The sequence below is a fragment of the Mirounga angustirostris genome, unplaced genomic scaffold, assembly GCF_029215605.1.
Source record: "Mirounga angustirostris isolate CCGP_5_RB_7025 unplaced genomic scaffold, mMirAng1.0.hap1 SCAF_5, whole genome shotgun sequence".
In the NCBI taxonomy this organism is placed as follows: Eukaryota; Metazoa; Chordata; class Mammalia; order Carnivora; family Phocidae; genus Mirounga; species Mirounga angustirostris.
The window spans coordinates 111513618-111585252 of record NW_026991713.1 but is presented as its reverse complement, the minus strand read 5'-3'; the positions used below and the strand labels follow the sequence as shown (position 1 = coordinate 111585252).

At 47.6% G+C, this 71635-nt stretch overlaps 1 protein-coding gene and 1 long non-coding RNA gene across 3 annotated transcripts; both read right to left on the bottom strand.

The window, feature by feature from the left end:
* Positions 1-18297: 18297 nt before the first annotated feature.
* On the bottom strand, positions 18298-25926 carry LOC129045598 (uncharacterized). Its single transcript, XR_008505550.2, has 2 exons — positions 25049-25926; positions 18298-23320 (listed from the first exon to the last, which is right to left on the bottom strand). It is a non-coding gene; the product is annotated as an uncharacterized LOC129045598 (long non-coding RNA).
* Positions 25927-29539: 3613 nt separating this feature from the next.
* JCAD (junctional cadherin 5 associated) lies at positions 29540-70451 on the bottom strand. 2 transcript variants are annotated; one of them, XM_045874242.3, is made up of 4 exons: positions 70322-70451; positions 57802-58137; positions 39990-43792; positions 29540-34347 (listed from the first exon to the last, which is right to left on the bottom strand). In XM_045874242.3, exons 2-4 carry the CDS (start codon positions 58077-58079, stop codon positions 34313-34315), a joined length of 4116 nt encoding a protein of 1371 aa, XP_045730198.2. In that variant the 5' UTR covers positions 58080-58137; positions 70322-70451; the 3' UTR covers positions 29540-34312. The 2 variants fall into 2 exon arrangements, with proteins under 2 accessions (XP_045730198.2, XP_064447954.1); XM_064591884.1 differs by having other exon boundaries at positions 40243-43792.
* Between the last annotated feature and the right edge of the window lie 1184 nt (positions 70452-71635).

Sequence of the window (71635 nt, the reverse complement as noted above, 5' to 3'; positions counted from 1 at the left end):
GGTGGAATAGTTCATTAGCACGAGCTAGGGAGACAGCAAGAGGGTGATGAACAGCATATTCACATCAGCTCCATAACCCAAGGGAATGGAGAGAGAGAGAGAGAGAAGAGAGCCCTTTCCATCCCTGACAGGATTCCCAAAAGAGCGTGTAGAAGGCTCTTTCCTCACTTCTCCCCCTAGAAATCATTTACTCACTCTTGAAAATGCTTCTCAAACTCTAGCTCCTCTGTGAAAGCTCCCTGGGCCTGTCTGAACATCGAATCATATTATCTTCCCTATTCCAAATCCATTTACTTATATGGACCTCTACCCCACCGCTCTAGAATCTTGCTCACTGCATTGAAATTCTCCATCTCTCGGTCTCTCTCTGTCTCTCTTTCAGAAGACAGTGTCTCTGGCCTGGGGACTAGCAGTGTGTATGGTACACAGTCCGTAGTCAGTAATGGTTGTATGAATGGACAGTAAATTGTCATGTATATTCACTAAGACCATGCGGGATTTCCGAACTGGGCCATGGAAAAGGGTAGGTCCTGAACCCACCAGCATCTGTCACTCGTTCACAAGGATTAATTCAGCAGGCTAGCTGGCTGTCACCTGGCACTGACCAGAGGCCCCAAAAAATGGGGCCAAGCAGAGGGAAGGACTTTAGACCTGGCCTGAGTTACCCAGGTCCAGAGGCACATCTTAGCACCCTGGATGGCCAGGGCCAAGTGCCAGCAATGACCCCTCCTACAGCCCAGATAACCCCAGCTTCATTTTATCTGCCACTTTTCCAACAGAACTTTTCTTTGGAGCAATGCTCTTCATCCGGAATATGATGCAAGTCACAAAAACAAACCTATGTAATTTTAAATCTCCCCCTATCTCCATTAAAAAAGAAAGGGGAACCGTCTTACACTGTTGGTGGGAATGCAAGCTGGTGCAGCCACTCTGGAAAACAGTATGGCGATTCCTCAAAAAGTTGAAAATAGAGCTACCATATGACCCAGCAATGGCACTACTGGGTATTTACCCCAAAGATACAAATGTAGTGATCCGAAGGGGTACGTGCACCCCAATGTTTATAGCAGCAATGTCCACAATAGCCAAACTGGAAAGGGCCCAGATGTCCATTGACAGAGGAATGGATAAAGAAGATACACACACACACACACACACACACACACACACACACACACAATGGAATATTATGCAGCCATCAAAAGGAATGAAATCTTGCCATTTGCAACGACATGAATGGAACTGGGGGCTATTATGCTAAGCGAAATAAGTCAATCAGAGAAAGACATGTATCATATGACCTCACTGATATGAGGAATTCTTTTTTTTTTTTTAAAGATTTTTTTTTTTTTAAAGATTTTATTTATTTATTTGACAGAGAGAGAGATAGCCAGAGCAGGAACACAAGCAGGGGGAGCGGGAGAGGGAGAAGCAGGCTTCCTGCGGAGCAGGGAGCCCGATGTGGGACTTGATCCCAGGACCCTGGGATCATGACCTGAGCTGAAGGCAGACGATTAACGACTGAGCCACCCAGGCGCCCTTTTTTAAAGATTTTATTTATTTATTCATGAGAGACAGAGAGAGAGACAGAGGCAGAGGGAGAAGCAGGCTCCCCGTGGAGCAGGGAGCCCGATGCGGGACTCGATCCCAGGACCCTGGGATCATGACCTGAGCCAAAGGCAGACGCTTAACCGACTGAGCCACCCAGGCGTCCCGATATAAGGAATTCTTAATCTCGAAACAAACTGAGGGTTGCTGGAGTGGTGGGGCGGGTGGGAGGGATGGGGTGGCTGGGTGATAGACACTGGGGAGGGTATGTGCTATGGTGAGCGCTGTGAATTGTGTAAGACTGTTGAATTACAGACCTGTATAATACATTGTATGTTAAAAAAAAAGAAGAAGAAGAAGAAGATAGCAGGAAGGGAAGAATGAAGGAGGGGGGAATAGGAGGGGGAGACAAACCATGAGAGACTATGGACTCTGAGAAACAAACTGAGGGTTCTAGAGGGGAGGGGGGTGGGGGGATGGGTTAGCCCGGTGATGGGTATTAAAGAGGGCACGTACTGAATGGAGCACTGAGTGTATACGCAAACAATGAATCATGGAACACTACATCAAAAACTAATGATGTAATGTATGGTGATTAACATAACAATAAAAAGTAACAAGAAATGGGTAAACTTAAATTTAAACATATTTTATTTGACCCTGTGTTTCCAAAATAGTATTTTAACATGTGATTTAATAAACGTCATTAATGGAGATATGTTAAATTCTTTTTTTTTTTATCTGAAGTCTTTGAAACCCAGTATGTATTTGTATGAAGAGCATATCTCAGTGGGGACCAGCCGCATTTCAAGAACCACATGTGGCCTGGTGCTACCGAATTGTACAGGGGAGCTTCAGAGCAGAATCTATAGCAACACTGATTAGGCTTCAAGTCCTGGTTGGTCAAAAGAAGTGAGCCACAAGACCAAAGAAATCATCCATCCTGGAATAATCAGTAGTTCGTCTGAAGAGCTTTTGGCTATGACAAGAGGTTCAGCTCATGCCTGATGATAGATGAAGATAATAAGCACCAGAAGGAAGGAATTCTGGGCTTCCCTCAGTTCAATCTAACAGGTACTTATCACACATCTGGACTGGGAGAGGGTTTTTTTCCTGTTTGTTGTTGTTGTTGTTGTTTATTCCTTACACCCACTGGGTTCTGTACCCTGCTGACATGGAAGCACAAGCAAATGACAGGCACTGAGCTATGGGGTAACTTTACTATGAATTTGATAATTTAAAAATACTGAAACTATCTGTCCCCCTCCCCATATTCTCACAGAATCTCCCATCATTATGGAAATAGAGAATTTTAAATTACAGAAAATAAAGACCAACATGCAAAAGAAAAATGATTTCAAAAAAAAAAAGTCAGTGTATGAAAACCCCTGTTGTTTTTCTACCTGCCAACCTTCTTTTCTGCGAAATTACCTAAAACAGTATTTTCTTGGCACACGTATTCTCACACGTAGGCTTCCTACGTCTGTTCATGCTTTCTTTCTGCACCCTCCTGTCTTCATGTAGCTCTACTGGTGAGCCTGAACACTCTGGCCATCCATTCCAGAAGCTGCTTTGCTGCTGTGATGTGTTTAGTAAGTGGTCCCTGCCCTGCCTGACACTTGGCCAGGAAGAACCAGACGTAAGGCAGGGGTGATTACAATCAGAGCCTCCACAGCACCTGGCGTCTTCCTGCTCAGCCACGGCAGCCTTGAAGAAATTCAGGGTGCTGGAGACTTGGCCATTGTGTACCCCTCTCAACCAGCTTATCGTAAAAGCAAGCCTTTGACCGAATTTTACCCCACATGGAGACATTTATTAAACACAGGTTTATTAGCATGCACGCCCCAAATGATTTAGATAACTAATTTGAAAAGTTGATGAAGGCTGTTCGTTGCCTGTTTAGATATCACGTGTCCCCTTGCATGAAAGCTTGCTCCAGAGAAGAGCACATTCTAGGGACAGAATCTGTGGGCATCAGGCAACAAAAATATCTCCCCAAAAGTCCATCAGAAACAAGATCACTGGGGCCAAGCCACAGAACCATCCCTAAGGGTACGGACCTCCCTTTTACAAGGTGAGGAGTTTTTTCTAAAATATTTTTCCTATCCACATAGCTCACTTATCTTGATCTCCTTTCGTTTCACAAATGAGGGCTTACTGCTAACATTTAACGCACTAGTCGACAATCCATTCTTTTCAACGTTAAAAACCCAATTTCTGGAGTTCATATGCTAAAGGAAAGCATGAACAGTTGATCAGGAAGAGATAACAAGAACTTGTAGTGGCCACGTTAGACCGTGGCTTTATTTTTCCCCACTTTATTGAGGTATAATTGACAAATAAAACTGTATATATGTAAGGTGTACAATGTGATTTTACATATGTATACATTATGAAATGATTATCATAATCAAGTTAAGTAACGCATCCATCACCTCACATGGTTGGGTATGTGTGCGTGCGGTGAGGACATGTAAGATCTACTCTCCCAGCAAATCTCAAATCTACAATATGGTATTTTTGACTGCAGTCACCATGCCATACATTAGATCCCCAGACCTATTCATCTGAAAACTAAAAGTCTGTCCCCTTTGCCAACATCCCCTCATTTTCCCTAGCCTCTACTCCCAGCCCCTGGCAACCATCATTCCAGTCTCTCTTTCCATGAGTGTGACCTCTTTAGACTCCATTTGTAAGGGAGATCATACAGTATTTTCCTTCTCTGGCTTATTCACTTAGTACAATGCCTTCCAATTCCATCCAGATTGTCACAAATGGCAGGGTTCCCGTTTTTTATGGCTGGATAATATTCCATGGTGTATATACACTACATCTTCATTATTCATTCATTGACAGACACCTAGGTGGTTTCTCTATCTTAGCTCTTGTTAATAATGTTTTAGTGAATGTGAGAGTGCAACTGTCTCTTCAAGATACTGGTTTCTTTTCCTTTGGATAGATACCCAGAGGTGAAATTACTGAGTAATATAATGGTTTTGTTTTTAATATTTAAAAGAACCTCCATACTGTTTTCCACAGTAACTGCACCAATTTACATTCCCATGGGTCCCTTTTTCCCCACATTCTGGCCAACATTTATCTCTTGTCTGTTTGATACTAGCCATCCTAACAGGTGTGAGGTGGTATCTCCTTGTGGTTTTGATTTGTCTTTCCCTGATGATGAGTGATATTGAGTACCTTTCCATTGCACCTATTGGCCATCCAAGTGTCTTCTTTGGAAATGCCTCCATTTGGGTCCTTTGCTTGTTTTTAAATCAGATTATTTGTTTCTAATATGTTAGATGATTGTACCTGCTTAGAAACTAATGGGAACAAATTAGTCCACACTGTCTCTGCTGATGGATTTTGAAGTAAATTTAGGAACACACGCTGTGTCAGGAAAGAAGTTCGGGGAACCATGGGGCAACTGAACTAAGGGAGTGAAACTAGCCTGGTGGTCACGGAGTTCCTCTGTGAGGTGACTTACCAACAGAGACTTGAAGGATGAGTAGGAATTGGCCACAGGAGAGAGGAGGGTATACTGGGACGAGGAGGGCAGAAGGGCCCAGAAGTAGGACATGGCAATTGAGTTGCCACAGAGCAAGAGACAGGAGGAGCCATGTGGGCTCCCTGGCCTCACAGGGAACAGCTTGCCCCCAAGACCCAGGACACAGGCACAGATTTCTGTAAGAGCAGGCCTTAATGATCCCGAGGGCTCAGTTTCATTTCAGGGGCCCAACAATCTCTCCCTGTTACTTAGGACCGTGAACTTGGGCTGGAATATCAAGGTGAACAGGTTTTGAAATACATTTACATGGAATTTTGCACCTCTGCTTTGTTTTATGTGCTGAGCTTAAGTGCTAGAACATAAAATTTAAGTGCTGAGCCACTTTTTAAACACTCATTCACTACTCATCTCTGACTTAAAAAATGATGCCTTTCATTCCTGGAAGGAAGTGGATTTTTGAAACGGAAATCTTTTGCGCACAAAAAAATTGCTTCTGAATCTGATTTCTTTTTCTCAAAAATTTCAGCCAGATAATCATTTTCGCAACACATGGGGTGAGGGCTGTGTGGGGAGGAGCGTCTATAATTATCTGGAGGACAGAATTGCCTCCTATTGAGGCAGAAGGAGCTGGGTTCACACAATGGGCTGAAATGGCTTCTCAGCCTCACGGATCAATAATCAGATGTCGGAAATAGCCTCTGCTGTATTTTAATTACCACAGAACAATCAGCCTACTCAAGATACTATGATCCACTAGTTTAATAGCCATTCATGTATCTTTTATTTTGTTTTCCAAATCAATAAGCACATGGGGACAGATGAGAATTGAGAGAGCGATTTTGACACTTTAAGAAAGCTGGTGATTTCACCTGTGATGGGCTGCCTAACTACATGAGAGGCAGCACCACCCAAAGCCTCTCCTGAAGAGCAAGGAAGAGAATTGGCTTGTTAAAGCAGAGGCTGCTGGGCCCCAGCCCCACAACTGCTGATTCCCTGGTACTAGGCTGGGGCCCCATAATTTGCATTTCTGACAAATTCCCAGGTGATGCTGATGATACTGGTACAGAGAACACACTTAGAGAACTGAAAGAAAGAAAGGAAAGGAAGGAAGGAAGGAAGGAAGGAAGGAAGGAAGGAAGGAAGGAAGGAAGGAAGAAAACCTTGAGCATCAACTAGCAGACCGATTTTCTTCTGTGATGACTCTTGGCTTCCTTTTGGTTGTCCCCATAACCATGTGGGTCTCCATAGGCAGACAAGCAGAAAAATGGTCATGGTGATGGTGTTGATGGCACAGAGATGGACATCCAGAGACCCAAGCCAAGCCTGGGAGATGGCAGTGGAGCCCACAGGCAGGATGGGGAGCCAAGGCAAAGCTGGGAAAGCAAAGCAGGTGAGCCTGGCAGGTGGAGGGGACCTCTAGAATGCAAATGGATCATTCAGGGGTTTTGTGACAGTGCAGATTCATTAGGGATGAGGTGGGACCAGAGAGACTTTCTAACAAGTTCCCAGGTGACATTGGCACTGCTGGTCATATTTTGAGTAGCAAGAGTCTAGATGGCATGGGTGAGAGGGCTTGGCATTAAACCCAGGGCACCTGTACAGAAACTTCCTCTACTCCTGGCCCAACACATAGCACTGCAGGGGGGGGGGGGGGAGGGCGGGCAAGCCTACAGGAGAAAAGGCTGTGTGTGCAACAGGTTAATCCACCCAGAGGCAGAAGCTTGAATGAGAAAAGAAGGTGGATTCCATTGGCCATTAACTCACAGAATGACTTTAGGTAAATCTTTTATCTACTCAACAGCTTTATCTAAAAATTGGAGAGATCTACTTGAAATGGGACTACTTGAAATCTACTCTCTCTCATTATCTCTGTCACTATCTGTCTCTCTCTCTCTCTCAAATAAATAAATAAAATCTTAAGCCTTGCAAGTGGCTTATTACCTTTCAGGTGACTACTCTTGGGGCTGAATTGCAAAGTCAAAGAATCACAAATCACACACACCTTAAGAACCTCAAGACCAGAGGGGCATCTGGGTGGCTCAGTGGGTTAAGCATCTGCCTTTGGCTCAGGTCATGATGGTCCTGGGATCCAGCCCCACATCGACTCTCTGTTCAGCGGGAGCCTGCTTCTCCCTCTCTTCCCTGCTTGTGCTCTCTCGCGTGATCTCTGTCACTGTCTCTCTCTCTCTCAAATAAATAAATAAAACTTAAAAAAAAAAAAAACCTCAAGACCAGAAAATCCCACATGGGCTGGTCATTCCAATCATCTGGAATAATTTCATAAAAACATGGGTTGCATGACCCAATCCCAAGAGAATTTGAATCTGCTGAAAGCGCACCAGGTTATTACATCCATTTCTGCTTTTCAAGTCCCATTTCAACATTGTATTTCAAGCCTGGCCAAGCTCATTCCCAAGCATTCCCAAGTTGACTTTTTCAGTTAACTTTTTTTTGAGCCAGTATTGATATATTATTAAAGTCCATAGTTTACATTAGAGTTCACTCTGTGTTGTACATTGTATGGATTTTGACAAATGTATAATGACATGTATCCACCATTACATTACCCTATAGATTAGTTTCACAGCCTTAAAAATCCTCTGTGCTCCATCTATTAATCCCTCCCTCATCCCAACCCTGGCAACCACTGATTTTATAGTTTTGCCTTTCTCAGAATGTTATGTTATTGGAATCATACAGTTTGTAGACTTTTCAGATTGGCTTCTTTCACTTAATAATACACATTTAAGATTCCTCCATGTCTTTTCATGGCTTAATAGCTTATATCTTTCTATCACTGAATAATATTTCATTGTATGAAGGCACTGTTTATCCATTCACCTACCCATGGAGTGCTTCCAAGTTTTGGCAATTATGAATTTGTGTGCAGATTTTTGTGTGGGTGGATACCAAATGAGTTGAAATACCATGGAGCCCAGTTGTTGGATTGCACAGTAACAGTATGTTTAGTTTTGTAAAAATCTGCCAAACTGTCTTTCAAAGTGGCTGTACCTTTGGTATTCCACCAGCAATGAATGAGAGTTCCTGTTACTTGACTAGTATTTTTCAAATGTTATTTTGGTCTAGACATTCACTTGTTCAAAAATCTTCCACGGCAAAACAGCAAATGTTGGTGAGGATGTGGAGAAACAGGAACCCTCGTGCATTTTTGGTGGAAATGCCAACTGGTGCAGCCACTGTGGAAAACAGTATGGAGGTTCCTCAAAAAATTAGAAATAGAGCTACTCTATGATCCAGTCATCACACTACTGAGTATTTACCCAAAAATACAACAACACTAATTCAAAGGGATATGTGCACCCCTATATTTATTGCAGCATTATTTACCATAGCCAAGATATGGAAGCAGCCCAAGTGTCCATCGATAGATGAATGGACAAAAAAGATGTGGCATATATATATTTATGTGCTCTCTCTCATTATCTCTGTCACTATCTGTCTCTCTCTCAAATAAATAAATAAAATCTTAAAAAAAAAAAAAAAAAGAACTTCAAAACCAGAAACTTCCACATGGGTTGGTCATTCCAATCATCTGGAATAATTTCATAAAGACATGGGTCCCAATTATATATAAAATGAAATATTATTCAGCCATAAAAATGAATGAAATCTTGCCATTTGCAACAACATGGATGGAGCTAGAGAGTATTATGCTAAGCAAAATAAGTCATTCAGAGAAAGACAAATACCATATGATCTCACTCATATGTGGAATTTAAGAAACAAAACAAATGAGCAAAGGGGAAAAAAAAAGAGAGACAAACCAAGAAACAGACTCTTAACTATAGAGAACAAACAGATGGTTCCCAGAGGGAGGTGGGTGGGGGGATGGGTGAAATAGGTGATGGGGATTAAGAAGTGCACTTATCACGATGAAAATAATAATAATAAATCCTCCATGGCTACTTGCTACCTCTGTATAAAACCCTAGTGTACTGGGGGCAGATCCCCTGCACAACATCTAGCTCAGTGTATTTTTGGTAATGTCCTCCTTCCATTGCTCAGGCTCCAAAATCCCCCCCGTTAAGCCAATGGACTATTCCACTGGAGGCAGAGGTGGAGGTAGAAACCCAGCTGGTGGAGAAAGACTGCCCTGGAGGCTCTGTGCATTTCTTCTTCCCATCTTTCCTCACCTTGCTTAACAACTTTTTTTTAATCTGATGTTATCTAGCTTTCAAGACAAAGCAGAGGTATCATTTCCTCACCCGGATGTCCCTAACTGCTCTCTCTTCCATCCACGCAACACTGACTGCTAGCATCTCCTGCCATATTTGTGGCACCCTATTAAAAACTTCATGGGAACTGGATGGTTAGGCTTTTTAAGAACTTTCTCACAATTCAGGCTTGAACCTGTGAGTCAAACTCAAGTAATAAATATTCCCACAAGTGTATGTGAAAGATAAACATTTAAGTGAGCATTATGTATCGCTAAGAGAGTTACTTTGATAGTCCTCTTTGAGGCTCTAGTACTAGTTTACACTCCTTAACCCCTGGGACTTCCAGAAAGTTCCAGCATTATTGGAGAAGATGCTTGGTTCCTTTCAAGACAACATGTTTGTTTGATTGTACTGGTTAAGAAGTGAGAGTTTTATGTTTATAATCAGTTCTGCTTCTTAATGGTGCTCTCTTGCAATATTCAATGAATGTTTTCCTGATTAGAGGTAGAAAGAAGAGAAAAGAAAGAGAAAGTGAATTATTTCTTATTTATAAGCAAAAATACTAGGTGATTAAATAAATATACTTGAAAGAGGAAACATTAAACTATTTTAACACATTGAGAGACTTTCTTAACAAGTCTAAGGTACTTTCTGAGTAAAATGCCATAAATTTTTATAATACTCAAGAACTGTTATCATCCCCATTTTCTAAGGTCTGGAGTTAAAACCATATTTCTGGATAACCCAGAGACAACCAAGATAGAATCCAGGCCTCACTTCCAAATCCCACGACTTTTGGGCTTGCCACCAGATTTGATATATTAACATGTGCAGGCTCTGGTTGCCATAGACGGCCCAGCTCTCCTGATGGAGGGGGCCATCACACATGGAAGCATGCTCTCCACCCATTAGAAGAAAGAGACCCACACCATGACTCTCTGCTGCTCCACAATTACTGAGTCTTCTTTGGGTGTATAAGTCTTCTCTTTTATTAATGGGAAAAGGTAAACACTTCTGAAAAGCAAATATGAAACTTTGCCTATAATGAATTCATTATGGATGAGTCTATTAAAAACTTTACTACAGGAGGTTTTCTAGAGGGGAAAGAAATAAAGTCCCAGGGCAGGGAGACAGAGTGGGAAAGACTGCAGGAAGAGGAGGCAAGGAAGAGAGGAGGCAAGACCTTGACTTCGTAATTGTGTGAGCCCTTTTCTGTGTGGATGACGGTCTGCAGTGTCCACTGTCTTCTCCGAATCATGCACCAGATAGGGGTGGGGCTGCGGAAGGTGGAGCTGAGGGGTGGGGGTGAGGAGTGAAAAAGGCTGTGCCTTCAGAAATGGGAGAGAAACTCCGAGCATCCGGCAGACTGTATCCTAAAGCCAGGTTGACAGCACTTGGAGTGATTTCTGCTTTATCCAGCTTGACTAGTTGAGAGAATGTGGCCTTTTAAAATGCACCATTAAAAATAGTACATCACCAATACATATACAGAAGCAAGTATTATATAGTTCTTTAAATGTATCAGCACATATTCGTGGAGATACACATACATTTACCATTATCTAGATTTTCATAAATGGGATCACACTGTATATATAGTAACTAACATTTTTGGGGTATAACAATGATAACATGTTAACGTGCATAACTTGTTTTAGTCTCATAATAGCCCTGCAAGTACCATCTGTACCCCCATTATACAGAGAGGAAGAAAGGCATACAGAGGAAGTGGCTTGTCAAGGTCACATAGCTGGGAAGTGGCAGAGCCAGGGTTTGAGCCCAGCTGTCTGGTTGTAGAACTCTTACTTATGACCAAGTCAGACCATCTCTCCTGTTGATTCTGTTACTTATTTTTTATTTAAAAATGTCTTTTGGGGCACCTGGGTGGCTCAGTTGGTTAAGCATCTGACTCTTGGTTTTGGCTCAGGTCATGATCTCAGGGTCATGGGACTGAGCCCGGAGTAGGGCTCCACACTCAGTGGGGAGTCTGCATGAGATTCTCTCCCTCTCCTTCTGCTCCTCCCCCATTCACACATGCACGCACTCTCGCTCTCTCTCTCTAAAATAAATAAATCTTTTTTAAAAAAAAAGTCTTTTGTAAATATATTTCCATGTCAGTTCATCTCATCGTTTTAAGTGGCTGCATAATGTATAAAATTCCATTCTGCATACGCTCTGTATTTTACTTAATCATTTCCTATTGACGTTTAGATTGTTGCTTATTTTTCTCTCAGGATGCTGCAATAAACATCCTCCATCCACGTGTACGTATCCACGTGTACGTGGGTCTGTATATGTGGGTCTGTATGCACACATCCACACTCCTAGAACTGATTGCTGGATGGGACATTGTGTATCCTAAACCCTGTGATCAATTACTGCCAAATTGCCTCCAATTTACACTCTCATCATCTGCGTGTGAGAGTATCAATTGCCCCCCAAAATAACTCTGGATATGGTCAATTGTAGAATTTTTGGTTAGCAGAGGGATTTTAAGTCCTCATCAAGCTTTATTCACTTCCCTCAAAGAGCTAGGAGAGGAAGGGGTTGTGTGGGTGGTTACAGAAGACCAGGCACTTTAGCTTCTAGACCCACACCCCAGGCCCTGCTCTGCAAACCCACACACCACTTGTATCAAGAATAAATTGGAGTGGTTTTTTTAACTTTATGAATTTATTTAATTGGGTTAATTATTTAAGTTGAGAGACTAAATGCTTACAGTAAAGTATGTAAAGTGCCCTCTGCTTAAGTGTGCAGCTTGATGCGTTTTACATAGGTAATTGACCTGTAACCACCACCAAAGCTACACACAGGACATTTCCAGCACCTCAGAAGCCCTCCATACTCACTAGCTCTCTCTGCAAGTGTCCATTATTAGCTTGACTTCTGTCAGTATGGATTAGGTTTGCCTATTTCTTTTTTTTTTAAGATTATTTATTTATTTATTTATTTATTTATTTATTTATTTATTTGAGAAAGAGTGAGAGAGAGCATGAGCAGGGATTGGGGGGTGGGGGGGTAAGGGCAGAGGGAGGGGAAAAAACAGACTCTCCGCCAAGCAGGGAGCCCGGCACAGGACTCGATCCCAGGACCCTTGGATCATGACCTGAGCCTAAGGCAGACGCTTAACCTACTGAGCCACCTAGGCACCCTGCCTATTTCTTAACTTTGTATAAATGGAATTGTAAAATATGTTCTCTCTGTGTCCTCTCTGTGTCCCTTCTGTGTTTTTATCATTTAATATTGTGGGTGAGATTCATTCACATTGTCACAGGACTAGGTTGCTTGTTCATCTTTATTGCTGTGTATATTTCGTTGCATGGATAAACAATAATTTAGTTATCCATTTTGTATTGTTTCTAGCTTGGGGCTATTCTTACACATCTTTTGGTCAATACTTTGGGCATAGACTGAGGAATGGAATTACTGGGTCATAGGGCTCTTGTATTTGTTTTAATAGATACTTCCAGCCAGTTTTCTAAGTTGGTTGCACCAATTTACATGACCACAGGCAGAGCAGGTAGTCTGCGTTGCTCCACATCTCAGCAACACTTTCTATTGTCAATCTTTTAAAAAAATTTGTACCGTTCTGGTATGAGTGTACAGATACTACATTGTGATTTTCATTTGCATTTCTTTAGTGACTAATGAGATTGAACACCTTTTCCTATGTTGATGGCCACTTGGATATTTTCCTCTAGTATGCATTCAATATTTTTGTAATATTTCTTTGGGTTATCTGCCTTTTTCTTACTGATCTGTAAGATTCTTTATGTATTTTAAATCTGAGTTTTTTGTTGGGACATGAATTGCAAATATATTCTCCCACATTGTGGCTTGCCTCTTCGTGTTCTTAGTGATAGCTTTTAATGGACAGAAATTTTTAATTTTAATATAGCCCAATTTTTTTATTTTTAAGTCAGTTTTCTTGTGCATGCTTAAGAACACTTTGCCTACCCAAAATCATGAAGATATTCTGCTGTATTAGCTTGTAGAACTTTGACTTACCTATCATAATTAAATCTAAAATCCAACTGGAATTGGTTTTATTAATCACATAAGGGAGGGAGAAAATTGATTTCTCCCTTACATGATCCAATACCCCCAGGCACAACTGATTGGATAGAACATTCTTTGCTACTGCACTGTCATAAATCAAGTGACCATGTAGGCGATGATCTGTTTCTGGACCTCCCATTCTTCTTCTGTGCTCTGTTTTTTCTTCTTGAGCCAACACCATATTTTCTTAATTATGTAGCACTGTAATAAACTTGATATTTGATAGTGCACATTTCCCAGCTTTGTCCCTCAAAACTGTCTTTGCTATTCTTGGCCCTTTGTCCTTCCATGTAAAATTTAGAATCGGCTGGTGTTTTAAAATGGAATTGCATTGAATCTACTGGTTCAGCTTGGGGAGAATTGGGGAGAAAACTGTAGTCTTTGTGATATCCAATCTTTGTCTCAATACATTGACATGAGATATCCCTCCATTTATTTAGGTTTTCTTGAATTTCTGTCAGTATTTTATAGTTGTTGGTGTAGAGATACTGAATACCTTTAGTTCCTAGATATTTGACTTTTTAATTCTATTGTAAATGTCATTTTAAATCTAATTTTATAATTGTTTGTTGCTATAAATACAATTGAGTTTTTAAAAAAATTAAAATCCAATAACCTTAAGAAATGCACTTATTTATCCTAATAGTTTAATTGCTATGTTCAAAATCATAATGCCTGGCAATAATAAAAGTATCATTTCTTATAAAAGTTATTTATTTATCAATTTGTTTTTCTTGCCTTATTGCACCTGCTAGGACCTCCAGTAACAGAATGAATAGAAGTGGTGAGAGCATACTTCTTTGTTTCCTTCCTCACGTCAGAGGGAAATATGTCAATATTTGACCATTGATTGGAATGTTTGCTGGTGGGATTTTTAGAGTTACCCTTTAGCATATAAAGGAAGTTCCTGGGGTCCTGGGATCAAGTCCTACATCGGCGGGCTCCCTGCTCAGTGGGGAGTCTGCTTCTCCCTCTCTCTCTGTCCCTCCCCCACACTCGTGCTGTCTCACTCTCTCAAATAAATAAAATCTTAAAAAACAAAACAAAACAAATAAACAAACAAAGACATTTCTTCAGAGTGCCTGGTTGGGTTGGTTGGAAGAGCACGTGATCCTTGATCTGAGGGTCGTGAGTTGGACCCTGAGCCCCACGTTGGGTGTAGAGATTACTTTAAAAATATATAGATAGATGATAGATAGATAGATAGTGAGAGAGAGAGAGGGACATTTCTTCTACTACATGACTTGAGAATGCAACCCAAACACTTTATCTGGAGTAGATGAAAAGCTGGCTTGTGGTGGGCTTATTGAGAGATGCTCTTGACATGGAGAGGCACTATAAGACTCTTCAAGGAGTACTTTGACTCTACATGATCCTCACTTTATGCTCTAACTTTAGACCCAAACTTCTAAGTAGGATGTCATTCCATTGTAAGAACCCTCTGCTGCTCCTGAGATTACAAAAAAGATGGATGGGATTCAAGGCATTTTGGAAAGAGAGGCATGCATGTTGCCATTCTTGGGAAGACAGGCATGAATGGCCATGCAAGGAGTAAACCCAGATGTAAGGGATGTGGTCCATAAAATTTACATGGTGAGTAACAAAGAGTCCCCAAATCGGTGCCTTAAGGAAGACAGATGCCTGTTTCCCACTCATTAACAGTCCCCACACTGCGAGACCAGCTCTGTGAAATAAATTATAGCTTTGATCCTTACTGGCAAGGACCCAGATGCCTGTCTTGTGACCCCGCCATCCTAGGGTACTGTCCTTGGCTACAAGACTGAAGCCAGATCATGAAATGTCACTGAGGGGGAAAGAGGGTCCAGGGCAGCAAATTCCTTTTCAAGCAAGTGAGGCAGGAGTGGCGCATACCTCTTCTATTCACATTCCATGGATGACAACTAGCTATGTGGCCACACCCAGCCACAAGGAAGGCAGGGATGTGTATACATGACTTCAGTTGTGGGGTCATGTACCCAGAAAGAAGGGGAGAGCAGATTGGGGTGGGAGAACAGTGACCTGTGTTTACCCAATGAGGAATTCCAGTTCTGAAGTGGTGACTCTCCACTTAATGTGTTAATTAATCTCCAATTAACGTGTTTTTTAAATAATCTCTCTAGATTGTACTTGATATCCTCAAACTTTCCACATATTCCTTGATTTGGCGCCAAAGATTGTTTAAAGACAGGCATCTACCTTTTCCCAAAACACAGTCCTGGGGGAAAAGAGTAAACCATCTGAGGGCTCGGGTTGTTTGAGAGATGAAGGAATGCCAACTTGGTAGGTTTAGGGACCTCCCTAGCAACACTGGGAATGTTCCTAACGGCAGCACAGAGCTAGGACTGTGGAAATGCCAACAATGGGCAGCCTGACATTTTTTTCTACCTCCCTGAAGAATTTCTGTGCTGAGGGAATTCATTACCTTCCCAATTTCCTCCTCTTCCCATCTCTAACAGTTAGTCAGAGCCAAGTGTTCATAATGCAAAGGCCCAGGAAAAATAATTAAAAAGAACAAAGGGGCTCCCCCTGCCGTGGGTTTTTGGTTCAGGTACCTGAGCAAAGTCCACAGACCTACACCTGGCTGGGCTGAGGAAAGGAACAGAAATGAGCCCTCCCCTTACCTCCCGGGCAGCCTCAGGAAGAGTAACCAAAGGAAGGGGTCTGTGGAGGAACAGAGGGCAGAGGTGAGGCAGAGGGAGAGAGCAGGACCGGCACAGCCTAGCCCTGAGGCCTGTATTTCCTATGGGGAACGTTCGTCCCGGTTCCACCCACAGCCAAGACTCCCTTAGGCCAGGTGAAGTAAAATGTCAGTGAGCCTGCTCACCATTCTCCCAAAGCCAACTCTCGCCCCATCCTCGGCCATTGAAAGTACCCAGAGGATGGGAGAAGGAGAGGTGTGTCCAGCATGTGATGGACAGAAGTCTGGCCCAGCAGAACAAACATTCATGTCTGATCCAGACACCCAGAAGTTCTGATGTAATGCGTCTGGATGGAGACATCAGCAGCAGGCTTTCTAAATGTGTAAAGCTTGCCGGACCTCAAGTGATCTGTTAGCCCATTGAGAAAAGGTGGGACATTTTAAGGATCAGGAAACCATCTTGAAAGTGAGATGATTTGCATAAGATCACCGCAGACTAGTCATTTGATTCTTGTCCAGAAACCGCAATTTAACTGCCCGGTGGAGGAAAAAGAGAATGTTTTTTGGGATGGATTCGCAGGTTGTCCCTGCCTGTGTGGTTTGTAGGGATAATATGGTTTCATTTTACTCTTGCAAAAGGGACTGAGGGAAGGCCATCTGAGTACCCGGGGCCCCACCTGTGTTCCCCGTGCGCCACACGGGGGTGAGCCTGCGTGCAGGGGAGTGAGGACATCCAGTCACTGCTTTACATGTTGCCAATGCGTGAATATTTGTGCCACATGGTTTTGGTCTCTCCAGGAAGCTCAGCCGTTAGACATTTGTGCCTCGTTTTTTTCTTGTCTGGCATAAGGCAAGGCTCTCTCCACTGTGGAGAATCCAGCTCTCCCCTTCTGCTCTCAATCACTCACCGCCCCCTTCCCCCAAGAACATAGCACCTCGGGGCCCGAAAGCAAGCTGTGTGGTGCAGAGCACGGGACATCTGAACCACCAAACCAGGTTTGAACCAGAATGTTTCCTACCTGAGACTTCTTGTGGCCATCAGAGGACATTTGTGTACAATTATGGAAATAATTTTGTGTTGTAGAAAGACCCAGCACAGCAGCAGACCTTCATGAAGACTGGGGCCGCTGATTTGTAGACAGAGGACACTTCCCACAACCGCCTGAGGATGTCTGTAGCCCTGGCAACTGCTGCTACACAGACAGGGGAAAGAGTTAAGCTAAGGAATGCCATCACCCTTGGAGTGTTAAAGCAGGGCATCATCACCCCCCCCCACGCAACACAGCTCACCACAACACACGTGCAACACACACGCAACACACGCTCATGCAACTCACAGTACGCTCCCGTGCACTCACACCCGCAGCCGAGTTGCTCCTGAGGGACCTCACTGAGCTTTTGCAGCAACCAGCCAGCAGGGGACAGCATTGCAAAGGCTTTGGAGGACCAGGACTTTGCATCCAGAGGCAACTGGCACCGAGGATTCAGTTTACAACGGGCACCGGTTGATTGTCTGCTGGGGGCCAGGCATTGTGCGGGGTGCCGCGGGGCAGGGGGCGGGGGGAGGGCAGCAATGAAGACAACAGGAACGTCTCTTGCTTCGAGACTGAGCTTCCTTCTGAAACTCTCACTCGTGTGGCCCCCCGACTCTGCGGCAGACATGGGGTAGTAGAGTTGCGCCTTGGATCCAGCCCTGCACTCCACAGGTGTGTGAGATTAGGCAAGCCCCTTTTCTGGAACATCAAGTGGCTGATAGGGCAGTGGCATCCGGTAGAAATTCAATGCGAGTGATGAATGCAAGCCACACTGATGACTGTAAATTCTCTAGTAGCACCTTTGAAGTAAAAGGAACAGGTACAATTAATTGTAATAGTGTATTTCATTTAACCCAATATATTAAAATAACATTTCAATGTGTAATACAAAAATGCTGAGCTATTTTACATTTGTTTTTTGCACGAAGCTTCCCCACCCGGGGTTTGGTTTCCACTTACAACACATCTTGGGACAGGCCACATCCTAGGTGTTCCATTGGCACAGTGGCCCGTGGTCACCACGCTGGATGGGGTGGCCCGACGCCTTGCAGGGCGTTAGAATCAGCTGGAGAGCTATTAAGAAATCACCCATGCCTCAAACCACACACAACAAACAAATTCGGAGCCCAGGCTGCCTTGGATCGCTTCTATTTTGTCAGAAGCCTGCGGTGATCACCAGATGCCAAATGCAAGCCTAGCCCTCCCTTTCCCCCTTTCTAGCGTGTACGCTCATCCTTCCCTACACACACACACATGCACACACACACAGCCACGCACAAATACACACGCACATACACACAAATATATACACTCACAGGTACACACACAATGTTTGGAACCTAAAGTTAGAGGTTCATCAGAGTTCCCTTTATTAAAAAACACAAAACAAAGGGATGGATGACAGAATCAGACTCCCGCATTTTTGCCCAGCTGGCCTCTCAGGCCCTGTTCTGGGGGCCCCGTGGCTCTGGCCACCGTGTCCCCCCCCTCGGAGAGCCCCACGCTGTGCTCGGCAGACGCCCGTCCTCTGCTTCTGCGCTGGCTGCCTCTCATCGCTGACCCCCCCAAGCCCGTCAGGGGCCGACTCCTTTGCTGCCGAGGAAGCTGCGAGGGCCAACCACTGCCCTCTCCTTCCTGGGCTCAGCCCCCGCCCTGGCCCCTCCCCTGTGCCGATAGGCTGGGGTGGGGGGCGGTGGCGCTTTTCAGGGTCCCCGGGCGTTTCCGGGGCGGAGAGAGCCCCGCCTCCGGGCACAGGTGTCCAGGCGCGGGGCTGCTGCAGCCCCGGGGAGACCATGCAGAGGGGGATGGTTGAGGGAACCCCCGTGTACTTTGGCCCCTAGGGCAAGAGGACAAGAAAGCAAAATCCCACTGATAGCCTTTGTTGTCTGTAGGGAAGTGCACAGTAATGTAAAAGCAAGCACGCATGTAACCCCTAGTCACCCCATCCAGGTTGGGGAAGAGAAGAGAGGTTTGGCGCAGGTGACTTCACGTAGGCTTTAGATGGAAGTGTCCTCTGCCATGATGTCAGCGGGCCCTGGAAATGTCCCTAACACTTCCAGAGCCTCTGATGCTTCACTTGCAGAATGGGAATGAAAACCCTGCGGTGCCCGGCGCCCAGGGGTTGAGGAGGCTGCAAAGGACTGGCTCACGCTGGTTCAGCACGGGGAGGGCCTGGGACCGTGGCCTTCCTTGGAAGCTAGCCAGCGAGCCAGCCGGTACCGCGGGGTGGGGGGCGGGGGGGCCGGGGACAGGACTCTCGGGTCAGCGATGATGGACTGTGCTGTTCACACCTCTCCCCCAGGGCAACATGAAGCCTGCCCCCGCGCTCTGGAGGCCCCCCGCGTTGAGAAGGGGCCATGAGCCCACCGAGCTTTGCCCCAGAGGGACACACTCTCCGCGTTCTCCTGCGCAGTGGACAGACCTGCCTTAGGCCGAGACCGCGGCCCCTGTCTTGCCAGGCTGTTCGCTCTGCAGACACCCTTGGAAAGTTGGTCCTGAGCAACGTCCAGAACAAAAGCAGTCAGCTCTTTGGGGGGCACAAGGGGCAGAAGGGCAGGAGATCCATGGAGAATTGTCTCCCCACGGAAGTGCTGTGTGAAGGGCGAGCGCTGTGCGCACAGAGGGTCCTGCTTCATTTACTCGGACAATTGCCTGGCGGGGAGGGAAGGCGAAGCAGAGATCACCGTTTGGCCGCTTCTCTGGCTCGGGAGCCTGGGGTAGGAAGAGGTTAAGTATTTGCTCACGGCCACCCAGCCCCTTGGTGAACTGCCATGTCTAACACTGAGAAGTCTAGACTCCAGGCCACTGGCAAGACGATCTCCCATTCATTCGTCCCCACTACAATCTACAGATTGTAACACCCGGGAGCACTCAGCAGTCACGGCCGTTATAATATTCTGAAGCTTCCAAGGCTGAGCTCATTTGAAAACAGGTGATATGGGCACGAAATAACTAGGCTCTGTTCTGGGTTAATCAAAATGATTCCTGGGGCTGCCCTGACCTGCCAACTTGGGCGTCAGAGGGCTAGGAGGGAGCTCACAGATACCCAAGGGCAGTCAGGCCCGGGGGGGGGGGGGGGCGGTGCGGGGGTCTGAGCTGTGAGCCTCCTGAGCAGGAGGCTCCGGGGAGGAGGGGGAGCAGCATGCCTATGGGGCGGGGGTCAGCTGGCACCCTCACACCCACACACCCGTCTCCGCTCCGTCCTCAGGGGCCCGGCCCCGAGGGGTTCCTTCTGTGCTGAGAAGGTTGCCAGGCTCAAGAGGTCATGTGGCCTGGGGCTGAGGTCTCTGCTTCCACAAATGTGGTGCCCTGGAGGGGCTCTCGCTGTGCCCCCGAGGGGAAGGGTTTTGTGCAGGGGAAGCAGCCTGCAGGCTCGGTCTCTTCAGGGGGCTCTTGCCCAGGGAGGGCCTCTTTCCAGTCCACCAGTATGACGGCCCATAATCACCGGTTGAACAGGCGCGGGGACAAACCCTTCGAATGCATCATCCTCACGAGACCCATGTCTGTGGTGACAGGCTCTAGTCACACATGTAAGTCACATAGCTCAGCTCATCAAAGGCCCATCCACGTAGGGTTCCAGCCAAGGCTTGTGGGCTCTCTGCACATTTCCACAACTAAAGTAGGGGGCCAGGAGCAGAGTCCCTTAAAAGTCTTTCCTCTGCGCCGGCCTGTCTGGGCAAAGTTCCTCAGCCTACATCTGTAGATGAGCTGCTCTGTGGGCTCTGTTTGCAGGAAAAGCTGCCCCATTGTCACATCCGGGAGGGAAGGGGGCGCCGAGCAACTCTGTCCTTGGCATGAACGTACGCTGCCCTCTAGTGTTCAAAGAGCAGCGGGACACCTCCTCGGCTCTGGTCGCACAGGGTGGCGGCCCCTGGCCTTCCCTGGAAGGGCGGAACAGAGCCCCCACTTTCCCACTCAGAAGAATGGGCCCCTTCCCAGCGGGCTGTGTCACCCTGACAGCGAGCCCCCCGCCAGCCACCCTCTGCAAGCTCAGCTCTACCAGAAGGGATTTTTCTCTAACAGGGACTCTCCTATGCTATTGGCCACAGTCACCTCGGAAGCTCTTTATCCCAATGGCTAATGGCAAGTGTTGATATTGAACTATTTTCAGCTTCGATTCCACATGACACCATCACTTTTAGAAACCTAGCTCCAAAGACAATAATCTGTATGCTAAGGAATACAGCAACTCCTCATGTTAGGATTTTAGAAAAATGTTCGAGAGTACAAAAAGCAGAGGAGCCCTCTAATGATCTTTTGGCCTTTGAAGAAGTGTAAGAGGACAAATCTGAGTTCAACTTGACCTCCAGGAATAAATGGGGGTGAGGGTGCGTGGGGAGACTTCCCACAGCAGCAGTCCTAGGTTAATCTAGCACTCATGTTTCCAGAGCAGGTGCAGGGTCAAAGGGCAGAGACACAGTCGCTTGAGTACACTCCATCTCCAGAACATTCTTGATATTCCTGAAGGCCCTGACATCAGGTACATGCTCCCCTCGGATGCAATGTGGTACATAGATCAAAACTGTAATAGCCCAAGTCCCAGTCCGCAGCACTGCCATTGTCCTGCTGGGTAACAAGCGACCACAGCCTCTTCAGGAATGTACCCAGGGAGTGTTTGCTTTTCTCATGCGTCTGTCTTAGTCCTCTCGGGCTGCTCTCATGAACGACCACAGACAGGTGACTTATAAACAACAGGAATTGATTTCTCATAGTTCTGGAGGCTGGAAGTCTGAGGTCAGGGGGCCAGCATGGCAGGATGAGGGCCCTCTGCTGGGTGTTAGCTGGGCTGACCCTACTTTAAGTGTGGGTCTTCAGGTTGACTGGGGTGGCCCGCCTCTCCATGTCTCTCATGTTTCCAGAATGAGGGGGCTGCCTAGGGCATATTCTCCTGACAATGGGAGAAGCACAAGAGGGAATACCCAACCATGTGAGCACATTTCAAGCCTCTGCTCAGATCACGTCTGCTGATACATCATTGGCCAAAGCAGGCCATGTGGCCAAACCTCAAATCAATGGCAGGGATTTATTCTCTGCCCTCAGAGTGTGCACTGGGGAGGGGGGAGTGGAGATTAGAGAATAAACATTTGTTCAACTGTAATCCAAACAGTTACACCCCTTTGGACCCTAAAGTTCCCTTGCCTTAATCAGTGTGTAGAATACACAGAGCCATGTGGAGGTACATGCGGGGCTGACTGGCTGGTGGGTGACCTCTTGCTCTGCACCAGCTTCAAGCAGGAGGATTTATTTATGACTGATTGCTGCTCTTCATAAAGACCACTCAAGAATAGACAAAATTGGGCGCTTTGGTGGCTCAGCTGGTTAAGCGACTGCCTTCGGCTCAGGTCATGATCCTGGAGTCCCTGGATCGAGTCCCGCACCAGGCTGCCTGCTCGGCAGGGAGCCTGCTTCTCCCTCCGACCCTCCCCCCTCTCATGTGCTCTCTCTCTCTCATTCTCTCTGTCTCAAATAAATAAATAAAATCTTTAAAAAAAAAAAAAAAGAATAGACAAAATCATGCAGGCCAGCTTGGCAAAGGCTCTGGGATGGTCCAATTTCCTTGGGCCGAGGGTTCTCCATCCAGGCAGGTGCTCAGGATTGTCGAAGTGTGGAGACGCTACTCTGTGAGGCTCCCGGTTCTCATCCCAGAGCTCACTGCTCAAACTGGGCATGAACAAGGCAGATTGGAGAAACCTGCTGCGGGAAACCACGTTTTATTTGCATTAAGAAGATGTTTTCTCTCTACTGAATGTGATAGCAGGATCTATGCAATGGTTCCGTGACCTTGAAACTTCTCTGGAATAAGAAAAAACCCAAACCCTCCACAGGTACCATCCACTGGAGATACCCAAACTTCATAAAGATGGTCTATTGTAAATGAAATAACAAATTCTGCGAACTTCAGCTTAATTTGTCTTCATCGTCCAACCTTACCTATGTGGGGCGGATCTGAAACAGAGATAATATGGGTGCAATTATAACTCTAACAGGGAATCGTCCATGGAACAGACGTTTTTAAGAAAGACATTTAAAAATAGTGGTATCCAGAGTGCAGCGCAGTGGCGTGATTTAAACACAGTGTTCTGTCCAAGTTCGTGCGCGCAGGGCTTCCCGAAGGCAGAAATGACTCTCCTGACAGCTTCCACGTGTTCTTCCAGAGTCAGAGACCAAAACAGCAGACCCCATGGCAAAATTATGAAGCTGTCTGGATGAATCCTCCCAGGCCTCAGGCTGACATGTCTGCTGATAGCGACCACATGTTTCCCTTTGCTTTCTGACTTCCTTGCTCAGGTTCAAGGTCAGGCATCCAGGATCAGTGCTCTCTGTCGGGCGCCTTTTAAGAAGAAATCCCTTTCTCCTGTTAAAATGGAAATTAATCTTATATCAGTTGTTGACACAGGCTCATCGAGTGGTTAGATATCAGAGTGACATCAGGCAACAATCACATCGACCAGCATTGGATCTTATCCCTAGTTGTAATAAAAGGTATTGTCCGGTATTGAAAGGATGTAGGCCTGCACCAAGAGGAGTGGGGACCGGGGCTGTCACTTCCTGCTGACTTACATAAGGTCGGATGTGAGGGGAACCGGATGGGTCCTGGAGAGAGTGAACTGGGAGAGAGGCCGGGTGGGATCTGCCGCCTTTCTCCAGCGGGGGTCCTTCCCTTGGCCCATCCTCAGGGCCCACTGTCAAGACAGGGGAGGGCCAGCCCGGGCTGCACGGGGAGGACAGACTCCACAGCCAGCCGTGCGAGAGGATGCAGCCTGCTCAAGCCTTCTGCCCACCTTCCCTGCATGCCCGGGACAGAGCTGGGACCTTCTCTGTTGCTAAGTCTCCACGGCCCTGAGTGTCCCTCCCCAGCAAGCCCCCTTGCCCCATCCGAATGCCAGAGTCCCAACTACCCCCGCATTAAAGTGGGCAACTCCGGCCCCACCTCAGGATCCAGTTCAATTCACTGCCCATTATTTCTTCTCTCTCTTTTTAAACCCTTTCTTTTTTTTCCCCACGCAACAGCAATTTGCTATAGAAAACACAGATAAACAGTGTGTGCATCCATACATCCATACCCATAATCCCAACTCCAGAGACAACAATGGTTAACGTCTCAGTGGAAACATGCCCAGGCTTGTTTCACATGTTGGCTGCACTATGGTGTTGACTCCCTGCTCTCCAGAAATACAACGGAGGACCTAGTAGCCTCTCCTCCTCCCTTCCGACTTACTTCTGAGGGTTTATTGATAACCTAGGTTGTCAAGATGTGCAAGGAACTGTGTTAGGCCCTGTGGATTCCCAAGACAGACACAACGCAAACCCTCAGGTGCTTGTCACCTAGGACTAAGGGGCAGTGACATCTGACACTCTAAGTTGGCTCCATCACGGTCATTACGGTCAGTGCCTTACAGGGGAAATGCATCCCAGAGCTACCCAAACTGTCTTAGTCCTCTCGGGCTGCTCTCATGAACGACCACAGACAGGTGACTTATAAACAACAGGAATTGATTTCTCATAGTTCTGGAGGCTGGAAGTCTGAGGTCAGGGGGCCAGCATGGCAGGATGAGGGCCCTCTGCTGGGTGTTAGACTTCTTGTGTCCTCAGGTGGCAGAAGGGACAAGGGAGCCCTCTGAGGTCTCTTTTATAAAGGCCACAAAATCCCATTTAAGAGGGCTCCACCCTCTTGACCCTATCATCTCCCAAAGTCCCCACCTCCCAGTACCATCACCTTGGCCATTAAGCTTCAACATACAGATTTTGGGGGGACACTTTCAGACCATGCCATCCCCTCATGTGGCCACATCAGGGAAGCTGTGGCAGGACTGAGGCTTCATCTGAGAAATGAAGGGCGAATAGACATTGTCCAGGAAAGAGAAGGGGCTCTAAGCTAGGAAGGACAGTAAAAAGCTCTGATATCTGCCCTATTGAATTGCTTCTGAAGACTCCAGAAGAGTTTCCCCAAATGTCTATGGGATGACGGACACGGAAATCATATGCCAACTCGTTAAAAAAGAAGTGTCCTAGTTTTCACACCAGACGCCCTAAATCAGCCTCTTTTTCTCTTTTAACAAGTTCCAGGCATTGGGATACACACCTAAGTTTGAAAGCCACAGCCTGGGGGTCACTCCTTGGGCAGATGGCCTGCGTGCTCCTGGAGCACAGGCTGGTCATTCCAGAACCATCCCCACAGGCCCCAGCTGGGCAGAGAGGTGTTCGTGGAGCCTGGGAGAGGGAGTGAAGGTTAGTTACTGCATCTCATCAACCGTATGGGCACATCTCTGTCTCACATCTTAACATCTCTGAAATAGGGATGAACTTAATAATTTAACTGACAGCATTTTCTTCCAAACAAATAATGGCATGTCTCCTAGGTTTGTCAAAATACGGTGGTCATCTTTCCCCACTGCCCCCTAGCCTCTCCTCCCTTGCTTAGCCTAGCACACTCACCCAATCCAAGCTCAACATTTCCTGCCCTCTTGGGAAGACCCACCAGCGAGAGTACTCCACGCCCTTCAGAATGTTCTCCACCATGCTGTTAGACCGCATGAGCAGTGCCACCTGCCACAACTTTCTCCCCCTGACATCTTTAAATGTTTTCTTGTGGTTCCTGTTTCATTTTTGCCTTTAGTCATGAAGTCTGACAAAAAAATAAAAGTTTCTGGGGCACATCTTCTTCGGTAGAGATATGTCTATAAATACAAATCTCCATAACCAGGAAAGGGGTTCAGGGACCTTTCCTTGCATTGTTTACAGGCTGAGATCATTAACCAGAAAGACAGGATATTCTGCTGTAAGACCTCCTATCGGAACTGCTCAGAGATCTGTTCTTGTTCCCTTGTGGTAAACTGTAGGACTTCTAAGGCTGAAAGTGTCTGTCTTGGGCAGGAAGGTGTTGGCATAAGCCCTCCTCAGGATCTCTCCAGCACGGATGCAGGAGCCCATGCTGCTCCATGCATCCCTGTGGCCATGACCCCCAGCCCTCCCTCCACCCCAGGCTCACCCCCCAGCTGCCCCTCTCCCCCGGCAGTGGGGGGGGTGCTTTCTCCTAAAGACTGTTGGGACCTCAGTGAAGACAGTCCAGAGTTCAGCCTGTAGCTGTGGGCAAAAGGCGTGATGAGTGTCCACAGAAGTGTGGACAAGGAAGAACACAGTCTGTTGTCTCAGAACCCAGAAATCTGGTATCTCCACTTCTATGTTGGCCATTCACCTCTCTTCACATTTCCTTGTTGTAACTACCAAGAGCACGGACATGGAAAAAGTCATTTCCTTCACCTGAACATGCATCTGCTAGAAAGCAAGGGTTTGCATCTATCAGACCCTAAGATTGCACTGCAGAGATAGCTGCTTACAGCTGGTCCTTTTGGCTTCATGGTTGCTCCTTTCTTGGATTAAAGGCACTATTAAAAACTCTCCATTTGGGGCAACATGTTTAATCTTCCATGAGAATAAATCTTCAATGCTGCTGTGGAGTTCTGTCGCAGAGCTTTCCACGGAGACCTGGAAAGTACACGACTGCTCTGTATCGTGGCTGGTGAGCACCTATCCACCCTGAGGCTAATAATGCCTGTAGGTGGTTGAACTGCGGCAGAGGCTGCTGGTTACCAGTCAGTAACTCTCGTTCCTCTCTTTATTACTAATAGAAATTTGATTTTATTCAGACCCATGATAGTGCCCAGTCAAAAAGCTTGACCACGTCACTGAGTTCCAGCAAATGGAATATAAGCAGAAGGGCGTAAGATGCCCTGGAAGTCTCTCTAAAGGAAAGCTAACTCATTTGGAAGGAGCATTTTTCCTCTTGTCAGATACCTGGAAAGTGTTGAGATGGCTGTCAGCCTACTAGCCATCCTGGACCATAAAGTTACCTTGAGGATGGAAGCCACCACGAGAGAGAAAGAGGCTGGAACAGAAAGATACAAGGAGTTGGCTCCCCAATTGCCATGGTGTTGATGTTGCAGGATTTCTTTTCCTCTGGTGCCCATGGTTCTTGGTCACACTGCTTCAAAGAATGAAGAGGTAGACCAGACAAAGAGTAGTGGGCAGCAAAGGAAAGTTGATTGAGCAATAGTACAAAGCTCCCGGAGAGGGTTACCATGGAGTTTTTAAGTCTAGCGGTTTTGATGGGCTTGTTGGTGGGCTGTTTTAATCTGATTAACCCTCCATGAGCCTGTCACCCGATCAGGTTTTTGTCATCTACCTATCACGTGGGAAAGAAAAGGGGGGAGGGCTCCTTCCAGGGTGGTGTAAAATCCTTTCAAGGGTGGTTTCGTTTTAGGGCATGAGACAGGGGTAGGGCCTGTTCCTGCCTGCCTTTCTTCCAACTATCCTTCATTACTGACCCGCTGGCCCTGGACTGCCTGCCTCTGAACTCCTTAGAAATGTGAGCGAAATCAGCTTCCATCTCATTTAGGCCACTGTTGTTTCTAATTTTCTGATGTAAGCTGCTGAATCTGATCTTAACAAATGCATTTTGGATTGTAAGGTGTTACCTTTGGATTTCCTAGCTGGAGGCTCATTGTCTCATCCTCCTGGGAGGCAGCAAGCTAAGCTGAACAGCATGGATTTTAGGTTTGAATCCCTCTCTGCTGCTAGCCACGTGCTGCTTTTTATCTCCTCTTCTCTGTACCCGTTTGTCTTTCGAAAAGTGATATGCGTTAAATTAGTGCATACAACATACCTGTCACACCATAGAGACCCAACGATGTTAGTTTCCTTGTCTTCCCCTCATCCCCGTGTTGAGCATTTTATTTTAAATACTCAAAAGAAACAGGTAATGCATGTTTGAGTTTATTTCTCCACAGGCCGACCGTGCCATCGTAAGTGGAGAAACACCAGCAGGGTTAGGCTAGGTAAAAACCGCCACCGTGATGGCAGCGGGAGTGCAGGGCAGAGGGAACTTGCCAAGCCAATGGAGTCTCCATGTGATCTGGCACAAACCTCCTCTCACTCAAAGCGAAGCTAGACTCTCCGGCTGAAAACAAACCAGAGGCCCACTGGACCTGGGAGGGCTGATGCTCCCAGTTTTCCATGGTGCTGTTGTCCCCCGAAGGCTGAGCAGCAGGGTGACTGACAGCATTTCCAGCCTGTGGAACACAAGCTGACCACCCGGGGAAAGATTTGTGTGGGGGGTAGAAGCAGAAAGGCCGACTTAGCTGGCGAGGCACAAATGTCTCCAAACCTAAGTGCATTTAAAAGGACCCCGAGCAGGCAAGTTGTGAGAAAGACGCTCTCTATGGACACTGTGGATGAATGCTTTTGGGCTGCCAGCCAGGCTCATAAACACCCAGTGCCCTGCTCTAACATAAGAAAAATAGGCTTGGGAGAATTCAATATTGTCAGGCTCTTGGCTGGTTCTGAAGTATGGCAAGGAGGAGAGAAGTAAGAGAAGTTACTGGAATGGGGAAATGGACCACCCTGGTGAGAGAAATAATGGCAGGGCTCCCTACCCCCATGATGACCCAGTCCTCAGGCCTGTACAGCTGTGGTTTTCACATCATTCTACTCTTGGACCCTTCTGGTGGGGCAAAGACCCCATGGACTTCCAATTTTGCCAAAAAAATAACTATATAATCTTAGAGTTGGAAGAGATAGGTTAATTTAGTTCAGTTCCACTTCTCCACTTGCAAAGTGTTCCAGAGAGAGCAGGGGAGGTGGCCAGAGTCACAGCTGGTTAATGCAGAGCCAGGACCGGGATGGATCCCCCAATCCCTAGGTTGTGTGTTTCATCTTATAGCATTAATTTGGTCAAGGGACTTCTTTTTCAGGTTTATTTTCTTATGCGGATTCAATTACCAACCAACTGGGAATAGCTCTTACTTTAAAAGCTGCATTTGAACATGATCTGAAATTTCAGACTACTGAGAGGGCCTTGGAACCCTCAAGTGTGGAGACCCACACACATGGGGCCAAGGAAGGAATGAGGACAAGTCTACAGAAGCAAGTGGGGAAGAGAACGAGCTTAAGCTGGAAAGAAGGACCAAATCATTTTTTAAAACTCAGGAACAACAGCTTCTAGGTTTCCTGGGCTACTAGAAACAAATCGAGAGCATGACGGGGTGCTAAATTTGCATCTGCTTCCAGAACTGGGATACTAGAAGCAAAGAGGTGAATCCCTGTAAGAGGACTAAGGCCTGGATTTGCAAACCTACAAGCTCGCCAACAAGCATTTTCCCTGTACCCCATAAGGTACAGGTCTACCTCCGTTTTCCATTCATTGAACACCCACAATGTGGGCTTTTCTAGATGTTTGGTTCTTATATTTGAGGAGTAGGAGAGGCGGATGGGGAAAACAGAAGCCAGGGAAGGGACATGGGCAAGGTCACTTGGCTAAGAAAGGAGCCCAAAGTCAAACCTAATCCCCAAATTGACCGTAGGCCTCTTTCCACCCTGTAGTGAGAATTTGCAGGAGATGTAAGGGGAGCTCGGTCACCCAGGAAATACTCAGTGGAGACCAAGAGGTGCTGGAAGTCCTTGGACCGCCCATCCCTGTGTTAGGACACCATCTGAGCTGCAGCCGGTGCAGGGACCAGCCCTGAAGGCCCATGGGGCAGCTCGTGCACCCACAGCCAAGGACAACGGACAGAGGTACTTTCATGCAAAATGTTTATTTGGAATACGTGTGCTACTGAGCAGGCCAACCATCCGGAACTAGCAAGTCTTTACATTGTGCGGAGATACAAGAGCTCCCTGAACACATTCATCTGGGCTTTACTCCTCTTCACCCACCTCCACCTCTCGTCACCGTAAGACCTCTGGTGCGGCCTGATCTGGGGGTGATGAGCCGCGGCTGGAGACTGCCCGCTACCCGTTGGGTCTTTTCCTGGGACCCTCTCTACCTGCCTCCTTCCATCTTCATGGTGCCCAAAGAAACGATAAGCAGATACAGAGTTTCTGTGGGGTTACGGGGCCTTGTATTCACATTTGGGAAGTTCTTTTTTTTTTTTTTTTTGTTCTTCGAGATGCTTCTGCTTAGCTTTCCTGACAGGCCTGGGCGTGAGGGCTCACATTTCAGCTGACCCAAGTGGAGAATAATTCATTGATTTTTATAATCTGTAGGTTACTGCTTTTCTCCCTGGCTGGGACATATGGTTTTCATTTCTAATTTCTGCCTTATGCTCCTCAAATTGAACTTGCTTTTGTCTCGCTCTTGCTCCGTGACGGTGAGTGTCACACACATCAGCCCTGCCACGGGGTGGGGGAGGGGGCTGAAGGAGAGAAGTCTCGCTCCTCTGGCTTGGCTACAAGCCGCAGCAGACCCAGCTTCTGTAGGGAGAAGGGGATGGATCACCTTATGGGAGGCGCTTCCTCCTCACCCCGCCGCCCCCCGATCAAGGCAATGGGACCAATGGCTGGATAGTCTGGACTTGCCTTTGGGTTCAAGTTTCAGTCACTGCACAGAGGCCACAGAACAAGGACCTCCCTGTCTTCTGTAATAAACACAACTGTGACAGGGGCTCTCAAAAGTCAAAGCCAGGAATCTGCAGGCACTCTGCCCGCCTCTCCGCACTGCTGATGAACCCAAGGACTGTTTCGATGGGCAGCTGGCTAGACCATATTGACCTTTTGAAGAGGCCTCAATCTGGACTGTAGTCTTAACCACTTTTTTTTTTTTTTTTTAAGTAAAATGTGAAGGCTGGGGACCTATTCTCTCTTTAACCTTATTTTACCATCCCCCTCCTTCTTCGCTTGGTGGGTCCCAGGGTGGACCAACCCACTCTCCTGGAACAGGACCTCCCACCATGCAGACTCTTAAAGGTCACTTGGAATCTGTCTCTTAAATCCTGTCCTGAGTAGCAACTCTCCTCCCACAAACAGATGTACAGAATCTGCAGTTACAAACAAAAGAAAAAGCAAATGCGAAAATCCCCCAGGCCTGGGAGCGCTGCAGCCGGAGACTCATCCCACCCCGAGAGCACAGACAGATCTGGCTGAACAAGGCCTGGACATGCCAGTAACTGCTCACAAGAGCTCAGGAAACCGGGAGGGTTTCTCTGAGCCCGGCTCTTTAGGGAGTGGGAACCCGGCTGTACTGGTCACTTTCCAAGAGCTGCTAACCTGACACTTAATTGTGTCCTACTTCATCATTTTAAACAAAACAAAACAGAGCAAAACAGCCAAGACGCACAAACACAGTCTTTGGCGGGGGGGGGGGGGGGGGTCACAGATGAAATGGTGGCTTCATCATATTTTCCATCAGTCCTTTCTGCTCCGAGCTGGGAAGGAGTCAACAGTGGGGCGGCTGCGCCCTTCCTCCTCAGAAGCCCGAAGCCAAGCCACCACCAGAGTCGGTCATCCTGCTGCTGCAAAATGCGGTCAGGGGCTAGTTCCAGAGTCATCTGAGTTCACACATTTGAACTTGCATTAACCACAACACTTCAACCAACAGTCAAACAGAAGAGAAAAAGTTCAACTTAGAAATTGCACATGGATCGAAACCTTCACCTACGATTCTAGTAAGGAAACCAGCATCTCAGCAGATACGTTTTCAGGGACTTTTAAAGAAGAAAAGCATTCTGCAAACGCGCGCAGGAGCTGTGTGCCTTGGGCAGGCAGTTTTGTGCAGCCTGCAGAAACATAAGGTTGAAAACGATATAATGAAGGTACTTGGTTTTCGGTAATTTTGAAATTTTCTTCAAAGCAAGGCAATTACAGCTCTATTACCAACATGTTTTCCCTTCTTTTGTAAATCAAAAAGTACAAATACATTTCATGTGCAATTCCTCATGTAATGTTGAGTCCAAATGGCCAAAGGTAGAACTTTTAATTTTATAAGCCCCAAATTATGAAACACCAACAGTTAGCATACATACGAGAAAAACAATGACAAACACAAAATAGGAGAACTTTTTTTTTTCCGGCCACAAATAATAATGGATAGTTATATATGCATGAGAAGTGGTAATAGTAAAAGAATAATTAGCATTAAGTTCAAAACTTCTGGGAAGCTATTTTGGATTAGAGAATGTATTATTTACCTCAGAATGTGCAAGCTTAAAAGTCAAATTGTCAAAGTTATCCCCCCAACACACAACAAAAGATTTATATACAGGCTGGAATCCAGATACTAAGGTTCAAAGTATAAATATTGATAATTTCAACTAAATTCAGAATGGTTTCAGAAAGATGGTACAACTTAGAATAGAAACTGAAAGAGTATCCTATTTTGCTTTGTGATATACGTAGGTTACCCTATTTTTTTCTCTTCAGGATCCTTTTCTTTCTCTTGAGGAATAAGCTAAAATTTAGTTATTTTGATTAAAAGAAGTTTTTAGATGGGATCAACATATTGAAGAGGAAGTCAGAACAGAGATCATAGATATGTGTATATGTATGTGTCTATGTATGTACGTCTATATACGCACACCTTCTTCCTTTTGCAATTGAAGGAGAGAAGCAGACCCCACAAAGACCTCCAGGTAGCCACCCTCGTTTGGTTCTAGTAGACGACTTGAGTGATTCACCAACTATAACAGGCTAACTGACCTCTTCCCCATTAAGTTTCCTGGGAAAAAGTTTCTAACCATTCCAAATGCTGAGACTTGGCCCATCTCATTTGCTGGGAAAGCAAGAGCCTACTACAGCCTTTCACAAGAGTCAAAATCTGGAAAGAAGTAAGAGTAAGAACCAAGAGTGCAGATAAGTGTATTTGAAACGATTGTTCAGAATTACTTAGATTCTGTGTTGTTTATTACAGTCCAAAGACATGAAGTTCTTAGGAAATAAAGTCATATGGTACAGATAAAAATGGGCCAGTCAGAGTTGTTTGCAGGCCAAATTGCAGACCACCCAACAGTTCATATTTTAGGAATTTGAAACATCTAAAAATAGATAAGGTGGTTTCTCAAAGAAAAAGAGAGAGAGAAACAGAGAGGGAGAAACAGAGGGAAGGAAGGAAAGAAAAGGGAGGGAAAGAGGAAGGAAAGAGACAAGAAACCATTCAGGAAGTGTTAGCTAACAAGATACCTTACTTGGAAAGAAGGGGCAAACGCATAAAAATGCATAAAATTTGTGCAGGCTACTGCAATAGTAAACACAGTTGAATACATAGGCCTTGGAGTAGTTTTGTATTGGCATATATATAATGTCTCTGGCACTTTTAAAAAATATGCAGAGACTAATAATTAAGGATCATTCTAGATAAAAATACAGTATTTTGTAAAGGGGCAGGGGGAGGAAAGTCTGGTCTCAGGGGAGATCTCCACAGACAGATCGAGATGAAGCTATGTTTTTTGGTAATTCTAGTGGATATGGCAGCAAAAATAGTTGTAAGGATGTTGGCTGGTTTTGAGCAGGTTATTTTCAAATACCACCTTACAGCTACATTTGCAAAAGCATCTTTGTGAAAAGTTCATTTTATTAACCCTGTAAAATGTCTATAGGGACATCTCTTTCTAAGATAAAAGAAAAGGAGCTGAGTTGTGAAGGGGTAAGGGATGTGTGCTTTAAAACAAACATGAACCCTTTCTGGGTTCCTCTCACACAAAGGGATACAGACTCTTAAATAAAATAATACTTCCTTAAAAATCTGCCACCTCACAATTGTTTACATCATAGAAAAATAGCATTTTTTGTAAAAAGAAATATAGTTACTTTGTTAAAATGGTCTATTTTAAACCAGCAATTATTTTTCATATAAAGAATTTCTAAACAACCATACAGAACATAAAAATAGATAATACTGAGGGCAAAGCAGATGATGGCGTGTTTGCGAATGATCAAAAGTATTTCATCGCCAGATAAATAATACTCTGAGTACATTATGGTACAAGTTTTAATCTTTTAGGAACTTAAAAAGATATTGCTTTTATTCTCTGATGGCAAGTTACTTATAAATAGAATTACTTGCAGCAGCAGAAGGCCAAATTGATTAGAAATGGGTCGTATATATTCATCCCATTTCCCCTAAACTCAAAGTGCTGGAACGCCGGGCAGTTGGCCCAAGTCCCAAACTCCTTATCGTGAGCATGGACCACAGGCCGTGGAGATGCACAGGGGAATTTATGACATTCACAGTCCTTTCAAAATCATTCACGTTCGAATTTTCACATAGAACCAGATTAACACCAAACTATTTACCAGCTTGGCTAAATCCATCATTACGGAAAGTTTATGTGACTCCTTTCTAAATAGAGGTATTAACTCTTCATATTATGAAAACAGATGGTTTCAATGGACTACTGCTTTATTTCCACAAAGTGATTCTGTAGGGACGAGGAGTTTCTTGGTGGCAGTTGGAGAGGCTGCGACGGGATCTACAAGCCAGCAGGTTCCAGCCTACACGCGGGCGAGCCGGGAGGGCAGGCCAGACAAGGCGACACCCGGTGAGTAAACTCTAGCGATCTCGGGCTTCACTGGCATCTCCTCACACCCTCTCCACTCTGCTAGGGTCATAGGAATCTGTGAAAAAGCAAAAAAAAAAAAAAAAAAAAAAAGGCAACACAAAAAAATTAGTGGTATATTCAATTTGTGTGTTTTCTGTTTAATCCTCGGACCATAAATAAGTATGTTGAGGGAACAAAAAATCCACAAGTGTAAAGTGAATGCTTAGACATTTAAGCAATATTGATTTCACCGAGTAAGAAACTATCATCAAAAGAGTGTTTTAAAAGGACATGTATGATCATTACCTAATCACAGATGGAAACATGTGAGTTGCTTAATTTTTTTTAAAGATTTTATTTATTCATTTGAGACAGAGAGATACAGAGAGAGAAAGAGCATGAGCAGGGGGAGAGGCAGAGGGAGAGGGAGAAGCAGACTCCCCAATAAGCCGGGAGCCCGATGCTGGGCTCGACGTAAGGCTCGATCCCAGGACCTGGAGATCACAACCCAGGCTGAAGGCAGATGCTCAACCATCTGAGCCACCAGGCGCCCCGTGAGTTGCTTAATTTCTGATAGTTCTTTCCTGTGGTCCACAGTGGAAGAGGAGGGCATCGGTAACACTAAATGCAACACTGGTAAACCAGCAGTGCTATGTCTGGCTGATACTAAGGATCTTTTCTTTTCTTTTCTTTCTTTCTTTCCTTTCTTTCTTTCTTGTTTCTTTTCTTTCTTTCTTTCTTCCTTTCTTTCTCTTTCTCTTTTCTTTCTCTTTCTCTTTTCTTTCTTTTCTTTCTCTCTTTCTCTTTTCTTCCTCTCTCTTTTTTTGTAAATTACAACTCTAATGAAATCTTGCTTTAAAAAAAAATGCATCCTGGGGCACCTGGGTGGCTCAGTTGGTTAAGCAACTGCCTTCGGCTCAGGTCATGATCCCAGACTCCTGGGATCGAGTCCCGCATCGGGCTCCCTGCTCAGCAGGGGGTCTGCCTCTCCCTCTGACCCTCCTCCCTCTCATGCTCTTTCTCTATCATTCTCTCTCTCAATAAATAAAATAAAAATCTTTAAAAAAAATTTTCATATAAATGGAAAAAAAAATGCATCTTTGTGGGGCACCCGGGTGGCTCAGTTGGTTAAGCATCTGCCTTCGGCTCAGGTCATGATTCTGGAGTCCCAGGATCGAGCCCCACATTGGGCTCCCTGATCTCCTCTCCCCCCCTCCCCACTCATGTTCTTTCTCTCTCACTCTCTCTCTCAAATAAATAAGTAAAATCTTTAAAAAAAAAAAAAAAAAAGCATCTCTGTGATCAAATGCTGTCCCTGAAAGGCTTGAGGACCCTGAAATCCTGACCACTTGGCTGGCAACGAGAGGCCTGCTGTCCCTGACTGCCACCAGCCAGCAGACAGGCCCCAGGATGGACACATGATTGGTAGCACCCTCTTCTAGGCCTTCCCACACACCCGGGTGTATGGGCCTGGGCCATCGCGCTGACCCATTCCACAGCCCACACTGGAAAATCCCAACCTGGGCCCAAGTGAGCGGTGGGGTTTCCAAATGGGACACCATACACAAGGACAATGGTCCGGGGCTGCCATGAGGGCTACAGCTGGGTGATGCTGAATCTGACCCCCTGGAGACTCAGATCTCTGGGACCCAGTCAACCTCGAGCTCACTTGTGTGCCTCCTCTAGTCAGAATTTCCTGCCACAGCAGCACAAAGGTGTCCTGTTTAAGAAAAAACACTTACGAAATTTGGAAGGATTGGTAGAATTTGACAGTTATAAACACTATTGCAAAACAATCTCTGCTCAAATCTGTCTGGACCACTGTACATGACGAAGACCGTATAGATCCCAATTTCTCTAGCAGCTGAATGTTCTCCCACGCCTCCCCCCACCGTCTCAACTCAGCCCCAGTCCGGTTACGATCCATACTACAACCGTGACGACGACGACCGTGCTTAGGGCGCAGAGTCAGACGTTAGAAACCAGATAGGACACAGTGCCTGCATGTAGGAAAAGCAGCCTGCTCCACCTCCAACATGATTTGCTGCACCAGTGCCCACGTGGCTAAAAGCAAGGGGGGCTCAGGCGGGTCTGCTGCCTTCTGATCTTTTACACTTGGCCACACCCAGTGTGATGACACAGGATACCGACCGCCGAGAGCAGCATTTCTGTGCTCAGTCAGCCTCCTGGGTGCGGAATCCGAGGGGGCCCTCCTCTGAGCAAAAACATCTTTTTCTCCACTGGAAATGGGGTGGGCGGTCACTAATGGATGACGCGGCAGGAGGGGCACATTTTCAGCTGCTGAGAGGCCAGGAAGAGCTTGAGCATCTATTGAGCCTCAAGGTACATACAGTGGGCACTGAGCAGCTCACCTTGGGCCGGGCAGAGGGAGACACCCCCACAGAACAGGCCTGCACCCCAGAGCCTCACTGCTGAAGCTAACGGCCCAGAGCCAGGGAGCCGGGGAAAGAACTCTGGAGGACAATAGGCTCCTTCTGTGGGTCGTGGACGGTGTAGGTCCAATAAAAATACAATGTGAGCCACATAACGTTATTTTAAATTTTTCTAGAAGCAAATAAAAGGGAACAGGTGAAGTTAATTTTAATAATATATCTTATTTCACCAAATATATCCAATTTCATTTCGAAAGGGAATCAATATAAAAATAGAGAAACTTAAAAAAAAAGTTAGACTAAGTCTTTGAACCCTGGTGTGTATTTTACACTTGCAGCACCTCTCAGTTTGGATGGGCCCCATTTCAGATGCTCAAGGAACCACATGAAACCAGGAGCTATCATCCCGGCTGATGCAGGTCTGGAGGACAGAGAGGTTACTCTGAGTCATGAGAATCCTGGCTCCGGTGGGCAGTATTTCAGCTGGAGACCACTCACTCAGGCCTACCCTTGTGGGTATTTTGTGCATTAACATGCTTGAGAGCTACTGACCTCGAAGCTGTGCTGATATCCAGCCTTCCCCCGAGTGCCATTGCTTGGCACCTCACACCCTCCCAGGATGCAGCCCCGGCCTGAAGCAGTCTCTCCGTGTTCTCTTCCTGCGCCCACGTGGACAGAGTCTGCCATGGAAGCTACGGAACCAGCAGGCTCCGAACACTACCAGTGCCTGGATTATGCTTCCAAACTGGAACACGATCCATCCAGCACAGATGGGATTTTGTCACCTGAGTTAGTTTTGAGGTGCTGCCTTCTTAGCCGGCACCACTAAAAAGATGTCAGCTGAAAGGACCACCTTTAAGTTGCAATAAAGGTATTTATGATACAATGGGTACTACACCACCACACAGATCATTAAGTTCTAGAAGGGCGTGTGTGCGTGTGTATGCTGGGCAGGGGGACGTCACAGATATCCGTGATATAAACTTATTTTAAAATTCCAGAACAAAATCTGGATCTAAGTGGGCTGTGAATTTGGGAGCGGTGAAGTGGCTCCTGCCCACCGGGATGACGGGAACAGAGGTGGGGTGGGGATGGAGATGATGATTCGTGTGTGTAACATGATAAAATACATCAAGAGGAAAACAAAATCCAAGAGTTTATCAGCAAAAAAAGCAACAAGGCTTTATTCCAACTTGTGAAGCAACAACGAGGGGAAAAGCTAACATATCTCAAAGCCTGACCATCTCCATCCTATGATCTGCATTCCTCTCAGAATGATTTGGGACAGGCCTGGTGACTGTCACATGAGGGGCCGATGGGAGGTTCACCTGAGCCCTGGCGCGTGTACGAAATCGTCCCTGATGGCGTCCTGCTATGCAATTATTTAAGAGTGTCAGAGGGAGCCGTGTGGCATCACGAGGAGCTCTCTGCCTTTAGATTTGGGGTCATTTTATTATTTTATTATGTACTAATAAATGCATCAGATGGAGAGGGAAAAAAAATTCTACTGATTGTCAGTAACTATAGTTTAAAAAAAAAAAGGTTATGAAGAGCCGTTTCTAATGGCTGGCTAACATTAAAATTGGCATTATCTACATGTTTTCAGATACCTGTCCAACCCCGTCCACATGCCAAATGATCAAGCTAAAAAGTGAGGGAGTGCTTTACTGAACTAGAAGTTTTGTGTTATAAAATCCTCCCAAAATATGTGGGCCGTGGACTGAGACACAGAAATCTTGACAAACTGGCGTTTAATATAACAGGATTTGTCTCATTTTAAAATCCTTACAGTTCTTGGGATGAGACAGGACAGAGGAAGAAACTCATTTTAGCTCACACTTAAAAGCAAGTGGGCATATTTTGGGTGGGGAGAGGGAGGGACCGGGAGAGGAATTAGGCTGAGGCCTAATAAGTCCCAATAGCTCAAAAAATGGGCCATGTAACACTTTTTTCCACCATTATGGCAAGAGTTGCACATCTTAGTGTTCTCTTTCTTGGCAAAGACCAAATTTGTCAAGTCAGATGATCCAAGAGGGCCCTGACCAATGGGTTATTTCAATCATGTATTTTGTATAAGCAACTGAGCAACACTTGGCTAACACTCCCAAGAATCATAGTGCATTTGTGGGAAAATGTAAAAACTGCCATGGGGATGTTTTGTGGAACAAGAATTCTGGACTTTTCTAGCTGAAATAAGGAATCTTGGCCATTGACTTTTAAATCCTTGGATTTCCAAGTAGGAAACAGAGAAGGTGGGGGTAAGGGCACCGCCCTACAGTAAGACCAGAGGGCGTGGCTCAGGAGGGGGGCCCGGGGCCCCTGGTCAGCGAGGTCACACACTCGAGGGCGCAGTTTCCCCTTACTGTAAAAAGGTCCGAATGAACGATTCAAGGTCCCTGCCTGTCTGCGGTTTACGATCAGGCCTTTTGACATGTCCCTCCACTCTTCTTTCTCATTAGTTCTAGAATGTATCATTGCTAATTCCCCAGCCCCTGAAGAAAATGCTGGAAACAGAGTTGCCTGTTTGTGACAGAGCTGAGAGGTGAGAAATCCCTGTTGCTGCCACCAGGAACCCGCCTCGTGGTTTGACCTGGAGCAGCTCTGAAGGCGTTAGGGTGACCGAAGGGAGAGGCCCGCAGGCCTGCGCGGCCCTGCTGCCAAAACCCTCTGTCCTGGGCTTTAGCACTCAGGCCTCAGGGGGCCTTCTGGGACAGAGCTGATGGGTGAACCTTTTATAAAGGGGTAGGGTGTTGAGAAAGTACAAACTGTTCCTTTTATCTCCTAAACCTTTTTCAAGTTTCATAAAAGGTGTGGTAGCAAAAACAGATAAAATGGGGGACAAAGGATTTTGGAAGGTGCAGTGTGAGACACAACATCATGGGCTGGGCAGTTCATATCATTATCTGGGTACGTTTTTCTTATCAGAGTTAATAAAGAGCGTGCGGGTGGTCTGGATGAACGCTTGTTTTGGGAGAGAGAGCAGACTACCCACGTTATGGCCTCCCGCAAGGCTCATCGAGGTGTTGCGCCAAAGCTGGAATACTTTACTGATTTACCTCTTCACGGTAAGGGACCCAACACTTGTTTATATAGGTAACTGTATATAATTGTTTGCATAGGTAATTTCCATAAAGATATAATCCTTCACAATACACCACAGGATCTTGATTTTTAAGCAAAGCCTCTGGATAATTCTTTGTAAAAGGAAGAATCTTTTGGAACAATAATTCATAATCTCAACTTCACCAATGCAGGATTTTCATCATCCACCAACCTGGTGTTTTCTCTACTCTGAGAACGCCCGCCTGCTCGCCCGACTCCTCACCTGGGCACCAGAAATCCTGCTGGACGTTCTTCTTGTCCCTCTGTGCCGACGGATGCCCGTCTTCTTCCAGCGAGGGGGTACCCCTGGAGACAGAGGGGGGGTGCCCGGCCTTCTGCGACAGCTCCCCAGCATTCAGAGACACTGGGCCTCCAGGTGGCACCCCGGGGCCCCTCTCAGCCTTCAGTTCCTCAGCCTCCTCCATGGAGTCAGTGCTCCGGGAGCTCAGGAGCCTCATCCGAGACACAGAACTCACCTCTTTCATCCTCATCAAGCGGTCAGGGTCTGCTCTCCTCGGGGGGGAGGCCAGTTTCTCTTGTAAACTTTCGATCACTTTGGAAGTGCTTCTGAGCCTCTTTTCTGAGCCTGACACACTTGGGGTCCTCTCTATAAAATGGAACAGAGTGGACCTGAAGGGTGGTTTTGTCCCCAGGTCCTTGTGATTGAAGGCCTGGGACTCCTGGGGGCTGGGCTGAGGCTCGGGACTGGGCTGAGGCTCGGGGCTTGGGGCCTTGCTGGGGACAGTCCTGTCCACACTTGAGTGCTCAGCAGCCTGGGGAGCCCGACGGACACTCTCCCTCTCCCCGACAAAGAGAGGGCTTTCGGTCCAGCCGCACTTTCTCCTGCCATAAAAGGCATCCATGGACACCGGGGGGTCATCCGGCTGGGCTGAGCTGGACACAGACTCCTCCCTGGGGGCCTCCGGCCCGCGGGCACTTTCATCAGGCCCGGGATGCTGGTTCTGTCCCGTTCTCCTGGCGCCCGGCAGCAGGGACTCCACGGCCACCTCAATGCCCAGGATCCTCGCAGCCCTCGCTTGAAGGGACTCATTCGGGGGGATCTCTATTGCACTCGCTTTTCCTAAAGACCCATCTAACTTATCGGTACTCGGTTTCTGTGCGGGCAGGAGCCCCACAGACCTCAAGTCCGGTGCGGAGAGTCCTCGGGGTTTGCTGGCAAGAGAGAGTGGGAGCAGCGGGCTCCTCTCCCCTCCAGCCCCAGCCTGCCGAGGGGGTGCTGTGCTCAGCTCCCCAGAAATGGAAACACTGGGCAGCTCCTGACTTCCCTGGGGCTGCCTCGGTTCAGCTGGATTGGACGAGGGCGCTGGTTTTGTGTCACTTGACCTAGAAGACGTCACTCTGTGCAGCGGACCTGGGCTGACGGCTAGCTTGTTCATTCTGTGCTCCGCCTCCTGGTGCCCCTCCTCTGCGACCGGGCTTCCGTGTGCCCACAGCGAGGCTGCACCCCTGCCACCACCTGGCCCCACCGTCGTGGGGCCCGGGGACTGAGGCAGGACACGGGGCCCCCCGGGCTTCTGCTCCTCGCTCCAGCTCTCAGACTTGCTCTTCACTCTTCCCGGCCAGGCCCCGGGCTCCTCCAGCACCGGCCTCCTTCGGGGTTCCTCAGCTCTCCAGGCCCGGCTGGCTTCACCGAAGCCCCAGTTCTTGCCTTCGCATGGCCACTCTGTGTCACTGTCCTCACTGTGACTGTCGCTGCCACTCTGACCGCTTTCCTCCTCCTCCTGAAGCTCCTTGTTAAAACTTTCTAGCTGGCTGATCAAGTCCCAGGGGCGCCGGCTAACGGGCTTCAGGAGAAACTGCCCGAACAGCTGCTTACTGTTGCAGGGGCCGGTGGTCTCCCCCTTCACAACCTCACCCCGGGACACAGGGCTGGCCCCGCGGCCACGGCCATCCGCGCCGGCCCGACCGGGCCCTGCTTTCGGAGCGGGTGCCTGGTGTATGCAGGACGTAGTCCTTGAGAAAGCGCTGTTGCTGGAGGGGCTGAGGGACATTTGACCTTCGAGGGGAGGCGCCTTTGGCCTCTGGTTCTGGTCACTGGAAGCTAACGCCGTGGGCGTGTGAGCTTCAGAGGCCAGGGGGTCTGAAAGTCTGGGAGTCAGTACGGCTTTTGGGGACCCTCCCAGCTTCTCAGCAGCGAGGGGCCGTGGGCTTTTGGAGTCCTCGGTGAAAGTAGTTTGTGTTTGCTGATCTCTGTACTGGTGTCCTGGCCACGAGCCAGAATACTTGAGCTCTCTGTGTTTTGTAGGGTGAATGAATCTGAGGTCATTTGTTTGTTTGCCTTCTTCTGGTTCCCCCAGATCTTGTTTCTGGAATTCTGTTCTCCCAACCATGCTTCCTGTGAGAGCTTGCAGCTCCAGGTCGGTGGAAGACGTGCTCAGCAGACTTTGTTCTTGCAAAGCCGGGCTCTTATCAAGCCCATTCTTTTTACCAGTGCTCTGTTTTAAGTCATTGTTGTTCCTATCTATATCTGGCAGATGTGATTCGGATTTAACTGGGATGGAAACCAAACAAAATATCGTCTCGTTCATTTTTTTCTTTGAACTTTTCTTGGTCAGAATCCCAGTTTCAAATTTCTTGAGCTTGGTTCGAGTTTCCCAGGTACTCTCGCCCTGCGGGCTTGGGGAGGAGGCTGGGCCTTCTGTGTGTCCCTGCTGGCCGCCCCCCGTGGCAGGCCACTGTCCTCTCATGGCCCCATGGTCTCGTTGCTCAGGGAAGCCGCTGCTCTCTGCATCCCTGGGGCGCGGGCCCCACAGCCACCGGGGACTGGGATCAGCGGTGGAGGAGCCACTCACACTGCCTGGCGGGGTCACTGCACTCTGCGGGCTCGAGACGGTGCCATCGTGTTGACTGTGTCCATGCTCAGGTGCCGGGGTGGCACGGGGGCTGGGGTTGTAGGGCTGCCCATCAGCCGCTGCTTCCTGACAGAAGCCCTGCAGGTGGGCCAGTTTAAAATGTCGGATGCGTGGGTCGTCAAAGGGAATATACAGAACAGAGCCGTCATAAGCGGTGGTAGGCCGGGGCTGCAGGGGGACCCCGCGAGGAGAGTATGGGCTCACACCATACTCATTCTCGGGTCCCGGGGGGCCGGGAGGAAGCGGACAACCCGGGCCCGGCAGCTCCACTGGATGCTGCTGCTGACGGGGACCGCCGCACTCGGGCCTGGGCGCTGCATCCTCCACGTAGGGGTTGGAGATGTGCTGGGGCGGTGACCGGTACGATGGCGGAGGCACGTACACCGGAGGCTCTAAACCGGAGTCAGATGCACACAGCTCCAGCCTGGGCTCGTGAGTTCTGCTCAAGTAGGAGACACACAGGTCTACCTGCTGGCTGACTGGAGAGTCGCTGTTCTCCACTCCCACCCTGGAGTGCTGGTGAGAGTCGTAGGACGGGGGCTTGAGGGGTCGCCCAAACTTGGGCCGGGGTAAAGGGACCGAGGAGCCGCTCTTCTCAGGGTTCCTTGTGGATTCCAAATTTGGTGCACAATTTGGGGGATAAAATGGGATTTTAGGAACACCTGGAAAATGTCCATCATTTAATGGAATGGGGATGTCCATGCAACTCAGGCTCTCGGAGGAAAGAACCCTGGGCAGGGACTGGGATTTCCCTTTGCTTTGGGAATTCAACGCCTGCTCTCCTTGCATGAATGGGTACAGATCTTGAAATAATTTCTCCCCATCACCATCGGACATCTGCCTCCCTAATTTCCTTGGCTGGTTCCAGCTCTCGAGGCTTATATTCTGCCACTTGGCAGGTCCCGCCATTCTCAGCTCTTCTTCCCAAACTGCCTTCTTCATCACATTCTCTGTCCTTCCTCCAACTTCCCATGGGCCCTCCCTTGCATGGATGGGCAGACCTTGTGCTTGGGCCATGCCTCTGACCTCCAGATCTTCTCGGTCCCTTGGCCCCAGCAGGCCACTGACCTCCTGCCGTCTTCTTCTCCAGTAGGCGTGGTCGTGAGCAGTCTGCGGTTGAGAGGACCACCTTAGCACAGGCTGATGATAAAATCTACAAAACAAAGAGGCACAGAGGTTATACCGGGGCAAGAACCACATAGAAGAAACACGTCCTTCTCTGCTTCTGTGACTGGCGTTCCGAGTCAAACTCGGGTCAGTACTTCTGCAAAGTATCTTCCTAACCAGAGTACTTACAGACTTTAAAGAGAACATGTCCCACTAATTATGGTTGGAAGGCAGCCACGAGTTTTGTCACCAAGGGCCTAGGGGTGGCAGCAAGAAGCTGCCCACAAGAACATGAGGATGTTGGTGGTACTTGACAGATGTCAAGGCTCTTAGAACTTCAAAGTGCCCGAGGGAACAAGGGTCAACTCGAGAGCAGCATTTCTCAAAGTGTGGTCATGGGCCACTAGGAGTCCACTCCCTGCTGAGTCCTGACAACTGAGCTCTCCCGGGAGTTCGTCTGGGAACCTGCTTCTCAGAACTCCACCCCAGGGCCATGGTTCTTAACTTCAGCGTGGGCAGGAAGCATGAGAAAGGGTTGCTCAAGCACAGACGGCCGGGTCCCATCCCCAGGTTCTGATTCAGCAGTTTCAGGTGGGACCCCACAAAAGTGTATTTCTAACATGTCGCCAAGCGATGGGGTCCCAGGCACCCCACTCTGAGAACCATCACGGCCAGTCACTGTGAACCAGGACTTCATGTTAGAATCCAGAGGGGCTTCCCAAGTCCCGAGGCCCAGACATATCCCTGCTCCGTCACGTCAGAGCCGGCAGTGGGGTTTCTCCAGGTACCCGGATATTCCCAGTGTGCGACTGAGACAGAACCAGGGCTTCAACAGAGTTCCCGCACTTCCCTGATGACAAGAAGCCCCCAGTGGGCTCGTTAAATACACACGTTACCAAGTCTCTCCGGTAAAAGTTCAGATTCGGGAGGTCTGGGTCAGGGTCCAGGTGCCCACAGTTGTAGCGAGCACTCCAGGGGAGTCTCATCTTAGGTGATGTAGGAAACACTGCTCGGGCTGACCTGGAAACTCACCAGGAGAAGAAGGGCTCTGTCGTGCGCCAGGACCCCCAGGGCAGGCAGGAAATGGAAGTACCAAGTGCCAGCCTGCTCCCAGCTTGCCGCCCGTCACCTGGCCACATGTCAGAATTTCCTTGAGAGCCCCCCAGTCTAGCCAGCAGCACGAGACCGGTATATTTTGCCATCCCCTCAAATGATCCTAGCACGCACCCGGGGTGCAGAGTCACTGTTCTAACGCAGCTGAAGAAGAAATCCGCACAGCACTGTTGTCCTGCGCAGAAAGTCAGGGGCTGCTACAAGCGACTGGAGGCTAGGCGGCTAGTTTCTCCATAGCGCGGAGAAGCCATCAACCCAAAGACATCATGGCACGCTCAACTGCTCTCATTAACAGACAGTGTTCCAACTCCAAAACCGCTACTGGGTTTTGAAATCATAAAAGCAATATGCAGTTGTTGTCCAAAATCTGGAAAAACAGAGGAAAGTACAAAAGACAAAACCTGCTTGTCATCTTTCTCACCCAGTGACAGTTATTTTGATACATATGCTCTAGGCCTGGTGTAGGTGAGGATGCGGACTTTCGAAGAGCTGTGGTCTCCGCCAGGGATCTGGTTTATGTGGACATTCTCCTGCATGCGTAGTGCGGCCAGCAGCTGCTACGTACGTGGCCGTTACTACGTGCTCGGCCCACGCCACGGGCCTTCTGTCCGTTAACGCACCTGCGCTCTCGAGACAGGAACTGCTGTCATTCCCATTGGACCGAGGGGGAAATGGGAGGCACAGAAGATAAGGAACTTAACACTAACATGCACTTGGGCACGTATGCTGTCTCAGGCACTGTGGGAAGGATGCCCAATATCCACTGCTCTCTCTCCCTTTTGCAGATAAGGAAACTGAGGCACAGAGAGGTTCGACATCTCTCCCAAGTTACACAGCTTGCAAGGAGTAGGGACCGCTTCAAACACAGTGTGACCCTAAATAAAGCCCATTCGGGTAGCCACTCCGTGTCATGTCTTCCGATGGAATGCAAAATTCCTCAAGTGCATAATTTTAAAGGATGGTTGTTAGTATTGTATCATAGGGACAGGATTCCTTTAATCACCGTTAGGCCTCTGTAGAGGACATTCCAACACTCTCTGAGAAACACTATTGTTCGCAAACACTAAGCAGGTCGCAGATTATACAGAATAAATCCTTAGAAAAGGAATTAGTAGATCGGGGGCGTTATGTTGTCTCTATTGTCAAATCTGCCCTTAGGCCCACAGTTGCAATTTACTCTCCCCCCCCCCAGATGCAGAGGAGAGCCAATCTTGCTGATCCTTTCCCATCTCTGGTTGTTACAATTAAATTGTTTCCTTATTAGATAAGTGGAAATAACTCCTGATTGGTTTCAGTTTGCATTTCAATGATTACTAGTGAGGGTAGCTTTTTTTTTTCCATGTGCTCAGGTGTCCTTTGTGGTTTTCAAAGGATTTCTACAGCACAGCCCACTTTTCAGCTGACAGTGGAGTGAGGATGGTGGGAACGGGCCCGTGGGGCCGCTGGTTCTGGGCAACAGCAGGTGAAGGCCTGGGGTGGGGCGAGAGGGTGAAGAGCTGCCAGGAACTGGCTGAAAGGGGACCATTCCCAACACCCGGATGGAGGCTGCTATTCTGCGAGCCTGGATGGTCAGTAAATAGTAAACATCCATGATCACCACCATCATCATCATCACTACAGGCATACCTCACTTTACTGCGCTTCTCAGATCCGACCGTTTTTACAAACGGAACGTTCAGGACTTCCGTGGAAGAAGTCCCTGCAGATGGGGTGGAAACAGCAAGAGAACCAGAATTAGAAGTGGAGCCTGAAGATGGGACTGAACTGCTGCCGTCCCGTGAGAACACCTGAACGGATGAGGAGTTGCTTTTTACGGATGAGCAAAGAAAGTGGTTTCTTGAGATGGAAACTACTCCTGGCGAAGAAGCCGTGAAGATTGTTGAAAGGACAACAAAGGATTTAGAATATTCCACATACTGAACTGATAAAGCAGCACCAGGGTTTGAGAGGATTCAGTCCAACAGTGAAAGAAGTTCTACTGTGGGTCACACGCTATCAAAGAGCATCGCATCTCACAGAGAAATTGTTCATGGGAGGGAGAGTCAACCAGTGTGGCAAACTTCACTGTTGTCTTATTTTAAGAAATTGCCACAGCCACCCCCACCTTCAGCAGCCACCAACCTCGAGGCAAGATCCTCCTCCAGCAAAAGGATGATTTGCTGAAAGCTCAGATGGTGGTTAGCATTTTTAGCAATATTTTAATTTTTTAATTTTCTATTTTTTTAATCTCTGTGCCCCACGTGGGGCTCAAACTCATGACCCTGAGATCAAAAGCCCCATACTCTACCAACGGAGCCAGCCAGGTGCCCCCATTTAGCAATATTTTTTTTTATTAAGATTCTATTTATTTATTTGACAGAGAGAGAGAGAGCGAGAGAGGGAACACAAGCAGGGGGAGTGGGAGAGGGAGAAGCAGGCTTCGCGCCGAGCAGGGAGCCCGATGCGGGGCTCGATCCCAGGACCCAGGGATCATGACCTGAGCTGAAGGCAGATGCTCAACGACTGAGCCACCCAGGCGCCCCTAGCAATATTTTAAATTAAGGTACGTACTCTGCTTATTTAGACATAACACTATCGCGCACTTCAAAGACTATGGTGTGGTGTACACAAAAGTTTAGTATGTATTGGGACACCACAAAATTCATAACCGGACCTGCACTCTCTCTGAGGCATGCCATCATCAGTACCACCATAGTCGTGGTATTTTGGAATTCCTTCTTTGCCTCAAGTCCTGCTCCCACCCCCGCTCCAGATAACTTTTTAAGCAGCCACTTAAAGCAAAACTGAGTTATCGGTTGACAAAGCAGAAAATACTTAAAATCAGTTTGAGGTAAAGCGTTTGCCACTGAGCAGTCTAAATGCTACTGCATTTACCACTTACACAGAGTGGCGGTAGTCTTAACACGGGGCATGGCTGAAGGTCAGCTTCTTCATTTGCTCTTGCTATTGCTGAAACTTTGTTCTGAGCACTTAGGATTTGAAAGCTTAGCAGAACTCTTCTTGGGGCAGGTTCCATAGGGACCGGGCAGGGTGGAAGCCCTCACCTGCACCCTCCTTGCACAGCCCCGCCCCCACCTGAGTGGGCCAGCAAGTCACCACCGTGCGCTCCGGAGGCCACAGGCCCTTCCCTGAGGAAGTCCTCTCTGACCGCCCGTCCATCACAGATGCCCCGAGAAACAGCAGAAGATGCATGGACTGCAGGGTCTTAGACTCTACACGCAGTCCAAGGGCAAGACTGAACCACTGCAACTTAGTAAGAAGTGACAGTTGTCATGGACCCAATTGAGAGAGAGTCAAGAATCTCCTTTCTTGCCTCTGTTCTTCAGCAGATAGTGAGTGGGCTTTATATACCACACAGCTTTAATAAGCACCGTTCTTACTCCTTACAGTCCTATAAACATTCTCCTGGGGCACCTGACTTTATGAGAAAAACCACATTGTGTGGCTTTTGCTCATTTTCTCAATGGATATTCTGGTTTCTCAGTAAATGTGTGGTGTGCTTAAGTGCCAAGAGGTGGCCGGGATCCCAAGGTGCTATTTGTCTATGGACGTTCCATGAACATGATCAGAAGACAAATAAAGGATGACATAAATAGGGCAAGAACAGTCAGGCTGTAACTACCTACACTAGTAATGTAGTCAGTTTATTTAGGTTTAGGTACCCCACCTAAAAAGGTTACACTGTATCACTTTAACTTTGTCAAAACTGCCCTATCTAACTAACCAAAATGGCTAAGCATTCTGGATTCAGCTTTCTTCTATTTGTACAAGACAAGGTCATCTGGGAAATAATAAATAATCTATATAATAGAACATGCTAAAGAACCTACTTAACAAACATCTGTCCTGTACCCAAGATGCCTGACTCAGACAGGTTCAAGTGGACCCCACCTGGTGACAGTGCTGGTCGGTTTCTCCCTCAGACAAGCTATCAAGCATGGATATCTACTGGCTTCAACATGTGATGTCCATTCTCCGCTAAACTGTGTGTTCCCTCACATGGCTTCAAGGCCAAGAGCATTTTCTCGCACCTTTGAGGAAATGAGAGGAGATCAAATTTTTCTTTTGAAAACAATGAGAGCTAATAATTTACATCTTAAACAAGTTAACAATGGGACGTTTTACAAAAACAAGCTGAACACATTAATACAGGGTGGGAAAAAGATAAGAAAAACAAAGTGGAATGTGAGAACTCAAATAAATTGTGTGGACAAGTTCAAAGAGACAGCAGGGTCTTTCTACGGAGCGCCTGGGAAAGCAGGACAGAGGTGAGGCAGACGTTACGCTTGCTGACAGCCCCACGCCTTATCACAGAGAAGAAACAACTGATAAAAACTGTTTGGAAAGTATCTGAAAGGGGAACACGTGAAAAACAACATGTCCAAAGGAAAAGAGGCAAGCCCATTCGCTGAATATATAAAAGCTAATGGTGAAAAAAAAAAAAGAGAGACATTTCTATGAGTACACTCATGACTCATTTTCAACCACAACAAAAAATACTGTTCTTCTTTTTTTTAAAAAAAGTAAAAGCCTACTTAGAATGGCAACATTTGACGTGTTGTAAACATGGTTTCACACGCTCCGGGATCACCTTCTCAGTAGACTCCAGGTTCTCAGGAGCTGTACTAACTTCTCATCCAGGCACACAACAGCCTAGCTCTGCGTCGATACTGGTGGGCATGGGAGAGATGCCCTCCCTCCTCCATGAACAAAATCCTGAACCTGGTTTCCCGGGGACAGCCCCCAAAGTCTAGCCAGCAGTGCTTCCCAGTGGAGGTCCGGGTGGAGGGTGGGAGGTTCCACTAAAGTGGACTCCAGGTCCCGTGATTTCTTCCAGTTGGCAAGCCTGCCAGCCTAGCAGATGCTGGTGTTGCCGATTGCCTCCCCACCCTACTGGTCACATCCTACAGGATGTGGGGGATAGTTGTGGCACTCTGCCAACGCTATTCCTTCAGAAGCCACTCCCTACTCCAGATGGGCCCATCTTACCCAGATGCACAGTCACTTAAAGAGCCTCCCACTCCTCGAAGGAGAAGCTCTCTTCTTCTAGATTGGCAGAGGCGTTGGGCCATCTCTTTAGAGTGACTCATATTCACCAGTCCCCGTGTGAGATGTCTGACATGTTTCTGTGATGGGGTCAGCCATCTACTGCTACAGAATTTGCTCTTAATGCTCCCCGGGCCTGGAAGCCTGCAATTCTATTTTTCAGTGTGCCCTGGTATATTCAATACGCTATACTGTGTAAATAACCCACTGACCCAGGGTAATAAAAAGGTAATTTTGGAAAGGAAAATATGAGGTCAAGAGAAGAGTAAGACTCACATATGGAGGGTAGCATAAAGATCAGTCAGAGAAGATAAGGCTCCTTTGGAAACATTATGGATCAATATCACTGTTGAGCAACAATTCAATCTGAACGAGAATTGTTAGTTGTATTTACTACCGGTTACTAGTCACCATCTGATAAATTTCTTAGCGGGAAGAAGACGACAGAGCAGAGGGGAAAGAGATACTGGTGCTTGCAGTCAGGCCAGAAGGAGCCCAATGAACCTATGTCCACCCCCAGGGAGGGTTGCTTCCGGTCCACAGGAGGGTCAGGGCTGTGGTCCTGCCCCGGGCTACAGGGAGCATCGGTGGCTTTGGGCTTCTCGGTGCACCAACAGGGAGGGTATGGCAATGCCCTGAGGGGAGCCTGAGCACCCAGCCCACACGCTGGCTTTCCAGACTGTGCCTTCTGCAACATCGCTTCCCTTCGCTTTGTCTCTGATTCTTCAGCGATGGGAATAGTTCCTTCCTTTCTGAGTTCGTTGGGAGGGCTTAATGAGAAGATACATTCAAACTGTTTTGCGAAGTGTCTAACATACAATAAGCCCTTGGTTTGTTTTTTTTTTTTTAAAAAAAAAAAAACAAGTATTACTATTATTAACCCAATTAAATTCTCAGCAGCATCGATCATTTTGAAATTCTTTTCCTCGTGACATCCGAGGAAGGAGGTGAGGGGCACAAAGGAAAGAGAGAAGAACTGAGTGTTTGTCTTTTGTGATGATTATTTTAGATCCGTATTGTCTTTTCGAAGTCGTAATCAATGGGCCTTCACAATAACAGGAAATAATGATATAGCTGACTGTCATAACAAGACTCTGCCCCTCCGGTGATGGCTGGTCTCTAAGGAAGAAGCTACACCCGCTTCCATAGTGATGATGGAGAACAGACCAATATTTAGTTTATTAAAACAAAGCAGGAAGAGCAAGCTCTGACCCATTTTTTTGCCCATAACTCCAATAGGTGAGGCAAATACTGAATTTCCCCTTTTCTCTTTAATAAGGACATAGTTCTACCGTGAAAATGTCTTCGCCGGCGCAGTCTATATGGTGTCGCCATCAACAATGAAGAAAAGCCACCCCTAATTTCTCGCTTCTCTTTCACGATCCTATGGCCACCAACCCCGTGCTCACGTGGACATGCAGCGAGCCCTCTCTGTGCCTCACAGGTTAAGCTCCGAGCAGTGAAGAGTGGGGGAGGCAGCCGCCAAGGAAGGTCAACCAGACCCAGAAGGGGCTAGAAGGGACGAGCCCGCTCTCTGTGTAGACAGACGAGGACACTGTGCCCATCATCAGGTACAGCAAGTACACTTTAGTGCATCAGCTCGATTCTGGTCTCAGGTTCTTTGAACCTCATCAAGAACTCAGAGGTATCATCATCTCTGAAACAAAGTAAACTGGAACTAAAGACGCACTCAGGGCTCTTTTTGGACCTGTGTTTCGTCTTCTTATCACCCAGTGCGCCTCTCGCTTGGGTATCTCCTGGCTTCCTTAATGGACACAGTTCTCTGACCAAAGAAGGCACTCAACTCACAATTCTCCTCTTGACCAGGGCCCAGCTACCCAGACCAATGAAGCTCTAGGCTGTGCTGCTGGAGTCTCCCCATTAATTCTAGAGGCACCTCCTCATCATCATCGCTGTTCTTCCTGAAGTCTCATGTTCAGAGGATCTAACCTGCTTCTTGTCGGGAAGCACTGGCAACAGGAAAGCTACATTGAGAGTGTGTGCCGGAGGGGGGACCAGCTCCAGGCATGTCTGGATGGTGGCAGCGCTTACAACCAGAACAAGGCACCTCGCAAGAAGGGTTTACCAAAAAGACAGTGGGAAGCATAGGGGGTCGGAATCTGCCATGTGTGTTCACGAACTCACCAGCTCAAACAATTCGGACCTTCCTCTGTGAAGAGGTCAGAATAATACCACCTAATAATTAGGATATGAAGCAAGCAGCTAAAAGACAAATAATGTTTGTGGAAATATAATTTTGTAAAGAAAAATAGATACACAGAAACAGATGTTAAACTTGAAGGCTTCCTTTTTGGAAAACCATTATAAGCAGGCTATGACTTGAGAGAAGCTTAAAAAGCCTCTGAGAAGTGACTGTTTCCCATATCCAGTAGCACCATTGAGAGCAGACGTCTGCTGATCAAATAGAAACCTCCCAAGATGAGGCCCCTACCACATCAGAGACTCGTCTAGGTTGCTACGTCTCTCCTCAGTGACGCCTGCCACTGATGACAAGATGTAATTGCAAGTTATTCTCATGGTTAACTAACAAACAGCTTTACCAGAATTCCTGGGGCCAAGCAGAGAAGAACCTATTATGGTATGACTTTCAGATCCAAACTCCTGCTATGTTAAGTTATTTTACAGCTTCCTCTGATTATAGTCTTTCAGCGGAAACACAGTAAGGAAACCGTGAATGCCTGATAACGGCCTTCTACATATTTTAAAAGTAGCGAAGTATTATGCAGTAATGGCTACTTACATCTTAAGCATGCCGTTTCCTCCATGTATAGATAACAGCTCGCTTTTCCCCTATGCCCATTTCCTCTGTTCTCTCCTTAATCTTGGTGCGTGCACGCGCACGCGCACGTGTGGACAACCCAGCCTTGGAACAACACAGTATGTGCATTGATGGCTCAACTTCATGCAAACTGATGAACCTCTCGTTATAATCTTTGAACACAGATGTAAATGTAAGCTTTCAGAAACATCCTTTCCATATTGCCAGAGGGAGGACACAGACGTTACATATGATGCACTCCAGAAGTATCTGTTGTTGGTTATACAGCAAGAAGGAGGACACACTAAAAATCTAGCACCAAATCATGTGATATATAGAATGCTGTCTGCAGTTTTAAGACACCCGTGGTTTCCCAGCTATGAACCTGTCGATCCTGTAGTGACATCTGATGTGGCCCGTGAGGTTTTTCCTGTACCATGTGAGTGACTTTCGTGCAAAGCCTGCAGCCAGCTCCAGCAGCACAATCTGCTAACCGAGACCATTTAGGAGTGGTTTAGCCTCGAGATAAGCTCTCCGGAGTAACTGACTTAAGGGGGAAATGCCAAGTCTCTGGAGTTACTAAATGAATGACCTGTGAAAAGAGCACATGTTTGGGGGTGCATGGTCAGCACTCGCCTCCCTCACCCGCAGCCCCTTTACCAAGCGCAGGTGAAGATCAGACATCCACATCTGGTCATCCCCTCCTCCCCGTCCACCCTCTCTTCCCCTATCCAGCCCCTGCTCCCTGTCCCCGCTGATGGGACAGGGCTGAGAGGTGCTAACCAAGGCCCAAGCCCAACTACTGAGTCCTTCTCTCAAAAATTTAAGAGGCATGGGTGGTGGTCACCAGGGGCTTCCTGAGCTAAACCATCACGTAGAAGCAAGAGCAGAACAAAAGTCACTCTGAGCCAAAGTTACTAGCCAGTAGGGGCTGTCAGTGAAGGGAAGAGGCTGGTCTGCAAAGGAGGGAGCAGAAGCACCGGGAGATGCAGAGCCAGGTGACAATGGGGGACAGAGAGCGGAGAGGCCCCCAGGGGAACCACTCACGACCCCGAGAGAGGGCGACTGACTACCGATCTTGGGTCCCAGCTTTCTCATCCCCACATCAATGAGGCCCCGCTCGTCTTCATTTCCTACCTGTGGGCTCCGCAAGACTCCCCATTACAGCCTCAGGACAACTTGCTCCTGTCATTCGAGCGGGCTGGGGTCTTGCACCCACAGAATCTACAAAGGAGGGACACTTCCCTGCCGAGGCTATTCGGCCTCCTGGGACTTTTGCTGAGTCCCGTGTCTGTTCCTTCCTTTCCCTTCCACCCTGTTCGTCCCCCAGGAGGTAGTGGTGTGGACAAAGCCATCAAAACTGCCTCTTCGGCTGCCCAGCCTGGGAAGTCGGTGCCCCTCTTTTCCACAATGGAACCTTCCCAAACCAGCCTCGCTCGGGTCCTCTCACTGGAAAAACCTTCTCTACTTCCCATCCCGTCTTCTCCCAGTGTTCTGAAATACTCAGCATTTCCACAACTGCCTGGGCATAGAAGTACTAGGTTTCATCCAATTTATTTTAAAAAAATGTGTTGAGTGTTTAATAAACGCAAAATTCCTTAATAGGAGTTAGCAAAACCAGAGATGAATTCGCAATGGTGTCAGCTTTCGGGAAGCGGACAATCCTGGGGACCAGGAGACGGTGCTGGTAGAACACCCGGGAGCGAGTCATTCCCCCAGAGGCCCCCCAGAAGGCAAGCTGATAGGAGGGGCTGCTGGTGGGAGCTAGGAGGAGGGGCTAGGGAGGAGGGCTCTGGGTCGTCCCAGGCAGGGCTTGGTGCACGGAGAGCACACAGCGGTGTGCCCAGGAGAGGGCACAGGACTCGGGCTTGGAGGCGGAGGCGGAAGCCCGTGGGGCCCATCCCGAGCTGGGGGTTGACATCGCAGGCAAAGTCGAGTCAAGGCTCCATATTTGAGGTTTTCTTTCTCAATTTAACTGGATCTAACCAGCCCTTACATAAGAAACGCTGTTGGAAGCCGAGGTTAATTACTGAAGGAAAGACCAAAGTGCATCATTCTCACCAGACCACCTTGACGTTCGAGGCGTGGCCCCCGACGCGGGACAACATGGCCCTTACGACACACACGGAGTGGCAGCATTGCGCACGCGCGTCTCATCTAGGTACGGCAGGATGCATCCCTCATGCAGCGCCCCAGACAGGAAAGGGACGCAGCTGTGCTCTGAGAGACACTGCACATCCACGCATGCCAGGGGGAGGGCAGAGGACAAGGAAGTGAGAGACGACAGTCCCCCACACGGCAGCAGAGAATCCCATGCCCCTTTCAAACGGGGACAGGCCTCACGTGGGGAGAGCTGGCCACCAGCCTGCCTGGCAGCCCCGGCCTGAGTCCCAAGCCGGGCGTCCCTCCGCTGTGGTCCTGAGTGAGTGGCCCTTACGACATGCTCTGGGCTTCATGTCCTTTGGCTGTAAGGACACTGCTAACCTGCCATCCTACCAGAATAAGACAAAACCACCTTCTTTGGGCCCCTGTGGCCTTCCCAACCACTCTGACCATCTTCTTTGGGGAGGCCGTGGGCACTGAGGCCAGGCCTGTGGTGTGGGGACACGCCCCAGGGCAAACCTCACCCCACCCAAGACACTGCCAGAAGAGGAGGCCCTCCTGAGCCGGCCTGGGCTGCTGGCTTGGAGTTGGGGGCCCCATCTGCCCCTCCAGACCCAGAGACCAGCCCCAAGTGTTACTGTGTGGGAGAGGCAGGAAGCAAGACCTAGCAGACGGAAGGCTGGGACTTGGCAGAGAACCACTGATTCATCCCGATTCAGAATTCACATAAGCCAAAGTACTGTTGGGTTTTCTTTTTCTTCAATTTCCAGGCTTTAACTCCTAGCACCTATTTATTTCCTCTCGAGACATTTTTTTTCCTGAAAAGAAATTCTCCTGCCTACCTTTCTGTTCGCTTTTCTGTTTGCCTCCTGTTTCCAGTTCTCTATAAGCTACTAAAGGAAGAAAACATCTTTTCAATTCAACCCAGGAAGCCTTGCAGCTGGTCTCTGAGGCTCTGGGCACTGGCATGGAGTTTTGCAAACATGTATGCATATTCTTTTTACTCCCCAAGGCAACCTTCCATCCAAAAGCTACCCTACATCTCATAAGTTAATCAGCCAACCTCAGAAATGGGGTGGGGGTGGGGGGAAATGGCCGGATCTGTCGAGAACTCTGTCATCTGTATGAAGACATCCCAGTGCTACCCAAAGCTACTTACATGAGCACTTTACTCATGACAGAAAGAAAGACTGCCTATAGATCCGATTATGCCTACCTACCTAGAGGCTGGGCTGTGAGTGCTTGTGGTCTCAACAGCCTGTTAGCACTAAGGGACTAGAACATCTGAGCAGGTTGTAGATGAGGCTGGGAGCCACGCGGCCTGCCCCGAATTCTAGAGGGGATTTTACTGCCCCTTCCTCTGATCTGTGAGACTGAGGGAGACCCCACACAGCCTACAACGCCCATCTGCAGGGATTCCACTGCCACAAATGGAGTCTCCTGCTCCTCAACAGTTGTTACAACGGTGGAAGAAAGAACTGAATCCATGAGCACACGTTAGACACACTATGTATCCAGCACTGTAACAAGCAAATACACAGGAAGGAACAGACACAGTGGAGAGCCTCAGTGCCCTGAAATCCGAGACAGAAGGTACAGACACACTCAGCACAAAAGCTAGAAGCAACAGAAGGCAGGACAGAATCGTGCGCAAGTCTGCGTAGTGTGATTAGGGCTGTCCTAACTCTGCCGACTCATGCGTAAGCGGCCTCTCCCCAAATCCAGCGTGGGCAGGTATTTCAGGGCACATGGCTGAAAAGAGACTGACGCCCAAGACAGTAGTGGACACAAGTGTGAGTCTGAAGGGCAAGGTTAAAAAAAGCAGCTTTAAGTCTCTTTCCATTCCGGGGTTCCTCCTGACCCTGCCACATCCGTGGTCGGAGAAACAGAGCTCCCGGGGCAGCATCAACCCGCTCATACCTCCCCGGGCACCAGCAGGGCAATTGATCGCCTTCGCTTTCACTCGATAACCAAGGTGCTGAATGCTGTACATTTTAAGAATAAAATCCCTCCCGTTTTCATCTGAAAGCTGCCAACCAACAAGGAAGATCCTCTCCGTGAAAAGGTGACTTTGAACCATGGGAGGTGGGTTCATTTCCCTGAGACTGAATTTACTCCCCTTTTTGTTTGCTTGGTTTTCTGCTTGTTTGTTTCCTTTGAAGACAGGCTTCTGCTTCCATTTGTGCGTGGGTCCATTTCTTGTCAGTTACGCACAATTACATAACATGCTCTCAACCGGCAGAGCCCTCCTCCCCCAGGCTGAGCCTAGTCCCAACGCAGTGCTGAGGACAAACACACTTTTATGAAGTGATGACATGGGTTTCCTCTCGCCTCAAACTGTGTGCATGGGGGTCGCAGGGCTCCTCTCCCATGCTGGCTCTGTGGCAAGCTGCCCGAATTCCCTCTTTTTTAGCCCTCCCTCCCCCAGCCAACCTGCCCTCTGGTTGGTTGTAAGAAAACACCCACAGATACAGCTGTATTCAGACGGGACACCTATATGGGGGCCAGTGTGTGCAAGGGAAAGATGGGTCAGGAGCCAGTGGAATTATACGCATATACAAGAAGAAAGGTTTTCTTCATCACACACGGAGGGCGATATATACCTCTTTCAACTCTGTAATGTACACAAGATTGAAACCTATTAATAAGAAAGCCTAATGGACTAGGAATGTGTGCCTGACAGAAACTAGCTTTTACAGAGTTTTGAAATGATTCCTAGCTGAGGCAATATGAGCAGCTTGTAAGGGAAAAGAGAGGGCGGGTATTAGAATGCCGTGTGTTTCACGTGATAGGATTCATTTACTCACCACTATTTACTGAAGGCCTCCTATGGCCAGGCCCTGGGCTCCGTGCTGCCTGAACACCCCAGATACCCCAGTGGAAAGAAGTGTCCTTGTCTCTCACCCTCTCCCTCCCCGGCTCCAGCCAAACACAGGCACTGAGGGATCTGACTTCCGTACCCACTGCCAAATCCCCAAGACAAAAGACAATGGTGGGTTCACATGGACGCTTACCCCAGCTCAGAAGCTCGAGAAGAAGTGCTCTGGGGCTCTCCATGGGCTCTGGGAGCGCGGTGGCTGTTCTCTGAGGTGCTCGCGTGTCCCTTCCCCTGGGACGGCTTGCTGGGGGGGAGGGCTGCCGGGCCATGGTCACACCCATTCAGCAGGCCCTGGCCAGCTCTGGTGCGGCTCCTCGCTTGCCGGTGGCCCTCGCGCTCATCCTCGCCGGGCGCTGGGATACTTCGCGACACCTTGTATCCATGAGAAATCAGGAGGTCTTCTACGCTGTACATAATGCCCCGGCTTCATCAAAGCTCAGCCCCTGGGACCGTGGCACTGGCAGGACCCACACTGAAGGGACAACAGAGAGCGGGTTTGTGAGGAGTCACTGATGCTCCCGGAACCGCGCCCGACACCTCCCGCTGCCCTGACTCCGACCAAAACCAGGGCCCGGTTATGCGCACAGCACGGTGCCCGCATCGGCCAGGAAGAAGCAAGGATCGCTCTGCCTGAAGTTATTCTCCATCACATTCAACCCGAGAGGGTGGCCGTGGACACGGCACGGGCCCCGAGGGACGTGGCGGGAAACCCGGGGGCCCCACCCTCTGCCGGCAGCCTCTTGTAGCAGAGACTGGGACCATGTTTAAGCAACGAGATGATTAACAGTGTCCACCGTTCCCTCCCCTCCCGTCCTCTGAAAACAAGGGGTGTAAGCAGAGAGGACAAAATAAACACAGATATATTTTTGTGTAATTGTGGGGGAAGCCACAATTACGCCTGGGAGTCTCTAAAAAGAGCAACGACTAGTGCCCGGCTTTACCTTATTACCCTCCGCGCTTCCATCCTGTAGCCCTACTTTGGCTCTCCGAGGGCCGAGCGGGCCCTGTCAGCAGCCGAGCCCTGACCCAGGAGGGGCCGCGGGGGAAGCCCCTGGACGGCACCACAGCGGGGACCCCACACTTCTCCCCTCCCCCAGGAAATCTGTAAGAATCAGATTTCTCCCCCAAGAAATCTTGGGGCAGCTTTTCCCTCTCTGAGCCTGGGGTGGCCACATCCCAGACGCCAGCAGGGTATATGACTTCAACAGCGCCTCCTTCCCGGGGGGCCGCCGTCCTAAGGCCCCAGCACCTGCCGAGAACAAAAGGAAGGGACTTGAGAGCCCATGTGTAAAAACAGGTGGGGCTGCCATGTTTATTTTTACACAAGGGAATCTTCTTTCCTGTGTCTTCCGGGGGTTCGGGGATGGGCCGCGCCTGGAAGAGCTGCAGGAGGAGGCCAGCGGCAGCCCCGCTCGGCCAGGGCGGAAAGCGCGCTGGCAGCCCCCGCGAACAATGGCCGGGAAATGCCTGCGGGCCGCGCACAGGTGAAAGGGAGACACATGTGCTTCCTGCCCGTGCCAATCCCGACTGGGGCCCGCCGTGCCATTCTGCTGACTGGGCGCCTCCCTGCTCTTCATCACGTGCTAGATGATGGGGGAGGGGGCCCCCAAAAGTCCCGGCCGTCAGCAGAGAGAGAGCATCAGACTTTGGAAGTGGTAATTTCCCATTAGGTCCCCACAATTCATGGAAGGCTGACGAGCTCTGGCAGTTACTGTACTGGTGGAAAACTCTCCAGAGCAATTCTGCCCCTCCTGACGCCCCTGCTACGGGTCTTGCAGGGGGTTGTACCACTTGGGTCATTCACGTAGAAATGGAAGGACCAGAGCGGCGAGCACTTATTCTTTGATTCAACAGAGCAAGTCACTGGACTAGAGTCTGCAGGGGAAAGTGATCCCACTACAAACACAGGACTATGGGAACCCAGAGGCCAGGCCACCAGGCCAGGGTCCTCATTTTGTTCAGGGCTACCCGCCCCCCCAGCACGTAGCACACAGTAGGCTCTTACAGATAACTGTTGAATGAATGCACAAGTAAGAGAAAGGGACATCTGAGCTAGGTTTGGAAGAATGATTAGGAGTTCACTAGCTCAACTGCATGCATGTGTATATGAGAGAGGGGATATAGATTTGGGGTACAGTTATCTCAGAAGTAAAGAAATGACATGGCGGGCACCTGGGTGGCTCGGTCATTAAGCGTCTGCCTTCGGCTCAGGTCATGATCCCGGGGTCCTGGGATCGAGCCCCGCATCGCACTCCCTGCTCCGTGGGAAGCCTGCTTCTCCCTCTCCCGCTCCCCTGCTTGTGTTCCTGTTCTCGCTGTCTCTCTCTGTCATATAAATAAAATCTTAAAAAAAAAAAAGAAATGACATGGCAACACAATCCTGGTAGCCTAGACCAGGGAGGGTCCCCACACAGGCTGGCTCAATGTCCCACATCCAGTGGGCACCACAGTTAACACTGGAAGTTAGGTTTTACTACACTCAGTTTCTCTCTCGTACTAGGTCAGGCTCTTGAAAAGCCGAGCGTGCTATCCTCCAAGCGGCCATGCAGCACTCAGAGGAGAGGGCCGTGTCCACCACAGAGCCAGCAGGGCTGCAGTCCACTGCCAGGGTGGGAGAAGCATGCATGTGGGGCATTCTCCTCCTGGGGGAGGAGTTGGTGCAGTTGGTCTAGCATGGCCACATCAGCAGGGTAATCCTATCTTGCAAACCCTCGAGTGGCATGACGACCCAGGCCAAGCCGTCTTCCAAAAAAGATTCAAAGTCTAAGAGCCATAACTTGACCTTACAGGTCTGAGGTCAAAGGTGTACTGATTACTGGAAACGTCTAACTTGTTCTGTCTCACAGAGGCCAGGTTCCCGTGGGGAGCGGGAGCACGAAGCATAGCCACTCCAGCATGCCTGGAGCCGTGCAGGTGAGCCAAGACGAGAGGGGTGACCCGCAGGCCCCACAACCCAAACGAGTGTTCCCAGCCACCACCCCATCCACGAGGGCTTCTCTCCCTTCGGCTGACATTCTGCACCCTCGGATCCCAACTCAGAGCTGGGGTTTCTCCTCATTTCCACAGCCCTGCTGAACATCACTGCTCCCCTGAAACCGACATAGTTTTTTCCGATCCCTATCAGATTCAGCTTACTTTCTTTAGCATCCTTATCTATTTAAGACTTAATGGGCTGCCTCAAGAGGTAGCAAGCGCCCCATCACGGACACATCGATCCCAGCGGCCACCAGAAGACGCTGACGTGCTGAGGAGACAGGCCTCCGGTGAACTGCTGGACAAAAAGCTGTCCCTTTTAAAGCTTCTTTCTGATCCTGAGATACCAGCGTTCTAAATCAACAGTAATTAATTGGATCGCCCACCCACCAGCTCAAACTCTTGCTGTAAAGACAAACACAGAGAAATCGGACATAAACGTAAGTTAGTAGAACACTAGATTTAACAACTTGGAAAGGTATGTGTACAGTTAAAATAATGCCGTATCAAGTGTGATGCTGACACCGTCCCAGCCGTGACCCCTGGACTAAGTGACTAACTGCACCAAACCACAGTCTTCTGGGCTGCTAAATGGCAATGCTCCTCTCTTCCCCTCCCACCAGACTGTTTTGAGGACCAAGTAAGAATGTGTAAAAGTGTAAATCAGCAAGTAAACACAAGATGGTGGATTTAGCATGCTACAGTGGCCCTAGTTTGTAGAGTTACTTGCCTTATGGAAAGACTTCACATCAGTTATTAATTTTCACTATGAAATTCAAACCATTTCCCAATTCCTCTTGTGTCACTTAGGATGTAACTTTTGATTTCCAAGGTCATGCCTGCTTTATATCACCCATATATCTTGGATGGATACTTCAATCTCCATCTAAGTCACTAAGAACAGTATTATTTTATATAGTCCAAAACATTAAGATACAAGTCCTGAGGGCCTATAATGCACCAGGCCCTGAAACTATAATAATGAATAAGACACATTCTTTGCCCCTGAGAATCTTACTGTCTTGCTGTATAGACTGCAGGAAAATAGGCAGAAGGGACCCTAACCTGATCTCAAGGGGTCAAGGAAGCTTCTGGAAGATTGCTTCTAAGCCAAACGAATCCTCCACCTCAAGGTAGACCTACACTGTAAGTATGATTTTCCAGACAGTTCACTTAAGAAATTTTTTCCTTCACTACTTTTGTTTGTTTCCTTGTATTGAATACTCATAGTGGAACATCTAGGAAGAGTGTTCACAACAGTGCAGGTGTCCAGATACAATCTCAGCTATGGGGGTGACATCCAGCATGGGCTGGACCAGAACACAAGAGACAAATGAAGCCACTTTAAATATCTTTTTCATCGCATGAATATCTAAATACCATTCATACAGAGGAAACATTTAACATAAGAACAAACAGGTTTGGGAGCCTGGGTGGCTCAGTTGGTTAAGCGACTGCCTTCGGCTCAGGTCATGATCCTGGAGTCCCGGGATCGAGTCCCGCATCGGGCTCCCTGCTCGGCAGGGGGTCTGCTTCTCCCTCTGACCCTCCCCCCCTCTCATGCTCTCTGTCTCTCATTCTCTCTCTCACAAATAAATAAAATCTTAAAAAAAAAAAAAGAACAAACAGGTTAAAAGAGAAAGCACACTTTATTTCATTCTATGCTCCCAGCAAGCTTCTAAGGTAACCATGAATGTCTCCATTTTACAGACAAGAAAACTGAGGCTGAGAGCCTGAGCTTGTAAGTGAAGATCTGAGGTTCAAACCAAGGTCTGTTTAGCTTCAAAGCCCTTGCTACTTGCCTCTATTTTAGGCTTGCCCATCTAAAGTTCCTTCCTATTAAACAACAGAAGTTTCCTAATTTATCCAATAATGCATAAAAATAAACAAGAAAAGATGGAAGGCATGGTGGCATTAAAATGAAAAACTGTATTTAAAAGGAAAAAAATTTCCTTTGTTCCCTTGGATTAGGATGGCTCTTCTACAGGATTCTTTCCTTAAGCACACCGGGCACACACAGGCCATGCGCACACTCGTATGTACATACGTGTCCACCCGTACATGCATACGTGTACCCACGCACAAGGCCTAATGCCTCGCTTGACTGTGATGGTTTGATGGCAGGGCTAGTATTAATTTTAAGTGCTCAGGAATAGGATTCATTCACAAATAGACTGTCATTGCTTCGTGACCTTGAGCAGACCTCAGATCATTTTTGGTTTCAGGCTCCTACAGAGCTATCATAAAACCTGTTGCATGACTCTGAGAAGCAGACAAACTACATCCATGATAAATGGGAAAGGAAGGGGAAACTTTGAGGAAAAAAAACCCCTAAATTCTAAAAGAAAAATGATCGATACAGAAATAGTCACTCTTATCTACAACATGGATAGGATTTGGACTTCGTGTGAGCAGGCACTGGTAAACCACAGAAGTGTTTGGACAAACGGGAAAGACTGTCTGACAGTCTGGCAGGAAGGTGGAGGATGAAAGTGGTTAGAACAAGGACAGACGTGGGGACAAGCAGTTATGAGTCTCTTTTACTGAAACATGCAAGGGTGGTAATTTTCAAGAAAAGAAGTGCAATGGATTTTAGTCTTGGGTAACTAAGATAATGGTCACTTCATTTAGGAGAAATACAGAAATCATAAATAACTATTGGTTGGAGAAGATGACAGGTACTTTGATTTTAATTTAACCAACCTAGCCCCACAAGATTATCTTTCCCCAAATCACTTCCAAATGGATTTTTATCAGATTATTTGTCCCATCCGAAAAACCTGAATGAGACCACTTCAAGTAATTTTATTTTGTGGTAGATTTCTAAGTTCTTTAAATATTAGCCATGAGTACTTAAGCACAGAGTTGTCCACTCCTTCACTGTAGGGATGAGATTCTGTTTCTCCACGTTGCTCAGTACGTATCTGTTATGTTGAATTGGGCCTGAGACACTGCACCAAAGAAGGGAACTTCCCTGGGCTTCAGTCTTCTCCAGAAGAAGTAAAATAAAGTTGAACTAGAAGTTCTTCGGGGTCCTTCTAGCTCTAGAAATCTGTCCCTCTCTCAAGCCTGTTCACCCTTGTGATGAACAGCATGCATTTCTAAGTCAGCTGGCCACAGTAAAAAAGATACAGCTTGTGGCCATGACACAGAGCAAAGCTGAATAGGTCATGTAAAGATAGAACCTCTGACCTTGGCCCCATTAGCACCCAGAAAGGCCAACCAAGAGAGCAGAGCTGAATGGCCACATACAGAGAAGAGGAGGCGGCGGGGCTGGGTGCTGAGGCCACAGAGTACACCAGCTAGTAACTCTCCATCCAGAAGTCCTGGAGCACAGGTATTGAACACTTCTTCCAACTTATATCGCTCAGGACACTTGGGTCACAGTGAACGTGCCAGGCACGGGGCTCTGTGCTGAAGAACAAAAAGACACAAGCCCTTTCAACACCCTCCCTTGCAGATGCTATGGTCTAGGTTGTGGTGTGTCTATTACAGGCATGCTCATCACCAGAGGCTGAGATTGGCACATGAATGTTACTTTGTAACAGGTACCATTTCCTTCTCCCTTTACATTTATAAAAATAAAAAGTTTTTATTCTCATATTTACAGTTACAAGGCTCCCCAAGACAGTGAAATAAAACTATTAAAAAACACATTAGATCAACCAAAACTTTTCTTCCTTTTTAAAATTTGCCTCGAACATGAACTGAAAATTAATAAAGGAAAGAGACAATACCCAATTAAAAATGTAAAACAGATGTTTACTCTCACCAGTAATCAAAGATATGCAAATTAAACCAAAATGCTATTATTCACTGATCAAATTACTGAAGCTTTCAGAAGGCAGTATTTGTTGTAGGCGAGGGCATGATGAAGGGTTTTCCTATTTGTGGGTGTATGACTATGTGGGGGGCATCTGTGTGTAAATGGGTATTTCCTTTCTTAAAAGTGATTGACATGCTATAAAATCTTCAAAAATCGGAAACCCTATGGGCTAATAATCTTATATCTTGGAATCCATCCTATTGAAATAATCAGAGATACCCACAACGTCATCTATAAAGATACTTACCCAAGTTTTAATTATAATAAATAAAAATTTAGATCAAACAAATTTGTCTAATTTTTTAAATGTCCTTTTAAGATATGGTTTAAAAAATCCTGATGCATCCACATGGTAGACTAGTATATGTATATGCATGTATAAAATCATGTTTTCAGATATACAAGGGCACAGGGAAATGTTCATGGCACCACATTAAATAGTAAAGACAGGATACAAAACCCTATGTTCTGTACAATAGCAATTTCATACACAAACACACACACACACACACACACACAGGAGAAAAGACACCAAAAGGAAACATATCAAAATATCAAAGGTGATAGGGGATTCTGGTTTTTTTTTTTTTTTTTTTAAGATTTTATTTATTTATTTGACAGAGAAAGACACAGCGAGAGAGGGAACACAAACGGGGAGTGGGAGAGGGAGAAGCAGACTCCCTGCCGAGCAGGGAGCCCGATGCGGGACTCGATCCAGGGACTCCAGGATCATGACCTGAGCCGAAGGCAGTCGCTTAACCAACTGAGCCACCCAGGCGCCCCAGGATTCTGGTTTTTTTAATGTCTTTATTTATACTTTACTATATTTTATGAGGTCCTGTCATGAAATATATTTGGTAGAACCATAGGAAGTTGCCATGTTGCAGGAAAAAAAATGGTCAAATACTGGCACTTTCATGTACTTTAACTTGATATGATTTCACCATCAGAAAAAAATTTAGGGGCACCTGGCTGGTTCAGTCAGTAGAACAGGCAACTCTTGATCTCGGGGTTGTGAGTTCGAGCCCCATGTTGGGGGTTGAGTTTACCTTAAAAACAAATATTTTAAAAAAAGAAAAAAAATTAAGAACAGTTTCTTAAGTAGGATTAGGAAAATGTATCTTTGAGAATTTGGAAGACTTAATGAAAATAAAAGAAACACTGAAGAAAAGAATAAACGAACAGTGAATTATATAAGGTTATAAGGGTCTAGTATATGGTACATGTGTCGTATAACCTGTTTCCAGTAAGCCAAAAGTTACATGTTCTGCTGATAAAATCTAATACAAGATTACAAACAGCATCATAAAGGTCTTGATGAGACATTGTTACTCTTCTAGAAAACCTAAAACTTCGCAGTTATATTCACTGACATTCCATACTTAAGATGTAATTAGTCCCTCAAATTGTTGGCAGTTCACTGTAAATATTTCTTCAACTGACAACTTTTCAGTCTAATGCTATGATTAATATATAAGTACTTGCTTTAAACAAGAGGTAAATAGCTAAGACCTAAAACAAAGCAGTGGGGCACGTTGCTAACTGATATATGGACATCTAATGCTTTCTAGGGGTTTTTTTTAAATCACAGAACTATGTGTTTTATTATGAGCAGTAGGATTCCATTTCTCTTTTCAGTCTTAATAATTCAATCAAGACCTCCACAGTCCCAGGTGAAGTTCTGGGACAGTAAGCGCTCACACACTGTTGTTACCATTGCACAACAGTGTGATGGCCGGCTCTTACCAGAGCCCTCAAGTTGTTAAAATCTCCTAAACATAAAAAGCGTATTTAATCTGTGAAGCATTAATTTTAGTAGAGCAAACATCACTGAGTTCAGTTTCTTTAAGGTGACCAAAAAAAAAAAAAAGGAGGTGAAAAACTTGGGTCTGAGATCAAAAGGATCCTGGAATGCTAATCTTGCTGGGTTGGGTCAGTGTTAAGGCACTGATTCCAAAACACAGAGAAAGAGAAGGAAAGTACCAAATGTTATGTACTTTATTATTTTCATAAATACTATCTCTTCTAACTTTCTGTCTTTTCCCCCCAAGACTTGTGTGAACACACACACACACACACACACTCCTGTCACCTCTTTCACCTCTAAATTCTGCCACACAATTATTGCTTTGGCGACCTCAACCTCTTTTTATGAGACCCTAAATACCTCATTAACATTTCTGAAAGATTAGCAGTCATTAAGAAAAGGAGTGAAATTGGATAAGATTTTTTAAATCTTCTGGAATTTTTGGCTATTTGCAAAAATAACTGTAAAACTTACAACAGATTAGAATGTAATCCCACTACCATCATGTAAATCAAACTCCATGTGTAAAGATTCCTGATGTAGTCTATTAAACTTAGAACACACATAGTTTTCTTTTAAAATATCTTTAGGATAAAAGAGCCGAGGTCTTATAATAATGTTAAAGTTTAAATTATTTCATATAAGTTGTACATTATTTTCTAACTGCAAAAGTCACGTGAAGTTATTCTAGCAGTAAACACTGCAAAATTCAGTGTTTTGGTAAAAAGTAAAAGTTCCAGTAACCCCACTGTGCCAAGAGATAACCACCACCAAGAGTTTGGTTTCCATTTCTCCTACTCTTCTTTGTATACACCTACAGTTGCTTTCTGTCTCTCCCCTTTTTTTTCTTCTTTGAAATATATCTTGGTGTCCCTTTATAACAAATTATTTCATGTACATACAGAAGAAACAAGCTTAGAGGTAAGCTATAGAGAGATCACCAAAAAGCAGCAAATTACAAGGATATTTTGTGGTCTAATAATTAATCTTTACCAGTTTGGCCTGGCTGTTCCCAACTATATTGTCTACAGAAAGTTTTTGGAAAATATACTTAAAGACAGTAAAGGTAATAATCCCAATTTTAAACAAGATACCATCAATTTAAATCGAGATAATTGAGGTTTTAGTATCAGGGCAGTTCCTATAGTTTTTCAATGACTTTTAGCGTTTAAAGGCTCTATCAAAGTATTGGAGACTGACCTCGCCTCCCCTGGGCTGCGAGCCCCAGCAAGTGAGTGTCCCTCAGCATTCCTTAACTCAATAGACTCTTGAAACAAAGCACAATAACAAGGTTTAATGAGTGAGATAACCCTTGCCATCCAAGAGGTGAAAAACAACATCTGTTAAAAAACCAAATAAACTGCAGTAATGGGTTCAGCAATAGGCCTGAAATAGGATTTCAGAGAGACAGTCTTTGCTTATCAAAGTAAAAACTACAACAGAACAATTGTTTCAAATCCAACGCTCTGTGTTCTAAACTCTCCCTAGATTAATTAGCGTGAAGTCCCGCCAAGCTCATTAAAAGAGAAACTCTGGACTCCTACAGCAGGGTTGGTGTTTACTGTCCTCCCAAACTAGAGGACTCTCTAGCAAGGACAATGAGAATTTGGCGGAACCAAAGACTTCTGGGCTTTCTTTACTGATAGCATTTCTAGTTTATTTTTAAACTGCACTTAAAAAAAATTATACTCTAAGGATCTTTTCAGATTTGTGTGTGTGTGTGTGTGTGTTTTAACTGAAAAACTGGTCCTTATTTATTCTCCTTATGTACTTCCAATCTCTAGTTACATTTTCTAGCTATTGAACGATAAGCCCTATACCTCTGGAGTCTGTGACTACTCAGATAGGTCATTAGATAACTCTGATAAGCTTGTCAAGCACTCCAGAGCATGTGAATACTTGAAGTTTTAGTCCAAGGAGGTAGAAAGACAAAATTCTCTCTCTCGCTCTTTTTTTTTTTTTTGGCACAGACTTTCTCCACCCACCCAACCCCCTTAAATCTCTTGGGCCTGCCAAGGGCCTGACCTTCCATTCTCTTCAGCACAGGGGTGAAGTTTGCCAGGAGGAAGGCCCAGCAGATTAAGGCCTCCTTCAACAAATATTTGCTCACCCACTCTTGGGGGAGTGAAACTGTTTGCTACATGCTGTCTGCCCAGAGTAATAGTTAGGGACCTTCAGGACTGCTCTTCAGCTGGTGGCCAAGATTGAGACACCTAATATCAAGGTAAAAATTCAAACCCACACAACATTATGAGAAACCAAATGAATTTACCGAATTCCCAATTTCACATGCAAACCATCACAAGTCCCCTGAAATAGAATTTGCATGTGATTTCTAAAACAACTATACACACTTGCCTTGCTGCATGGTCTTAATCCAGTCACCTTAAATTCTAAAACTGCCTGACATCAGGCACTGTTTTCCTGAAGTTTAGCCTGCAACCACTCACGTGAATACTGAGTCTGCCATTTTGGTCTAAGTATTTCTGGCTGCCTGAATCCTATGTCCCTCTTCTCCCAGGAATCCTCTCCCTCCCCCCCAACCCAAGTCCCCACCACACACACACACACACACACACACACACACACACACGCACACACACACACCATCTTCCAACCCTCATCTCAAATTTCTTTGCAAACCTAAAAAGACAAAAAGTCAGAGAAGGAAGACAAGAAGATATAGGGAAAACCTCCCAATTGTATGGTCCACACTACTTCATCCCTCTCCCCAAGACAGGCCAGGCAACTAGATTAAGGGAGGGACAGGCGAGCATGGGGGTAGAGGGAGGAGATGCAGGGGATGGGAATGAGGGTGGCAGGGTGTGGGGGTGGAGGGGAGGGTGATCTGCCTAAGCTAATTCCCCAAAGTCCTCTGCTCCTAGAGAGTGTGGATGAGCAAAGAACAGGGCATGACCAGGTTGCACTGGCGTAGAGTTCTAGGTTTTTTTAATTTTTTCTCCAGTAGTGAAATCACAGCTTCTTTTGCAAACCCCCAGAAATATCTGAGGCGCTGGGCGCTACCTCAATGACAAGGAGCAAGAAGGGAGTTTTCAGCTGTAGGTGCTGAACCCCACTGTGGCCAGGGCATCTACGCAAACCCTAGCATTCTAGGGTGATCTGATGGCGACTGGAGGGTGGGGGGAACGAGGGTGCTCAAGAGATCGGAGTGCGGAGACCTGGGCAGGCGGGCAGGCAGGCAGGCTCCAGATCCCACAAACGAGCTGATTAACGAGATTTACAGCACTCTCAGGCGGGGCTCTTTCCTTTCTCCCACCCTTTTCTCTCTCCTTTTCTTTTCCTTTTTTTTTTTTTTTTGCTTAACCACCAGCGGCCGGGGCGGGCCGCCCCAGGCACTTGCTGGGAAGCAGGGCGGTTAGCGCCCGAATCCGCGGTCCTGACTCCGCAGAGCGGGGCGCGCAAGGCCCGGCGGAGACCCGAGCAGGGAGCGCGGGGCGCGGCGGCGAGCTCTCAACGTCCCGCGGGCTGGTCCGGACTGCCGGGGGCGGCGGAGGGGGGAAGGGGGGAGGCGGCCACCGTGGGAACCGGGGACCTCGGGGACTCTGAGCAGCGGCTGTCAGTTCCTGGGGTGATGTCCGCGAAGTCGGGGCGCGCAGGCGAAAGGGGGGTTGGCTGGAGCCGGGCTGGCGGGGAGGACGCCGAGAGGGGAGACAGCGACCCCCGCCGTCCCGCGCCCTCCCCGCGCAAGGGGCCACGCGAGCGCTAACGCCAGCCGCGGCCCTCGGCGGAGTCCCGCACCCCGGCTGGACGCCTGAGGGGCGGGGACGCCCCCTCCCCGCAAAGCGGGCGCTCCCTCACCCCGAGGCTGCGGGCGTGGGGCCCGCGGCGGCCGGCCTGGGCACCGTGCGGGACGCCCGGGGCGGGGTGCGGACATCCCCTAAAGCTGGGGGAGGCTCGCACCGGAGCTACGTCCGGGCTGGAGAAGTTGGGGGCGAGCGCGGGAGGCTGGGGGCGAGGCCCGCATAGCGCCATGGAAGCGGGCTAAACGGACGGCGGGAGTCAGGAGGGGCGAGAGACGCCGGGACTTACCGAGCGGCTCCCTCATGCTGCCCCGCGCCGCCGCCGCCGCCGCTCCGGCCGGCCGGGGACCAGCGCGACCCGCCCGGCTCGCTGCCACCACGGCCGAGCATGCCCGGAGCCGCCGCCGCCCGCCCCACCCACCGCTCGGCCTCGCCCCGCCCGGATCCCCGCCCACCGCCCGCCTCGCCCCGCCCTCCGCCCCGCCCCTCCTGCTAGGCGGCCTCCAGGCTCTGGCTCTCTCCGCCGGGGGGCGGCACCTGGGTGGGGAGCCTAGCTCACCCGCCTCGTGCGGGCCCTGCCTGGGTGGGTCGCCCTAAAGGCACAGGTGAGCTGGACACCCTTCTCTCTTTTCCTGTCACTTGGGTTTGGACGGCTTTGACCCTGTGCTAATGTGCACACACACACATACACAAAACAAATATTCATATACAGATGCACACACATTCATGTATAATCACACACAGACGCACACCAACACACGCATATACAGTCACATACAAACTCACACACATATACACACACATGCACAAAGACATTCACATAAAACACACAAACACCCATACATCCATACTCTTTCACAAAAACACAATCAGGGAAGGTGTGAAGAGCAGAAAACGGTGCCCGTGACAACAGCTTAGTGCTTGGGATTTCCTTGTTTAAAAAAAGACCTCTAAGAGTCTTAGCTATAGGCTCAAGGAGACTTTAGAGGTCAGTTAGTCTATCCTCTCTTGTGACAGATGGGGAAACTAAGGCTGGGAGTGGGATTTGCCTAAAAGCGAGAGTAGGAGGAGGTCAGTGGGAGAGTCCAGACTGGAATGAACAGATACTCCTCGCCCACTGCATGTTTCCCTGGCAGCAGTAATTAGACGGCTGCCAGGTCTGTTCAAGGGCAAAAGTCCTTGTACTCTGGAGGGTGGAAGAAAGACATAAAGTGTTCAATTTTGCTGATGAGTTGGGGAGAGGGAGAGGGTGTTGGCTAAGTCAAGTCCACGGAGCCAAACGTGGATGGCAGAGCAGACTGGAGTCCCTGCAGAATGAATTTTTAGAAAACCTCTTAGTCACACCATGGATTTAGGGTTGTGCTCACTGCCACAACACCAGTAATACATAAAGTTATTTGCACTCTCACCATGGACGACCCCAGTCTGAACCCTTCATATGCATTATTTTCTCGTAATCCTCACCACAGTCCTATGAGGGGGTGCCCTGGATGCTGGGGCTCCGGGAGGCATGCAGATAGAAGTTGCAGAATCTGGCCAAAGACCCCTGCTCTGAACGCTAACCACAAGGAGCATATAGGCTAAGAAAGCAAAAAAAGCCAAA

Excerpts from the sequence above, each read along its gene's own strand:
- JCAD (XM_045874242.3), bottom strand. The coding sequence starts at position 58,079 with ATGTACAGCGTAGAAGACCTCCTGATTTCTCATGGATACAAGGTGTCG. Across the intron at positions 43,793-57,801 it reads TCTCGAGCTTCTGAGCTGGG|ATTTTATCATCAGCCTGTGC; the intron begins GTAAGCGTCCAT and ends TTTGTTTTGTAG. Across the intron at positions 34,348-39,989 it reads GCAGGATTTCTGGTGCCCAG|ATTCCTATGACCCTAGCAGA; the intron begins GTGAGGAGTCGG and ends GCTTTTTCACAG.